This window comes from Aureococcus anophagefferens, assembly GCF_000186865.1.
Source record: "Aureococcus anophagefferens unplaced genomic scaffold AURANscaffold_2, whole genome shotgun sequence".
Taxonomy (NCBI): Eukaryota; class Pelagophyceae; order Pelagomonadales; family Pelagomonadaceae; genus Aureococcus; species Aureococcus anophagefferens.
Genome location: NW_008705562.1, coordinates 537,216 through 602,771, shown reverse-complemented (window position 1 = coordinate 602,771; position 65,556 = coordinate 537,216). Strand labels below are relative to the sequence as shown.

The window sequence follows — 65,556 nt, the reverse complement described above, 5'->3', positions numbered from 1 at the left end:
AACCTTGCCGTGTGGGCAGCCCGAGCTCGGCGCCGTTACCTTCTGTCCCCGAAGAGCGCGGACGTCCACTCGGGCGCTGGCAGCGCGGGCCGGACGCCGGACGCTCGGCTCGCGACGCCGCGCGGCGCCATGGCGGACGCGCCGCGCCCCCCGCGCGCGCGCACGCCGCTCGGCGACGCGTCGAACCGCGGCGCCGGCGGGCTGCGGGACTGGGGCGCGGCGGCGGCGAAGAAGAAGGCGCCGCGCGCCCAGTCGACGCACCCCATCGTGTCGCGCCTGCCGCCGTCGCCGGCGGAGCGGGCGGCGCAGGAACCCAGCCCCGCGCGGCGGCGGGCGCCGAGCATGCCGCCGCGGGCCGCGCCGAACGTCGAGGTGCGCAAGCTCACGGCGTACGCGGCGTACACGCGCATGCACATGCTCAAGAACAAGATGCGCAACGAGGAGGCCATGGAGCAGCTCCTGCGGCACATGAGCGCCGCCGAGGACGTCGAGCTGCCCGAGGTCGACCGCGCGCCCGCGGCGCCCGAGGCGCCCGCGTCGCCCGAGGCGCCGCGGCCGCCGCGGAGCCCGGCGACGCCGGAGGCCGAGGCCGAGGACGATGAAGAGGCCGAGGCCGAGGACGATGAAGAGGCCGAGGCCGAGGCCGACGACGACGACGACGACGACGTCGTCGAGGCGCCGGAGCCGGCGTCGCCGCCCTTCAGCCCCGAGGCGGCGAGCCGCGACGACCTCGACATGTCGGACCTCGAGCTCGAGCAGTCGCCGAGGCGGCAGCCCGCGCGCGCGTTCGGCGGCGCGGCGCCCGTGGCCCGGCCCGTGCAGACGGCCGTGCGCCTCAGCGCCTACGAGGCGACGCTCGCGCGGCCGGAGATCATGGACAAGTTCCTGCGGCTCCAGTCCGACCTCTTCGCGAAGCGCGCCGCGCGGCCGGACCTCTGCGCGGGGGGCGACGTCGAGGACCCGCGGCCGTCGCCGGGCCGGCGCGGCCGCGCGGGGCGGGACCTCGCGGACGGCGACGCGGTCGGCGCGGTGCGCCGCGGCCTCGAGCGCTTCGCGCCGTACCTCTTCTCGCGCGCGGCCGGCGCCGCGGGCCGCGCGGCGCGGGCGCCGCCCCGCGGCGACGTCTACGGCTCCGCCGTCGACGCCGACTCGTCCGCGCCGGAGGCCGCCGTCTGGTGCCCCCACGAGGCCAACGACGTCGACCAGCCCTCGCCGCCGAAGCCGCCGCGGTGCGACTACGACGACGCCTGCGTCGCGGAGTGGGCCGACGCCTACGCGCCCAAGTTCCTCCCGCGGGCCTGAGGCGGCCGGGACAGATGGAGGCGCGCCCCCCGCGCGGCGCGAAGCGCCTATTTCGCCCCAACATCTTGAAGTTCGCAATCCGAAGCTCCGGAATCGGTGGCCCCTACCACTCATGAAGTTGAAGGCCACTTCGCCGCCGTCACTGGCTGTCTTCCACACATGGCTGCTCGTACTTCCGACGATCGCGGCCCATGATCCAGGCGGAGCCGAGCGCCTACGGGAGCTTCGACAGCGCGACGCAGGGCGGCGTCATCCTCGACGGCGGCGGCCCGCTGCCCCGGAATTCCAAGGTGCGCCGCTCGCGTCCCACAAATGGGCTGCCCACCCCCGCGGCGCACCGCAGGCGCTCGTCGTCGACGCGGCGCGCATCTCGGGCCGCGTGCTCTGGTTCGACGCGCGCAAGAACTACGGCGCCATCCAGCCGGACCGGCCGCTGCCGGGCTGCGACGGCGGCGACGGCGGCGCGCCGTACGTCTTCGTCCACGGTATGATTACTGTGCCGCGATGTCGTCGCTGAGGCTGTTTTCACAGGCAACGACGTCGAGGCCGGCGGCGGGCCCGGCGCCGCGCTGCGGACGAACGACGCCGTCGAGTTCTGCCGCGGCACGTGCCCGCGCGGCCGCGCCAAGGCCGCGCACGTGACCGTCGTCGCGACCGCGCCGCCCTACTACGGCCCGCCGCGAGCACCGCCGGCGCCCGGAGACGCGCGCGCGCGCGCGCACCGTCGGACGCCTAGGTCGCCGCCGCCGCGGTGGCCCCAGCCCTACTACGGGTCGCCCTACGCGCCGCCGGCCTACGGCCGCTACGGGTCGCCGCGGCCGCCGGGCGCCGCGGCGCCGCCGGCGCGGCTGCTGGGCCGCGTCAAGTGGTTCGACGTCGAGCGGAAGCAGTACGGCTTCCTGGCGCCGGCGGACCACGGCCCGGACCTCTTCGTCCACGCGGGCGACGTCGTCGGCTGCGCGCGGCGCCTCGCGCCGGGCGACGCCGTCGAGTTCGCCTACGGCATCCAGGCGCAGAGCGGGCGGCCCAAGGCGCTCGACGTCGTGCGCCTCGTGCCCGCGGCGGACGGGCCGGAGGACGGCGACGGCCGAGGCGCCCTCGGCGCCTTCGCGGCGGGCGACGAGCCCCTCTTCGACGGGCGGCGGTTGGCCGGCGTCGTCGTCCGCTTCGACGCGCAGCACCGCTGGGGCTTCATCCGGCCCGACGACCCGGCGTGCCAGCCCGAGGCCGGCGGCGAGAACTTCTTCCTCCACGGCCTCGACGTCCTCGACGGCGGCGGGCCCGTGGTCGCGGGCCAGGCCGTCGAGTTCGCCGTCGTCCGGTCCGCGGCGCGGCGCTGCAAGGCCGTCCACTGCGTCCGCCTCGAGCCGCCGCCGCCGGGCTACGGCGACGAGTCCGACGCTTCCGGCTCCGACGGCGCGACCCCGCTCCCCTACTAACGGCGCGGGAGCCCCAGCGCGGCGTCCGCGGCCTCGTCCGCGAGCGCGAGGGACGCGGTCAGCCCCGGGGACTCGACGCCGAGGACGTGGAGCGTGGCGCCGTCCGCGAGGAGTAAAAAGTCGGCCGCGCCGTCGGATGGGGGGCGGAGCTTCGGGCGCACGCCCGCGTAGTCCGCGGCCAGCGCGCCGTCCTCGAGGGACGGGTAGTAGGACCGGACCGCGCCGTAGAACGCCGCTGCCCTCCCTTCGTCGACGGCGAAGAGGTCCGGGGCGTCGGGCTGCGTGCCCGGCGGGAGCCACTCGACGTCGGGCCCGAAGCGCGCGCGACCGTCGAGGCCCACGGTCGCGTGGACGCCGAGGCCGCCGCGCGGGTCCGGCAGCGGATAAACCAAACGCGCGAACGGCGACGGGCCCCGGAGCGCAAAGTAGGTGCCCCGCGCGAGGAGCGTCGCCGGCGCCGCCGCCGCGCCGAAGGTCGCGCAGAGCGCCGCCGCGGAGAGGCCCGCGGCGTTGACGACGCGGTCCGCGAGGACTGAGGTCGTCGCGCCGCCGGCGTCGACGGCGAGCGCGCCGCTGCCGTCGACCCCCAGCACCTCGTGGTTCGTGGCCACGACGGCGCCCAGCGCCTCGCAGTCGTCCAAGAGCGCGTGGACGTAGGCCGCGCTGTCGAAGACGCCCGTCCGCGGCGACAGCAGCGCCTCGGCGCAGCGCACGCTCGGCTCGAGCGCCGCGACGTCGCCCGGTCCGAGGCGCGCGAGGCCGCCGACGCCAGCGGCCGCCGCGAGCGCCTCGAGCCGGTCGAGGCCCGCGGCCTGGCCGTCCTGCGCGACGACGAGCTTGCCCTTGACGTCGTAGGGAACGCGCTTCGCTTCGCAGTACGCGTAAAGCCGTTCGCGGCCCTCGACGCAGCACCGCCGCTTGATCGGCAAATCGTCGCCGTAGTAGAGCCCGGCGTGGACGACCTCCGAGCTCCGCGAGCTCACGCCCTCGCCGGCGCGCGGGCCGGCCTCGAGGCACACGACCTCGACGCCGCGCAGGGCCAGCGCGCGCGTCACGGCGAGGCCCACGGCGCCGGCGCCGACGACGACGCACTCGCAGCGCAACGCCGCGCTCATGATGGATCGAGCGAGGGAGTCGGTGCGGCAGCGCTCATGGATCGGCGGTGCTTTGGACTCGCGGTGACAGCTCGCAGCTCGTACGGGTCGAGCGGCCTAATCTGCGCCCATTGCCCATTGGTTGAAGGGTAATTGCGGGCTATGTTTACCCGCGGGCGGGGCTGCTCCGTCTCGACGATGCCGCGCCGCTGCGGCCTCGTGGGATTCGCGGATCAGCGCATCACGCTCACGATCGCCTCGTTCATCGGTGACGGCAGGTGCTTCCGACTCACGTCGACTTGTAAGGCGCTCCGTTTGGTGCAGCCGCCGCTGCGGATGCTGAGCATCGGAAGAGATGTATTCCCGCTCTCAGACATCGCAGACCAGCTGCGCGCGAACCCGGGCTTGGTAGTACAGATCGACGCCTCGCTCTGGGTCAATCCCATGGACATCGAATTCACGAAAGAGAAGGGGCTATTCCCGCCGGGCGCGGATTTGCGCGGCATCGAAATTGAGCGGTGTCTCGGCGGTTATCCCGGCGAGAAATTAGCCTTCGATCACTTGACGCCGGTCTCGGCGCGACACGCCGCCGAGCTGCGACGATGTTGGCTCGAGGACGAACACAAATTCAAGTTGGACCGGACGGAACCGCTGGAGTGGGCGGCGGCCGGCGCCTGCTCCGCGTTCGACGTCGTGGCGCGGATGTCGGCGCGCCACGGGTCGGAGCTCCGGCGGCTCTGGCTCGACGTCGAACCGGACGACGATTGGTGGGGCGAGAGGTTCGCCTTCCACGAGCGGCCCAACATCGCGTGCATGCGCCTGGGCGAGCAGCTCACCGCGCTCGAGGAGCTCATATTCGAGTGCAGGGATCGCAGCCTCCTGGGGCCCGAGTACGACGCCAATCCGAAGAACGCGCCCTTCCAACGCGACTGCATCCGATGGCTCTGCTGGCACACGAGCCGCACGCTCCGCAGCCTCTACATCTACGAACCGAACACGACCTTCTCCGACGTCCGCCATATCCTGGCGCTCTGCGGACCCGGGCTCGCGCGCGTCGGGCTCGACGTCGAAGGACACTACCCGCCGACCGCGACTGGCGCCACGGCGCGCGCGGCCGCCTCGAGCCGGACGTCCCGGCGGACTACGCGGAGTTGGCGGCGCGCGTCGCGGCCGTCGCGGACCTGCCACCGGACGTCGACGCCGACATCATGGTCGTCGCGTCGTGCAAACCCGGCCGCGTCGCCGGGCGGACGCGCGCGGCGCGCAAGCGCGGCGCGGCGCGCGGCTGGCCCGCGGACCCGGAGCCCCGGCGACGCCGAAGGCGCGAACCGCCGCCCGCCGATCATGACGCCCTCGACTCCTAGGCGCGCCGCTGTCCCCCTAGCCCGGCGGTCACGGTTCGATGGTGCTGCTTGTCGCGCTACATTAGTCGGGATCGCGCGTTCGGGGGAGCGGCGCGCGCGCGGGGGCGCCTAGGAGTAGAGGTCCTCCTCGTCGTCGTCGGCCGCGGCCGCGAAGCCGCCGCCGGCCGCGGCGGGCGCGGCGCCCGGCGCGGCGTTGGGGAAGGCGAAGGACGTGTTGCCGATCTGGGAGCGCTGCTGGTGGAGCGTCGTGGCGAAGGACGAGTACTGGGCGAGGTCGCGGTCGCTCACGGAGCGGCGCGAGCAGCGGACGGCCTCCTCAAAGTGGCTCGGCGTGATCTCCGGCACGGGGTCGGGCTCGTCGACGTCGTCCATGGCGTCCTCGTTCTCCTCGCGGAGCTTCTCGCGCTCGATGTCGCGCTCGATGTTCTCGCGGATCGCGAGCTTGGCCGCGCGCTGGCAGATCTCCGTCAAATCCGCGCCCGTGTACTTCTCCGTGTTCGCGGCGAGGAAATCCAGATCGACGTCCGTCGAGATGGGCGACTTGCGGAGCGTCGCCTTGAGGATGGACAGGCGCGACTCGAGGTCGGGCATGGGGATGTAGATGAGCTGGTCGAGGCGGCCCGGGCGCATGAGCGCCGCGTCGATGATGTCGGGGCGGTTCGTCGCGCCGATGACGAAGACGTTCTTCTTCGACCCGACGCCGTCGATCTCCGTGAGGAGCTGGTTGATGACGCGGTCCGCCGCGCCGCCGCCGTCGCCGGAGGACCCGCCGCGCTGGCCCGCGATGGAGTCGAGCTCGTCGAAGAAGAGCACGCACGGCGCCGCCGCGCGCGCCTTCTCGAAGAGGTCGCGCACGTTCGCCTCCGACTCGCCGAACCACATGGTCAGGAGCTCGGGGCCCTTGACGGAGATGAAGTTCGCCTGGCACTCGTTGGCGACGGCCTTGGCCATGAGCGTCTTGCCGCAGCCCGGCGGGCCGTAGAAGAGCACGCCGCGCGACGGGTTCATGCCGAATTTCTGCGCGGGGGGGGAAGGTGTCGCGCGCCGTCGTCGCGGCGGCCGGAACGCGTCCGGCGGCTCGCCCGGGAGCTACCCGGCGCCGGCGTGCTTCGCTCTCGCGGCCGACTATGTCCGAGCGCGCCGCGGGGATGCCGGCGACAGAACGGTTTTACTATACGACGCTCTCTTCGAAGTACTCCGAAAAAAGGACGCCGCGCGACGGACCTCGAACTTCTCCGGGTGCTCCACGGGGTACTGGACGAGCTCCTTGAGCTCGCGCTTCACGTCCTGGAGCCCGCCGATGTCGTCCCAGGTCACGTTGGGCACCTCGACGACGGTCTCGCGGAGGGAAGAAGGATTGGACACGCCGAGCGCGTACTTGAAGTGGTCCTGGGTCACGGCCATGGAATCCAACACCTCGGCGTCGATGGTCTCCTCGTCGATGTCGATGAGGTCCATCTTCTCGCGGATGCACTGCATCGCCGCCTCGGTGCAGAGCGCGGCCATGTCCGCGCCGACGAAGCCGTGCGTGTCGCGCGCGATGGACTCCGGGTCGACGTCGTCGTCGAGCTTCATGTTGCGCGTGTGGATGCGGAAGATCTCGAGGCGGCCGTTCTCGTCGGGCACGCCGATGTCGATCTCGCGGTCGAAGCGGCCGAAGCGGCGGAGCGCCGGGTCCATGGAGTTGGGGCGGTTCGTCGCGCCGATGACGACGACGTGGGCGCGCTGCTTGAGGCCGTCCATGAGCGTGAGGAGCTGGGAGACGATGCGGCGCTCGACCTCGCCGTTCGTCTTGTCGCGCTTCGGCGCGATGGAGTCGATCTCGTCGATGAAGATGATCGCCGGCGAGTTCTTCTCCGCCTCCTCGAAGGCCTTCCGGAGATTCGACTCCGACTCGCCGGCCATCTTCGACATGATCTCGGGCCCGTTGATGAGGAAGAAGAACGCGCCCGTCTCGTTCGCGACGGCGCGCGCGATGAGCGTCTTGCCGCTGCCCGGCGGGCCGTAGAGGAGCACGCCCCGCGGCGGCTTCACGCCCAAGGTCTTGAAGAGCGTCGGGTGGCGCAGGGGCAGCTCGATCATCTCGCGGATCTGGGCCATCTGCTTCCGGCAGCCGCCGATGTCGTCGTAGCCGACGTCGTCGAGCCGCTCCTCGTCCTCGCGCTTGATGGGCTCGCCCTCGCAGTGGATGACCGTGTCCGGCGCGACGATGCACTGGGGCGCCGGGTCCGTCTCGACGACCTTGAACTCCACGGGGTGCATCGCCTGGCGCACGAGGAAGAGGTCGCCCTTGCGCACGGGCCGGTACGCCTCGAGGAAGTAGGGCTTGAGGTAGACGTCGAAGAGGTTGCCCGTGACGCCCTCGATGGTGTCGTCGAGGGGCAGCACGTGGACGCGCTTGCCGTAGGGCACGTCGCCGCACGCGTTCACGGTCACGAGGTCGCCGAGGCGCACGCGGAGGTTCTTCCGCACGACCTTGTTCATGCGCACGTTCGCGTCGTCGCAGGTCTCGTCCGTGAGCACGATGCACACCGTCTCGTGGCCCTTCTTGCCCTTGATGAGCACCGTGTCGCCCCGGAAGAGCTGGAGCTCCTCCATCTTGGCCGTCGACAGCGCGATGACGCTGTTGTCGTCGTTCGTCGCCTCGTCGACGAGCAGGCGGTTCGGGGACCGCTTCTTGTTCATGATCGCCGTCGTCAAATCCTTGGAGTCGTCGCCCATCCTGCGGCGGCGGGGCGGGTCCGGCGAAGCGGCGGAGCGCGGAGGGGCGGGTCGCGCGGCCCGAGCGCGCGCGCGCGCGCGGCCGGAGGTCCGGGGCCGGCGAAGCGCGCGGCGGTCCTCCCGGGCGGGGGCGGGGCCGTCGGCAGGAGTCTCCGGGGACCGCGGGGCCCGCGCTCCGAGACAAAAGTTCGAATATTTCGCGAGGCCCCAGAATCGCCGACGGGTGTGGCGTCTTACGCGTGGTGGTACCCCGGGGCAGGACTTCAGCGCCTTGCAAGACCTTTCTCTGGCCACGACGCCGAGGCCTCGCGAGGCCGAACGACAACCGCGCGTCTCGCCCCGAAATTCAGCTGTCCGCCGCGACCCCTCGCCGCGCCGGGTGGTGCTCCAGACGTGGCCGTACACGCGGTATTGGCGAACCGCACCCCTCGCCGGGTGGGATGCCGCGCGCGTCGGCGAATTGCGTACATCGCGGCAGTGGCAAAACTGCGCGCATCGACGGCGGCGGTCGAGGCGGCAGCGATCGCAGCGCACGGCCGCTTGCAACCGCACCGGCCGCGCCGAGACAGGTTCAACGCGAGCTCAAGATGAGCAAGATTTGCAAAACATCAAGCACGAGGCAGCCCGAGGATTTCGCGGACGACCGCCGCGATGGTGGGATCTGAGCAGCCGGCCACCCCGCGGTCGTACGGGTCCGGCGGCGCGGAGACGCAGCGGACGTCGACGCGCGACGAGCCCGAGGAGCCGCGCGCGACGACGCGGGAGCGGCGGCCGCGGCGGGCCCTGCTCGGCGGCGCCCTCGCGCTCACGGCCGCCGTCGCGGGCCTGCGGCGGGCGCACGTCGCGGCGCCGACGTTCCTGCGGAGTTCGCCGAGCCACCCCCACGGCTGGCACAGCAACTACACCATCGTCGTGTCCAACGAGTACTCGCGGCTCTACGGGCAGCCCGGCCGGGGCTACCCGTTCCTCACCGAGGGCTCCGTCGTCGAGCCGCACGCGGAGACGCTGCTGCGCGTGCTCTGGACCGGCGGGTCCAAGGGCCAGACATCCGTGTCCGAGCTGCGCTGGGAGGTGGAGCAGGACACGAACACGCTGGCCTTCGGGAAGCAGGTCGAGAGCCACGTCGCGGCCGTCGACGCGTCGGCGCTCCTCGGCGGCGCGGACGGCGACAGCGTCGGCGGCGAGCTCATGATGGTCTTCAAGAACGTGGGCACGTACCGCGTGCGGGTGTTAGTCGTCGACGACCTGAAGCCGACGGAGATTTTGGAGAAGAGCTTCTACAGCCGCTACGTGCGCCGGTCGATCCGGTCGCTGACGACGGTGGACCGCGACACGTACCTCGACGCCTTCAAGCTCATGCTCACCATGCGCAAGGACGAGGGCATGCACCGCTACGGCTCCGCCTACCGGAGCGTCGACTACTTCGTGGGCGTCCACCTGGAACGGGCGGGCGCGCGCGAGGTCGACAAGATGCACGACGGCATGGGCTTCCTCACGCAGCACGTCGCTTTGACGAACGAGTTCGAGACGTCGCTCCAGACCATCTCCCCGAAGCTGAGCGTGCCCTACTGGGACTACACCTACGACGCCCAGCTCATCCGCGACCGCGACCTGGGGCTGCCCGCGCTCTGGGATTTAGATTTGTGGAAGGACGACGTCTTCGGCAACGCGACGCGGTCGCCGCGCCACACGGTCACGGGCGGCCGCTTCGCCTACCAGCGCATCACCAAGGTCGACCCGACGTCCCAGATCACGCACAACGCCTACGGCTACATGCGCGCGCCCTGGAACGTGAACCGGTCGCCGTACCTCACGCGGGTGCACAAATTTTGCGACGCGACGTTCGACGTCGACTTCTGGCCGTCCTGCGAGACGCACTGGAACCTGACCTTCACCTACGACTCCTGGTACGACTACGTCTGGGCCGCGCCCTACGACCCCCACGGGCCCGTCCACTTCATGATCGGCGGCTACACGAACTGCGGCAACCTGACGGAGCGCCTGGCGGGCGTGATCCCCGAGGCCGCGCACAAGAAGCTCGCGCTGGACATGCTCGACGTGCCGAAGAACATGTGGCGCGAGTTCATGACGGAGTTTCCGGCCTACTGCTCCGACGACACGCCCCAGGAGGACTGCCACATGATCTGCGCGGGCTCGTCCGTCGAGCTCGACAACCCGAACTACGAGCAGGAGCTGCTCTCGTCCTGGTTCGGCGACTGGATTTTGGAGTTGCCCGACGACCACTACGACGCCTTCATGGGCGTGCTCTGCTCGACGCCCTGGACGCCGGGGGAGCAGATCGAGGCCGCGTCGCCCGCGGACGTGTCCTTCTGGCCCATCCACCCGACGCTCGACCGGCTCCTCCAGTACAAGCGCATCGTCATGCCCTTCGCGGACCCGAGCTGGGGGTCCGACGGCACGACGGGGCCCATGGGCACCATGTACTGCACGAACCCGATGACGTCCCAGTGCATGGGCCACCACGCGGAGGACGTCACGCCCTTCCTCACAAACTCCATGGACGACGACGGCAACTTCGCGTCGTCCTACCTCACCAACGCGGAGATCTTCAACATCTCCTCGCCCTCGAACTACAAGCTCCACTACATCTACGACGGCTTCGCCTGGTCCCACTGCGACGACACGGACTTCCGCTTCAAGCCGACGCGATGGTGACGCCGCGATCTCGCTCCGCCGCTTCGTTTCGCCCCCCAGGGTAAATCGCTTTCGACCGGAGTTTGCGTTCTGTGTTTTTGGGTGGCGGGCGCGCGGCGTCGCCGCCGCCGTCGTCGGACACGCGTCGGCGCACGCTCGGCGCGAGAGGACATCAGAGCATCTCAGAGCCTGCCAGTGAGGACCGGCGGACGGCATCACCGACCCCAACGGCCTTGACGACTGACGAGATGCTCGCGTCCATGGCCGCGCTCCGCACCGCCGCAGCGCGCGCGCGTCCCCGCGTCCTTCTCGCGGTGTCTTCGCTCGCGCGCACGAGATGACGAACTCAAGAAGTTTCTTCTTTCCCCAAATGACCGACGGTGAATAGACCGAGCCCCCGGCGCTATTAACAAGCCAGCGTTTCGGTGGGCGATCCGATCGTGCGAAACGCTCTCGCACGCGCCACCCATCGCGGAAATCAACCGTGGCACAACGCGACGTCTCTCTAGGCCGCGCGGCGACGCGCGTCGACCGCGCCGCGCGTGACGATCGAGCTCATCAGCGACACGATGTGACCCAACGGCTTCATCGGCAAGCGGCACCTCCAGAACGCCATGGCCGAGGTCCACGCGAACCCGCTCGGCGCCGAGCCGCTGGGCTTCACCGTGCTGCGCGTGCCGTTCTTCCTCGAGCCGGACTACCCGGAGGGCGAGGCGTTCGAGGAGACGAACCGGGTCCGTTTGGTGAGAAAGTGGGGCGGCCAGGCGGGCTGGGACGCCCAGAAGAAGCGCCACGACCTCAAGGGCCGGGGGCGGGCCGTGGGCATCGAGAAGTTCAACCTGGACCGCGTCGCGTCGAACACGCTGACGTCGCACCGCCTCGTGCAGTGGGTCACGAAGCACTACGGCGTCAACGCGGCGGAGAAGATGTACGCGGACCTGAACCACCGCCACTTCGAGCTCGGCAAGAAGCTCAACGACCGCGCCATGCTGCTCGAGGTCGCCGTCGCGGCGGGCGCGGAGCTCTCGAAAGCGATGGACTTCCTCGACGACCCGGACGCGGGCCGGGAGGAGATCACCGCGGCCCAGGCGAAGCTCCGGGAGCTGGGCGTGTCGGGCATCCCCACGCTCCTCCTGGGCGGCGAGTGGCAGCTGCCGAGCGGCGCGCTGCACGCCGACGACATCGTCCCCGCGCTCCGGATGGTCGAGGAGCGCGGCGGCGCGACCGGCAGCTTCTTCGCGGAGACGCTGGGCATCTCCGACGCCGTGATGGAGGAGACGCTCCACTTCGCGCCCTAGGCTAGAGCGCGGGCGCGGCGCCCATGACGGCCGCGGCGTTTTGAAGAACGCGCCGCGGCCCGAGACCGCCTAAACGCCGCGCTCGCTCTCGAAAAACCTCGTCTTACTACGGGCGGAACTTGTCCGTCGCCGCGACGAGGCGCTCGATGATGTCGGGCTCGAGGCTCGAGTGGCCCGTCGTCGTGAGGTGGAGCGTCGAGTCCGGGAGCGCCTTGTGGAGCTCGTAGGCGGACGTCGCCGGGCAGACGACGTCGTAGCGGCCCTGGACGATGACCGTCGGGATGTGCTTGATCCGGTCGGTCTGAGCCGGCTCCAGCAACCAGCCGTCGCGCTCGAAGAAGCCCGCGGGCTCGCCGACCCGGCCGCCGGACGTGAAGTAGTGGTTCTCGATGCGCGCGAACGCGAGCGAGAAGTCGTCGTCGGCCCACTTGCCCATGATCTGCTCCCGCGACGGCGGCCGGAGCCGGCTCACGGAGCCCTCCCAGACGCTCCAGGCCTTGGCGGCGCTCCGCATGGCCTCGTCGCCGAGCTCGCCGCGGAGGCGCCGGCCGTAGGCGGCGACGTAGCCGTCCTTCTCCGCCTCCTCCGGGGGGATCTGCGCCTCGTAGACCTCCCACGGCTCGGGGAAGAGGAAGTTCGTGCCCTTGCCCTCGTAGAAGAAGTCGAGCTCCTTCTTCCGCACGAGGAAGATGCCGCGGAGCACGAGCTCCGTTGTACGTTTAGGGTGGCAGACCGCGTACGTCAACGCGAGCGTGCTCCCCCAGGACCCGCCGAAGACGAGCCACTCGTCGATGCCCAGCGTCTCGCGCACCTTCTCGAAGTCCTCGACGAGGTCCCAGGTCGTGTTCTCCTCGAGCTCGGCGAAGGGCGTCGACTTGCCGCAGCCGCGCTGGTCCACCAGCACGACGCGGTAGACCGCGGGGTCGAAGAACCGCGCGTTCTCGGGCGCGGTGCCGCCGCCGGGGCCGCCGTGGACGAAGAGCACGGCCTTGCCGTCGGGGTTGCCGTAGACGCTGTAGGCGACCCGGTGGATGGTTCCCGCCTCGATGACGCCGGAGTCGATCAGGTCCGGCTGCGGGTAGAAGCGCGTGCCCTCAAAGTTGCCGCCCTCGGCGCCCTCGGCGTGGAAGCCGCCGGCGAAGCTGCGCGCCGTCGACCGGCGGCGCAGGGGCTGCAGCGCGACGGTGGCGACGGTGGCGACGGCGAGGACGCGGCGCGCGTGCGTCATAGCGAGGCGTGCCGCCATCATAGCTCCGCACGAGGTGCAACCTCGCGTTCCTGGTTGATGTTGTCTCTAGGTTGACATGATACGGGCAGCCTCTCCCGCGTTGGCGTTCCTGCGTGAGAGCGGGCCTCGTCGCGCCGCCGCGCCGTTCTGCTCTCTACCGCCATGACGGCGCGGCCCATGAGCCGCGAGGCGCGGGAGAAGTCCATCATCATCATGAGCCGCCGGGGCACGAACAACGCGCCGGTGCCCATGACGGAGAGCCTCTTCTACCTCAACGAGGAGATGGAGCGCATCCAGGCGTCCTTCGCGTCGAACAACTTCATGACCATGCGGTCGCTGCCGAAGACGCTCCACGCGGGCAACATCCTGCGCCACGCGCAGACGCTCCAGAAGTCGCACGGCGAGTTCCACGGAACGCGCGCCGTCTGGTCGCCCGCGGGCGTCGGCGACGACGCGCCGTGCTTCATGCCCGTGCCCTGGCCGACGAAGAACGCGAAGAGCTGCCCGGAGCTGAAGCTGAAGAAGCCGAAGACGGCGCCGGCGCCGGCGGAGCCGCCGGCGGACGCCGCGCAACAGGCGCGGACGGCGGAGGCCCCGGAGCGCACGTCGTTGGCCGCGTCCTTCGAGGCGAACATGGACCCGCCGCCCTTCGTGTGCACGTTCCGGCCCCACGAGCTGCCCCACCCCTGGATGTCGGAGCCCCACCCGAAGCACCTCGTCTACCCCAACGTGCGGCCCGAGTGGTGCTCGCCGAGCTGGCGCGCGACGCCCATCTCGCCCGAGGCCTTCATCCCCTGCGGCAAGAGCCGGCACCGCGTGCGGCCCCTGCTGAGGAGCGTGCTGCGCAAGCTCGGCGCGAAGATCGCCGCGGCCTGGCCCGACGCGGCCGTCCGCATGGACCCGCGCGCGGGGCCGAACTTCCGCGGCGACCGCGTCCGCGTCGCCGTCGCCAAGGCGTCCGTGCCGCAATCGGCCCACAACGCCGTGCGCGCCTACCTGCGCAATTTGAGTCTGGACGACCGCATGCTCGACCGGCGCGTGCGCTTCCAGCACAACGAGCCCGACGACGACAGCGACGAGATCGCCGCGGCGTTCGTCGTCACGTCCGCGCAGCACACGTCCAAGGGGCTGACCGTGCGCTACCAATAACCCCGTGAGCATGCGGCGGGGTGGGGGGCGAAGGGCACGTGGGGCGACGCGTCGCCGCTCCCAATAAAACCCCGTTAGCACGAGACGGGGTGGGCGCCGACGAGCATGTGGGGCGTCGCGTCGCCGTCGCCTAAGACGCCGTGCTCGCCCGCGCCGAAGACCGCGAGGCCCGTCTTCGTCCGCGCGAGCGCCCACGTGTAGCCGAAGGCGAAGTCGACGACGCCGTCGAGGAGCGGCACGGGCCCGACGGCCGCCGCGTCGCCCGCGGCGCGGCCGAGGCGGCCCGTGTCGTCGTCGTGGCCGAAGGTCGACACGCGGCCCGATTCGTCCAACAGCGCGGAGCAGTTGCCGGACGCGCGGCAGTCCGCCCACCGGCCTGGGGCGGCGCGCGCCGGCGCGTGGCGGTTCGCCTCGTCGCCGACGCCGAGCTGGCCGAAGTGGTTGCCGCCCCAGGCCCACGCGGCGCCCTCGCCGTCGACGAGCAGCGCGTGCTCCTCGCCGCACGCGACGCGCGTCGGGGCCGCCCACGCGCCGTCGACGCGCCCCGGCACGTCCTCCGCCAGGATCGGCTCGGCGCCGCGCCCGAGGCCGCCGAGGCGCCAGACGCCCCAGGACCAGACCGTGCCGTCGGCGAGCGCGGCGACGGCGTGGCGGCCGCCGAGGTCCGCGGCGACGCACGGCGACGGCAGCGCCACGCGGAACGGCGAGAGCTGGTCGCCCGCGGACCGGTTCCCGGGGTCCTTCGCCGTGTCCCCGCGGCCGAGCGCGCGCCGCCCCCGCCCGAAGGTGTAGAGGCCGCCCGTTTGATCGACGACGAGGGAGAAGTCGGACGAGCACGCCATCGCGCGCGGCGGCCCCGCGAAGGTCGCGAGGCGCGCGGGCTCGCTCCGGGAGGCCGTGTCGCCCAAGCCCAGCTGCGCGTGCGCGTTGTCGCCGAAGCCGAAGACGCCCGCCGCCGTGCCTACCATGGTTCATCGGTTTCCCGGTCCAAAGCCCTCGAACCCCGGCCGCGGGACGCCGCGCCGCGCCCAGGAGCGTGTGCACGCGGGAGAACGAAATCGTCGACGCGCCGTCGTCGACGAAGCCGCCGCAGGCGACGGAGTAGACGTAGACCGCGAGCGGGACGTGTTTGGGCACGGCCGTCGTCACGAAGCCGAGGTCGCCGAAGACGAAGAGTCGCCCGTCCTCGACGGAGCAGGAGTGCGCGCACGACGCCGCGACGCTCATGGGCTTTCGCCGCCGCTCGCGCGCCGCGACCCAGGCGTGCCGCGGCCCGGGCCAGTTTTCCGGGCACGCGGCGCCGCGCGCGCCGCCGCCGAGCGCGGCGCAGAGCGCGTCGCGCCGCCGCGCGAGCGCGCGCGACGCGCCGCACGCGCGGAGCAGCGAGCGGACGTCGAGGTAGAAGCGCGCGGCGCGCTGGAGCGCGACGTCGGCGCCGTGGCGCTCGAGGATCGACGCGACGCGCAGGACCTTGGCCGACACCCAGCCCTCGACAGGCCGCGACAGGAGGCAGCGCGACGTGCCGCAGGGCGCCGCGTCCCATCTGCGCACGCCGACGGCCTCGCCCGACTTGAGCTTGCCGACGACCTTGCCGTGGAGCGACGCCGTCGCGCGGACGATGGCGCCGCGCTTGCCGGCGACGACGTACGCGCGGTCCATGCTCTAGGGCAGCACTATGGTCGGAGGACGCCCATGCTCTGTGTCAGTCGGGGCAGCACGGCGCACCTACTATGGTCGGAGGAAGCCCATGCTCTGTGTCAGTCGGGGCAGCACGGCACCTGCAGGATCGGATATCGGCACTAATCCTCGCAATTGGCCTCCGTGTGATTTTAAGGACGCAGACGCGCCGACGCTGCTGGTGCGGTGTTGGGCAGCCCCTCGTCGGCGAGCGAAGGCGGGCGGCGGCCCTGGGACGCGCGTGACTCTTTTCGCGGGTCGCGGAGCCGGGGCGCGGCGCGCGGACCTCGAGCGGCGCGGCGCCGGGGGGTTCCCGAGACGATGTACGCCGCCTACGAGCCCATCGAGGAGCCCGGCGCGCGGCGGCGGAACCCGCTGAAGGTCGCCCTGGGCACGGGCGCCGTCGTCGCCCTCGTCGCCTTCGCGAGCCTGAGCAGCGGCGGCAGGGGCGCGTCCGACGCGCTCGTCGAGGAGAAGACCAAGGCGTCGAAGGCGACGTCCGGCGCGCCCGACGAGTCGCCGCTGACCATGAAGCTGCGCGACGACTACGTCGACACCTACGGCAAGCCCGGGGCGCTCTACTCCTGGATCAACGACTACGACGCCATCGCCGAGCCCCACCGGTGGACGAATTTGGTGGCGGAGTGCTCGATTTGCACGAACGACACGAACGCGACGGCGGGCTGGGCGAACTACACCTACAAGTGGGCCTTCGACAACGGCGACGTCGTCCACGGCGAGTCCATCCGGCGCAAGTTTACGATATTGCGCGAGTACCCCGTGTCGCTCACGGCCTACATGTCGGGCCACGAGGTCGGCACGTACAACGGGCGGATCCTCGCGCGCTACATCCGGCGCGAGATCCGCCAGCTCACGTCCGGCGACCGCAACCTGTGGCTCAACACGATGAAGACGCTCTGGGACGTGAAGACGGCCGAGGGCGTCGAGCTCTACGGGCCGTCCTACATGGACATCACGGACCTGACGACGTACCACGTGGCGCTGTCGTCGGACATGACGTGCGACCACATGCACGACGGTTTAGGGTTCATGACCCAGCATCTCGGTTTAACCCTCATGTTCGAGCAGGCCATGCAGGCCGTGGACCCCCGCGTGTCGCTGCCCTACTGGGACTTCACGATCGACCGGTGGCACCTCGACACGGGCAACCTGACGTCGCTCTGGCAGTCGCCCATCTTCCGGGCCGACGTGCTCGGCAACGTCAACCGGGACACGCTTACCATCCAGGAGGGCCGCTGGAAGGGCATCAAGATCGCCGACAACCAGTGGAGCGGCACGCACAACTCGTACGGCTACATGCGCGCGCCCTGGAACAACAACCCGCAGCCGCACCTCACGCGCGTGCCGGACATGTGCGGCTACACGGGCACGACGATCCCGTCCTGCGTCGAGCACTACTTTTTGCTCACGTCGGACACGTGGTACGACTTCGCGTGGATCATGCCCTACGACCCGCACGGCACGGTGCACGAGGTCATCGGCGGCACGTTCCACTGCAACGAGACGACGCACGACATCGAGACCTACATCCACAACAACATCCAGTGCAACTACCCCCAGTCCCAGTGCGACGAGGAGGTCGAGACCTTCATGGCCTTCCTCCGGTCGAACGCGTTCGTGACGCTCAAGGACATGTACCGCGCGGGCCAGCTCAGCCTGCCCGACTACTGCTCCGTGGACACGCCCTTCAGCGAGTGCCACGCGACCTGCGACTCCTACTCGGACATCGACACCTACTGGGAGACCATGTTCGCGTGGTGGGAGGACGTCGACGACTTCGACTGGCTCACGGACACGCTCAAGATGGGCGTCGTCGACATGATGTGCGACGGCGGCATCGGCGCCGACGGCGACCAGCTCGAGTCCGGGAGCCCCATGGACCCGTCCTTCTGGTCCATCCACCCGACCATGGAGCGCATCTTCGTCTTCAAGAAGATCTCGAATACCTTCGAGGACGAGGACTGGCCCGAGCACGGCGCCGCGTCCGTGACGAACTGCACGGGCCACCAGAAGACGTCCACCGTGCCCTTCAAGTTCTCCCTGAAGAACGGCGACGACAAGGGCAACGCCTTCGACGAGACGCTGCTGACGAACGAGGAGGTCTACGATTTGCTGGACCCGTCGACGTCCGACATGCCCTACATCTACCAGGACTTCGCGTGGAAGCACTGCGAGTGGTACGGCTACAACTTCGCCGACCTCCTCGACAACTACGTCGGCACGGCGGGGAACACGGGCCAGTCCCACCTCGCGGAGAAGAAGGGCAAGAAGCCGGCCAAGGGCAACAAGCACCCGTCGCAACGAGGGCGCCGCTGGCTCTACGGCGTCGACGCGGAGGACGCCTAGGCGCCGTCTACCGCACCTCGCCCCCTCGCGTCGCCCCGCCCTCCATCTGCCCCCCTCTTCGAACCAAGCTCCCCCGGCCGTCAGCGGCGACGCGCGGACCGCGCGCTCCGCGAGCGCGCGCCGCCGCGGCCGGACTCCCTTTAAACTGACTCCCTTCTACACCACTCCCGGGCGGACGGGTACGTGCGCGCGCATGGGTGGGCACGCGCATGACGTCCGTCGAGGGGGGGGGGGCGACGCAGGGCGAGGACGTCGACGACGTCGTACGGCACTGAAACAAGGTTTCGCAGATTTTTAGCCTTTCTCTCGAGGCCTCAAAGCGTCGCGACCACAGAGCCGCCCTGTGCCGCCATCCATCCGACACCGACGCCCGCGGCCGCCGACGAGGGGTCGAGCCCGCCCGAGTCGTTGATAAAGCACCGATGTCGTCGCCGAGGGCGCTGAAGCGGGCGGAAGACTCGTCCAAGAACCTCAACAAGGCCTTCACGCCGACGATGCGGACCCGCTCGTCCGACGAGGGCCGGCCGAGCGAGATCGCCGAGGAGGACGAGCACCCGCCGCCGAGCGCCCACCCGCCGAGCGACCCCGCGGAAAAAGAGGCCCGCGCGGGCGACGGCGCCGCGCCGCTTTCGCCGCAGAGCTCGACGAATTCCGTGCGGGGCCGCCAGATCTCGGGGAAGTCGTCGCGGTCCCTCCGGGCGTCCATGCGGAGCCTCTTCAGCAGCTTCCGCGACAACGCGCGCTTCGGCACCTACGAGCACGTCCGCGGCACGAAGGGCGGCGCGTTCGAGGGCAAGTGCTACGTCTCGCGCGACCAGGACTGCTGCCGCTGCTTCGCGCCGCGCGACATCCAGAGCCTGAAGGTCGTGCTCGTCAAGGGCACCTACTGCTTCGTCTTCCCGACCCTCGAGGACGGCACCGCGAAGCGCGACGCGCTCTGTCTCGAGGCGATCCCGCTGAAGGGCCTCGAGACGCGCGTCGACGAGTTCGCGCCCCGCCAGCTCGTCCTCCACAGCCCCGACGCGGGCGTCAAGTCCGTGGACATGTACGCCATCTACACCTTCACGTTCCACGGCGACTACCTCCGGGGCATGGCCGAGTTCGAGATCGCCGTCGACGAGGCGAGCGCGGTCGGCGAATTCGAGGCCAAGTACGGCAAGACGCACCTCGAGAAGACGGAGTCCGAGCGCCAGGCCGACGAGCTCGGCCACGAGTTCGCCCGCGACCGCGAGCTCCGGACGCCCGCGCTCGGCCCGTCGCTCGGCGGCGGCGACGCGCGGCACCGCCCGGGGCGCCCGGGCCACCACGCCCTCGCGTCGACCGTCGTCGATCGCGCCGTCGGACCGCAGTAGCTCGGGCGCGTAACATCGTCGCGAGTACCCCTACGCATGTTGAACTGCATGTGAACTTCATCTTGGAGGCTGCCCAGCGCCTCTTTGAAACACGATGGGCTGCTACCCAGCGCATTTTGTTGCAGCAGCCTGCGCGCATAGAACGCAGCCCTAAGCGCAGCACCGATGACCGACGCGCCGCCGCCGCCGGCCGGCGACGAGCCCTTCGAGCCGTGGCTCGACGTCTTCCCGCCGGACAAGCCGCCGAACGAGCTGCTCATCGGCCTCTGCGCCGGCCGCGACCTGGCGATCCGGGACACGTCGGTCTTCACGAAGGGCGGCAGCAGCGACCCGCGCTGCGTCTTCTCCATCAAGGACCGGCCGGACCTCAAGTGCCAGTCGACGGTGAAGAAGAAGAACCTGAATCCCGTCTACGGCGAGACGTTCTCGTTCGAGCTCGGCGCGGACGAGCTCGAGGCGCCGACGCTGCACGTGCGCTGCGAGGACTACGACGTCGGCTCCGCGCCGGACAGCATGGGCATCTTCGACGTGAAGCTCCGGGGCAAGGAGAACAAGCGGAAGCGGAAGTGGTACGTACGCAGGCGGAACTCGAACCTTCGGCGCGACTTCGACGCGCGCGCCGCCGCCGCGCCGCGCGACCGCGCCGCGCGCGCTCGACGTTGGACCGAACCGGAGAGTTCCGACGTTCGGCCTCGACGTCCCGGCCCACCGGCCGATTCACGCGCAGGTACACGCTCAAGGAGGACCCGTCATCGAAAGATAAGGTCTCCGGCGCCATCGAGCTCGTCATCTTCTGGCGCCACAATCCGGCCCTCGCCTTCGAGCCGTTCTTCAACCCGGCGTCCGAAACGTTTTGATATCCGCAACTCACCCGTCTTTCGCGCGCAGGTTCCTCGAGCTGCCGGGCCACACGGCGGAGCAGAAGGCGCCGAACGAGCTCCACGTCGCGCTCGGCCGCGGCCGCGGCCTCGTCATCAAGGATAAGAACACGTTCAGCAAGGGCGGCTCGAGCGACCCGCGCGTCCAGTTCACGATCCCCGGGAGCGACGCCAAAGCGACGTCCACGGTGAAGCGCAAGACGCTCACGCCCTGCTGGAACGAGGAGTTCGTGTTCCCGCTCACGGCGGGCGAGGTCAACAACCAGCCCACGCTCGCGGTCCTCTGCGAGGACTACGACGACCTGAGCGCCGCGGACTCCATGGGCGTCTTCGAGGTCGACCTCAAAGCGCTGGGCGCGTCGCGGAAGACGGAGCGCAAATGGCACGACTTGAAGGTCGACCCGAAGCGGCCCAAGGATAAGGTCTCCGGCGCCATCGAGCTTTGGATCCGGTGGGTCCACAACGAGGCCCTGGCCTTCGAGCCGTGGAACCCGGCGTCCGACGAGCGTAGTACGAGAGGCGAGCGATGCTCACCCCGCCTTTCGCGCGCAGGTTCCTCGACGAGGCCGACGTGCTGGACAAGGCGCCCAACGAGCTGCTCGTCGCTCTCATCCGCGGCCGCGACCTCGTCATCAAAGACAAAAACATGTTCTCGAAGGGCGGCACGTCGGACCCGCAGGTCGTCTTCGCCGTCCCCGGCACGGACGCCAAGGTCACGACCCGGAAGTCGACCTACAAGAACAACACGCTCGCGCCGCTCTGGAACGAGACCTTCGCGATCCCGCTCACGCCCGGCGAGGTCACCGCGCCGACGCTCGCGTGCCTCTGCCAGGACTACGACGACCTGAGCTCGCCGGACTCCATGGGCGTCGTCGACGTGCCGCTGAGCCGCCTGGGCCACCGGCGCGCGCGCGGCTGGTACCCGCTGGGCGCGGACCCGAAGCGCCCGAAGGACGCGGTGTCCGGCGCGCTCGAGCTCGTCCTGCTCTGGCGCCACAACGCGGACCTCGCGTTCGAGCCCTTTTTGGACGCGGCGGACGACCCGGAGCGCGAGCCCAACGAGCTCCTCGTCGCCGTCGCCCGGGGCCGCGACCTCGCCATCCGCGACAAGAACATGTTCTCCAAGGGCGGGTCCAGCGACCCGCGCGTCAAGGTCGAGATCGTCGGCAACGCGGAGACGCTCAACTCGACGACGACGAAGAAGAAGACGCTCAACCCCGTGTGGAACGAGACCTTCGCCGTGCTCTGCACGCCCAACGAGGCGCCCGTGCTGCGCGCCAAATGCGAGGACTACGACCTGCTGAGCGCCGCGGACCACATGGGCGAGGTCGACGTCGACGTGTCCCGATTCATCGATCGGCAGATCCACCGGGGCTGGTTCGAACTGAAACCGAACCCGAAGAAGCCCAAGGACACGGTCTCCGGCGCCCTCGAGCTCGTCTTCAGATGGCGCCACAACCCGAAATACTTCTACGAGCCCTTCGAGTTCACCGAAGACCCCGACGCCGTCGAGGCCGCGCGCGAGGCGGAGGCCGCGCGCGAGGCGGAGGCCGCGCGCGAGGCGGAGGCGTCGCCCGAGGCGGCCGCCGCGGCGCCGCCGCCGTCGAAGCTCGGCGTGCTCAAGAAGCAGGCCCAGTCCGCGCGCGTGCTCAGCGCCTTCGGAAGCGCGGGGCCCGCGGCGCCCGCGAAGCCCACGGGCCTCCAGCGGCTCAAGAAGGCCGCGCAGTCCGTGCGGCTGCTCAACGTGCTGGGCTGTGTGCAAATCAAATCTTCAACCCGACTTCAATGTGCGCGTATTCGAATGTTTTGACACGATCACTTCCGCCGTGCTTCGAGAACTCGCTGAGAGCAATCGATTCGTCCAAAAATCAGCCGAATCGACTTCGATTTGACCGAGCTAGAGAATTCTGAAGTTTGGCCCCGACGTCCCAGCTCACGGGTTGATTTGCACACAGGTGCTGGGCTCCGTCGTCCAGGACCGCGTCTCCAAGGACTGCAACGAGCTTCTGGTCGCCCTCGTGCGCGGCAAGGGCTTGATCGCCAAGGACCGGAACCTGCTCTCGAAGGGCGGCACGTCGGACCCGCGCGTCGTCTTCACCGTGCCGGGCACGGACGCGGCCGCGACGTCGACCTACAAGAACAACACGCTCGCGCCCCAGTGGCACGAGGAGTTCCGCCTCCCCATCGAGGCCACGGAGGTCGAGCACCCCGTGCTGCGGGCGCGGTGCGAGGACTACGACGACGCGTCCGCGCCCGACTCCATGGGCGTCTTCGACGTCGACCTGCGGGACGTGACCCACTTCCGGGGCCGCAAGTGGTTCAAACTACAAACGGACCCGGACCGGCCCAAGGACGCCGTCTCCGGGTCCATCGAGCTCGTGCTCAAGTGGATCCACAACCCCGAGCTCGCGTTCGACCCGTGGGAAGGCACCGACGCGCACCCGGGCAAGCCCCGCAACGAGCTGTGCATCGCCGTCGTCCGCGCGCGGCATTTGCCGATCATGGACAGGAATATCTTATCCAAGGGCGGCAGCAGCGACCCCGTCGCCACCGTGACCCTCGCGAACGCGCCCGAGTTTTCGTTCAAGACCGACGTGCGCCGGAAGACCGTGAACCCGTTGTTCCGCGCGCGGTTCCAGTGCCCCTACGAGCTCGACTACGACGACGCGCCGCCGGGCGTCCTCACGGTCGTCCTCGAGGACTGGGACGAGCTCAGCGGCAACGACTTCATGGGCTCGGCCGACGTCGACCTCCGCGAGGTCCACGACGGCTACCGCGTGCGCAGATGGTACAAGCTCGGCGGGAGCTCCGGCGACGTCGAGCTGGTCCTGTGCTGGAGGCACGACCCGGCGCTCGTCTTCGACCCCTTTAAAGAGGGCGACCCAGACGTGCCCGAGAAGCAGCCCAACGAGCTCCAGGTCGCCGTCTACCGCGGCAAGTCCCTCGAGATCATGGACCGGAGCCGCTTCTCCAAGGGCGGCTCCAGCGACCCCTACGCCGTCGTCAACGTCGGGCCGGGCGAGGCGCGGACGGCCGTGAGGCCCAAGACGCTCGAGCCCAAGTGGAAGGGCGTCTTCGCGTTCGAGGTCGAACCGGGCGACGACTACGCGCTCTGGGTCCGCGTCTTCGACCACGACGACCGCAGCGCCAACGACTTCATGGGCGGCGTCAAGCTCGAGCGCCTCGCGTCGAGCCTCGTGGACCGGCGGCCCTTCCGATCGTGGTACGCGCTCAAGGCCGAGGCGGACGCGGACGCGCGGCCCGACCCGCTCAAGCAGCCCGGCGCCGTCGACAACGCGCCCGTGGCCCACGCGCCCAAGGGCCAGGTCGAGCTGCTCTTCCGCTGGCGCCACAACCCGGGCCTCGAGCCGGACCTGCTCGACGGCGCCGTCGACTGGCCCGCGCGGCGCGGGAACCGGCTCCTCGTCTTCCTGGGGCGCGCGCGCAACCTCAAGGCGTCGACGGAGGAGATCAAGCGCGCGGCGCCGGCGGCCTCCGCCGCGTCGTCCCTGAAGCAGGCGCTGTTCTCGAAGCCGCCGGCCGCGGCCAAGTCCGACGACGAGGCGCGCGCGCGCGTCTTCGCGACGGCTTCAATAGCCTACGGCGACGGCGAGCTCGTGGCGAAGGCGACGCGGACGACGGAGGGCACGTTCTACCCGTCCTGGTTCGAGCGCCTGGACCTCGACGTCGACGAGCACGACATTGAAAGAGGCGAGGTGGAACCGGAGGTCACCGTAGAAGTCCGCGACCGCCAGGTCGCCGGCGGCGACGGCGCGCAGCCGCTGCTCGGCGCGGCGAAGATCCCGCTCAGAGCCGTCCTCGACGCGCGCGACGCCTTCCGCGGCGACCGCGACGCCGAGGGCTTCGCGGACGCCGCGCGACGAGTGCCGACGCCGGCGTGGTCGTGGGTCACTTTGGCCGTGCCCGAGGCGAACCGCGTCGCCGGCGACGACAAGGCGTCGCAGATCAAGGTCGCCTGCGTCCTCGTGCACGACCCGGCCCTCGCGCCGGACTACTTCCTCGACGAGGACGTGTTTCCGGAGGCGGACCCGAACGAGATCCGCGTCGCTATCGTCCGCGCGCGGAACCTCGGCCGGCGGCCGGACCTGCTCGAGGACCGGGAGAACGCGGCGCGCCCGGGCAGCCGCCAGCGCGCGGGCACGCCGTCCGGTTCGAAAAGACCGGGCACGCCGACGGGCCTCGCGCGACCCGCGGCGGACGACGCGTCGAACGGGGGCGAAACCGCGTCCGCGGCGAGCGCGGAAGTGTCGCCCGTGCCCGACGTCTGGGTCTCCATCAAGACCGTCGGCGGGCCGAGCCAGCTCGTCCACAGCGCGCGGACGCGGACCGCGCCGCCGTCGCGGCGGCCCCAGTTCCAGGAGACGTTCCTCGTCAGGGCGGGAAAAGAGTGATTCAAGTTCGCTTCAACGTGAGTGTTCCGCGCGCGCCCGTTTCGGAAAAAGCATCCACGCTTCGAGAACGCTCCGAGATGATCGCTCGTCCAAAAATTAGCCGAAACGAGTGGAAAATGACCGAGATAGCAGTCTCCAAAGTTGGGAATTTCGCTCTCTTTTCCTGCCAGGTTCCTCGTCGAGCTGCCCGAGGCCGACGAGGTCACGGACGACCTCCAACTAGAGGTCGCCTGCTGGAACGCGGCGCCCCCGGCGGAGGAAGCGGGCACGCCGAAGAAGCCGGGCACGCCGAAGAAGCCGGGACAGCGCGGCGACGCGTGCCTCGGCGTCGCGCTCCTGCCCCTCAAGCCCGTCGCGGACAAGGCGCGCCGGCGGCGCTGGGTCGCCCTCGAGGCGCCGGGCGCGACGCGGCCCGGGGCGGCCCCGAGCGCGTCGCAGCGCGCGTCCGCGGCGAAGATCAGGGCGGGCGACTACGCGGGCTGGCCGTCGCTCGACGACGTCCACCAGGAGGCCTACGTCGCGCCGCTGGGCATGGTCGACGTCGTGCTCCACATGGTCACGTCGGCGGAGCGCGCCGCGGCGTTAGCGTCGCCCGCCGGCCGCGTGCAGCGCGCGTGCCGCCGCTTCCGCCTCGCGGCCGGCGACGCGGCCGCGGACCTCAGTTTGAGAAGAGTCAACATCAACGTCCGCGACATCTCGTTAATCGCCGCGGTCGTCGACCCGGCGACGGCGGCCCTCGCGGCCGGTGACGTCATCGCGCCGACGCTCGTGAAGATGGACCTGCGGACCTGCGGTTTAGACGGCGCGATGCTCGCGCGGCTCGCCGTCTGCTTGCCGGACAACGTGCACCTCGCGGCTTTAGACCTGTCCGGCAACAACTTCGCCGACGGCGTGCGGGAGCTGGCGGCGAGCGCGCCCCACGCCCTGGCGCGGGACGCGTCCGCCGGGGCGCTGTCCGCCGAGGCCTACGCGTACCGCGCGGGCTTCGGCATGCTGACGGCGAAGCGGGAGAGCCGCGACGACGACGCGGGCGCCGCGCGGCTCCCGCCGAACGCGGGCCTCGCGGCGTTGGGCGAGGCGCTGAAGAAGAACACGGGCCTGACGTCCATCAACCTGAGCGAGTCCCACGTCGAGGCCCAGGGCCTCCGCGCGCTCTCCGAGGGCCTCCGGCGCAACGCGGCGCTCACGGAGCTCAAGCTCGCGCGGAACGAGGTCTGCGACGTGTCGCCCCAGGGCTGGGGCAGCCACAGCGCCGACGGCGTGCTGGCGCTCGGCGACGCGCTCCGCGTCAACGCGACGCTCCAGCGCCTGGATCTCCAGCGGAACCAGCTCTGCGGCGTCACGGCGCCCTGGGTCGTCGGCGAGCGGGGCAAGTTCGTGTCCCTCGCGCTCCTCGCCTTCCGGCCGGCGCTGACGCACAACGAGGCCCTCCGCGAGCTGAACCTCACGGACAACGGCATACTCGAGGCCGGCGGCCGGCCCATCGTCGCGGAGCTGTCCGCCGCGCGCGGCTACGGCGGCGCGGACTTCCGCCTCTCGGAGCGCCTCGGCAAGGCGAAGCGCCACTACTGCATCCTCCGGCGGGCGGCCTGGTACCAGCAGGCCCAGGCCGCGAGTAAGGAGTAGCGCCGCGTCTTGTTGTTTTCCTGGCGTCTTCGCGCGTTCCGCGCGGCCGGCGCGGCGCGGTGGTGGGCGTCGAGTCGACGCGGTCTGTTCTATGTGGTCGGGAAGCCCGTCGACGCGTGCGTTTCCGTCTTCGGCGTCAGCTGCAACCAACAGGTGCAACATTGTGCCAGCTTCCACACAACCACTCGTTTGCGACGACGGCTGCGACGCGTTCGCGATAACCTGAAGTCGTGCCGAATCACGGCCCCCGCGTCGCGACGCGAAGGCGATGAGCCCGCTTGATCCCCTGGCCGACTCGTCGGACGCCCAGGCGTCGTCGCGCACGACGACGCCCCCCCTCGCGGCGGAGGCGACGAACACGGTCACGCCCGTCTGGAGCGGCGTGGATTCGGCCGCCGACGCCTCGTCCCTGAAGCGGCCCGAGGACTTCCTGCACCGGCCCCGGACGCGCGGCCCGAAGACGCGGCGCGCGCGGTGCGTCCCCCCGCGCCCATCCCCCCCCCAAAACCCCGCGCGCGAGCGACGCGGGCGCCGCGGTCCGCGGATTTCCGCGGACGTCGCCGGCCGCGCGCGCCGCCCATCCCCCCGTCGCGCATGCCCCCCCCCGCCCCGCCCCCGCCCCCTCCTCACCCCCGACCCCTCGCCTAGGTGGGGCTCCGTGAACCTCATCCACGCGGTCTTCGAGGACGGCTTCCCCGACCTCGAGGAGCGGTACGTCCGCGAGAAGGCGGCCGCGGACCGGCGCTACGAGTACAACCTGGGGTCGCGCACCTTCGACACGGAGGAGGACGGCGACGACGGCCTCGAGCACCTCAAGAAGCTCTTCCGGACGCTCGACCGCGCCGCGGGGAACCCGGCGACCGACGACGACGACCTCGCGCGCGCGCGGCGCAAGTTCGCCGCGGAGCTCCGGCTCTGGGGGTTCCGCAAGGGCGCGCGGAAGCGGCGCCGCGACGGGTCCCTGTACGGCGACCCGGAGACCATGAGCGACTGCGACGGCCCCGCGGTCCGGAAGCGGCCCGAGCCGGGTCCCGAGCACGACGTGCCGCCGGGCCAGGTCGGCGGCGCGGGCCGCCTCGTCCTCCTCGCGCGCGCCGCGGGCTCGCGGCCCCGGGCCAAGCAGGCCTACACCCTCGCGGACCCGGACTTCAACAAGCAGTCCAAGGAGCCCACGTCGCGCGCGAACGACCGGCCGGGCGGCGCGCACCCGCTCCACCCCGGCGCGTGAGGCCCCGCCGCGGCGCGCCCCCGGCGGGAGCTCTCGGCTCCCCTGAGATCCGGGGGCGCCCTTAAGAGCTTTCAGATCACCGCGAGCCTCGGGGCGCGGCGCCCGGCCGGCCGCGGCGCGTGGCGGATGATCGCCGGCGGCGAGCGCCGGCTAGTGACACTTACTAATCGACGGACCAAGTTGCAGTGAAATGTATCGCTCGGCTGAAACGTCGTCTTTTGCTCGAGACGATGTGGTTGGTCGGCGGAGCGGGGCTGCGTCTGGGGTCTGGGGCGCCCGAAGGTACTATGCCCGCGCGGCTGCCGGCCGGAATCGGGGCGACGAGAGAGGGGTTCGCTTGGCATAGTACCTTCGAGCACCCAGAACCTCGCCGCGGGGACCGCCTCGCGCGCGCGGAGAGAGAGGGGAAAATGATCTCGGCTTCTGCGTGTTCCCGAGACGAGCGGGCTGAAGATTTGGGATGCTCGACCCCGAATTGCCATTGCGAAGTGTGCTCAGTTTCTCTCCCCCTGGCCTGGAACATGCCAAACCCAGCATCAGAGATCGTGCCATCATCGACGACGTCCAACCACTTTTCGAAAGTAAACTACTAGGTTCAATAAGTTAATGTTGCGTTCCGGCCAACGATTGGTAAGTGAGTGAAGCGTGGGCATCACCACACTGAGCATCACACCACCGAGCATCACACTCACACCTGGGCATCACACCAGAAGTGGGCATCACACTCGCCCGAGGTAGTCTGTACTAGATGGCTACTACATCATCGGTAGGCGACGTCCCAGTGGATTTCCAACTGCCGCGGCAGGGAGGCGCGCGGCGCGGCGGTCACGATGACGGTGGCGACGACCTGGTAGTCCTTCCGCCAGGGGACGCCACCCCGCACGCGGCGCGCGAGGCGTCGCAGCTGCGGCGATCGTTCTTCAAATCGGACCTCGGCGCGACGACCGCGATGAGCAGGTGCGAGCATTCGTTAAAACTCTCAAAAAAAGAAGTCATCGCCATTGGGCCGCCCCGCGCCCCCGCGCGCGAGAACCCCGCCGGCATAGACGCCGGAGAACGTGTCGGAACAACCGCGCGTCGCCGCAGTGGCGCCAGTCCTCGACCAGACGCCTACCGCGTGGCAGCCCGACCCGCGCCGCCGCCGCCGCCCACGGCCCGACGAGGGCTGCCCAGCGCGCACCGCACGCCGCGGGCGCCACGCCAGGGCCGCGACGAGCGCGACCGGAAGCCGGCACGCCGTCCGGCGCAGCCTCTGGGCCGGGCCATAGCATCGGAAATCGGTGCAGTAATAGCAACGTCCGATCGGGTGGCCAGAAACAAGCCTGCACGTTTGTTTGACTCCGGGTTGCACTTTAATCTTCGCCGCTCGGCCCAGGCCAAAACCGTTGTGACACCGAGCATCACACCCGAAAACACGCGGACCGAGGGTCACACTGGGCATCACACCAACACACCTGGGCATCACACCTGAGCATCACCCGTCCCTAGCGCCGGCGCAACTTGAAACATCCTCGTGGTCGACGGCGTGCGCCGCGGCCGCGTGCCGGAAGCTGGGCCAGCGCGGCGCGGCCGGGCCTGCGATTCCCCGCGCGGATCTCACGCGTGAGGCTGCTTGCCCCAAGCTGCGGTTGCCCCAAGCTGCAATTGCCCCAAGCTGCAATTGAGGGTGCAAGTAATATTACGCAACGCTCATTTTGCACGTGTACCCTTCTGGAACGGACTATTGAAATGAGAGGTCCGTAAATCTCGGCCACCTATATATCCGGTAGTTTGGTGTAGAAATACAAATACTTCACGTGCGCTTCAGCATGTTTGGCCGATCCAAAAGGGCTGGGTGGCCAGGATCTGCCGGGTGTTGTGGCCACGAGCGTGTTATCCCGAACAGCACCCGCATCTGCCTGCGGGCAGCGCATGGGCGGCCGCTGACCACGGCCATGCGGGCGCGCACGCTGTCGAGCGGCAAGCTCCGCATCCGGTGCACGAAGGATGCCCCGGAGCAGAACGCCTATAAGTGGCACACGCTCAAGACGGAGCGCCACAAGCGCGTGTCGCTGCTCTACAGCCTGGGTTGCGGTGTCACGACGGCGGGCCTCTGGCTGAGCCTGACCATGCCCCACGGCACGCACGCCTACTGCGCGGCGCCGGCGTCCCCGGGCCCGCGCGCGCGCGCCGCGCGCGCCGCGCGGTCCGGGCCCGCCCCCCGCGCGGGGCCGCGCCGCGGGGCCGCCCCGCGACCCCGCCCCCCCCTCGCAGACCTCGGCTTCGTCTGCATCATCATGGGCATCTTCTCGCTGCTGCCCGCGGCCATGCCGACGGCGCCCGCGGAGATCCGGCGGACGATCCTCCCGACGGTGTCGCTCGCGCTCGCGACGATCTCCTTCTTCACGTGGAAGCTCGTGCTCGACCGCTACGCGCGCCTGCGCGACGGCACCTGCGACGAGTTCCGGGGCAACTGCGAGTTCAACGTCGCCTACTGGGTCGTCCACAGCGCGCTCTGCGCGTCGAGCGGCGCCCGGTGCTGGAGCAAGCGGACGGCCGCGGACGCGAACCGGAGCTCGCGCGCCGCCGCCGACGCGCTCTGGCGGCCCGTGGGCGACTACCTGAGCGTCGCCGGGCTCTGGTGCCTCGTCGACGCCGTCGTGTCCACCGCGTGGGCGCCGGACGCCGCGTCGCTCATGGACGCGTGGAAGCTCGTCATCGTGGGCTGCTCCGCGGGGCTCGGCTTCGTCTGCAAGTCGCCGCGCTACAAGGTGCTCGTCTGGCAGCACTGCGCGTCCTGCCGCGGCCTCCTCGAGGTCGGCGACACGAAGCTCTACGACTGCGACCTGAGCCCGTACTGACGCGCTCCGGCTCGAACCCGCCCCGCCCCGCGGCGGGGGGCCACCGGCCGGCGCGGGCTCGCAGCAGCCCCCGACCGCCCGCCGGCCGCCGTCCCCTCCCGCGGGTTTTCTCTCGAACTTCTCGCTGCGGATCTCGCCCCAACATCGTCCCCCTGTCTGTCCCCTGTCTCCGCGCCCGCGCTGCGTCCGAAACAGTCGGTCCGATCGACGCACCGCGCTGAGCCGCGGACCCACCGCCGGCGCCTGAAATTCCTCAATTTAACCTTAATTATCCTTTCGTTTCTCTCGGTCGTTGCGGATCGTTGCGGGTTGAGCCGTGCCAGGCGTCCGGACGGCGTCGCGAGCGGCCCACGGCCCGGATTTGAGGCAAAACGACTGTGTGACTCCGGGCGGATCACGACGCGTTTGCGCGGGCCCTGGCCGACGTCGCGTGTCACGGGAGATGGGATCTTCCTCGTCGAAGGCCAGGAAGGAGTCCGACGCCAAGGCCTACGTGACGCCGCCGGCGCCCGACGAAAAATCGAGCGCTTTTCGGGAAGAACGCCTCGACGCCTCCGCGCCTCCGACGTCGACGCCTCCGTCGCGCGCGCGAAGCATCGACTGCGCGCGTGCGCAGGTGCCGACGACGGAGAGCGACGACCCCTTCGACATGCTCGCGACGGCGCGGGACCCCTACGGGGCCGAACGCAAAGCGCGGAGGAACGAGCGCTTCGCGCCCGCGTCGCCCTCGAAGCACAAGTCGAATTTTCGCGAGGGCGTCTCGCCGGGCGCGCGCGCGCCGGCGCGGAACCAACGTGCTATGTCACCGGCGCCGCGAGAGGCGCCGCGAGAGGCGTCGCTCGTCCCGAAGCGAGAGCGGCGGATCCCGCGACGCCGCGACGCCCGCGCAGCCCGCCGTCCGTGCTCGTCGACAGCCGCCTCGCCCAGTTCCGCGAGATGGGCTTCGACGCCGCGGCGGCGGAGGCCGCGCTCGCGGCGGCGAACAACGACGTCGACGCCGCGCTCACGGCGCTCCTCGCGGCGAAGGCGGACGAGTAAACGGGCGACCTAGGAGGCGAGCGGGCACCGCGCGGTCGCCGCGGCCGTGGCGGCGTCGAGGGCCGCCGTGGCCCGCGCGATGTGGGGGAGCCTCCGGAGCGCCGCGACGAGCGCCGTGTCGTTGTGGCGGCCCCGCGTGACGTGGGCCGCGTCGCGCTTCGACAGCGTCGGCGCGGTCGGGTCGAGGTGTGCGGCGCGTTTCGCGTGGGCTTCGGCGTCGAAGCCCGGGCGCACGGGCGCGAGGAAGGCGACGACGCAGGCCGCCGCGGCCGCGAAGTTTCGGTGGAAGCCGGACATGCGGACCGTGAGCGCGCGCGGGTCCGCGGCCAGCAACCCCGCGTTGACGACCATCTTGTCGATCTCGCCCGCGGCACGGAAGGCCTCGAGGGTCGCGCCGGCCGCCGGGTCGCGCGCCGCGAGCACCCGCCGCCACGTCGCGCCGGCCCGGAGCTCGGACGCGACGGCCGCCGCGAGCCGGTGCTCCCCCGCGGCCGCGAGGCGCCCGGGCACGTCTCGCACGTGGGCGAGCTCGAAGGCGTCGCGGGGCGGCGCGCGCCGCGCGTCCGCGCGAACGTCGAGCCACCGCTCGCCCGCGGCGGCCGCGCCGTGGTAGCGGTACGCGGACACGGCCAGCTCCGCCGGGTCCCGCGCGAAGTGGACAAAACGATAATCGACGTCATCCGGTAAAGTCGCCAGGGAGCTCGCGTTGGGCGAGAACCAATAATGTCTGAACGGCCGCGCGTCGAGCGACGGGAGCGGCGCGGGCAGCGGCCCCTGGACGCGCACGTAGCCGCCGGAGAGCAGGTTGAGCAGCTTGATGGCGAGGATGCAGCCCGTCTTGTGGTAGGCGCCGAGGAGCCAGAGCGGCCGCATGGGTGGTTTGGCGCGCGTTTCGGCATTTCAGCCCGCTCGGGCGGGCTCCATCGTGCGGCTGCCCTCTCCGGTCGATCATTGGCTCGGACATTGCGATCGCCGCTGAGGCAAATCTGGGTCGAGAGCTCGAGGCTCGGCTGCGGCACGCACTCCGCCGCCCCGACGCGCGCACAGCCGCCAACCGCGCCGCTCCGCAGCGGCCGCGCGCGCTCGAGAAGCACCGCAGCGTTCACCGCGTCGGTCGCGCGCGGTCGCGCGCGGCTCGGCGGCGCCGCCGCATTTTGATTCTCGATGCGCTTTCCCAAGTGGCTATGTGAAGCAGGTGAGCGGGGCCAAAGCAGAATCGTAAAACGATTTATAGCTGCGATCCCGGCGGAAGATGTAAATAGAACCTTTGACAGTGGCGAGGGAGCACCCGGCGGGCGAGCCGCAGGTCTCACTCCTCTGGCCTACGCCGTAACTCTCAGTTTCCACTTCCGCGACATGGTCCGCTTGCTTTTGGCGCGTGGCGCCGATGCCAGATGCCCGGTCTATTCTTTACTTTGGACCGGCTACCTTATATTCCAGACCACTGACTCCGAGATAATTGCCATGCTCATCGACGCCGGCTCAGATGTCAATTCCCGAGACGAATTTGGCCGGACGCCGCTCATGGCCGCCGCTTGTTGTGGGCACGTCAGCACGCTGCACCTCCTGCTCAGTCGTGGAGCGGACATGGATCTTCGCGATCACGGTGGTCTTACTGTCGATGATCACGCGCGGATGCCCGCTCCCCAAACTACCCTGTTGAATGAGGGGCGTCGTTGTGAGAAGAAGCATGAGGCGATGTGTATCATCGCCGGAGTCCGTGCGGCGGGCTCCTGGGAGGCCTACAGCACGTACCCGCGCCGCAGCCTCCTCGCGCTCCGCGTGCTCTGCGAACACGGGCGAGCGAAGCCGCCTGACGTGTCTGCGATCCTGGAGAACATGCTTCCAGCTATGGATCGAATTTGCGCCGCGGATAGCCTCTTTGATGCTCGGTTTTGGGCTCGAACGATCTTGCCCGCGCCGCTACCGATTCTCGCGCGCCTCTTTCCGTATCGTCCGCCCGTCGGGGAGGATCCGCGGACTTCGCTTCGCGCGCGCACGGCGAAAATCGACCTGCCCAAGGAGGTTTTCTGGCTGATCCTTTCCTTCTGGCGGACGCTCCGCGACCCCGACCCAGGAGAACACAATGGCGCGGGGATTGGTCACTGGCTCGACATCGATCGTGATTCCGACGTCGACGACGACGTGCCCCAGCTCGAGGAACTCTCCGATTCGGACGACGACGTGCTCGACGCGCCAGTGCTGGGCATGTACATGTTCGTGACGCCTGCCGGTCCAGCTTTACTTTGAGATGAATTGCGAAATAATAATGCGTAGACGCCCGCGCCCCCCTCGCGCGTCCTCCACGGCCGCGCGGCGGGGTCCGCTCAGGAGCCCTGGCCGCCCTGGTCGAAGACGATCTGGGCGCTCTCGTAGTCGTCGATGGTCTGCTCCGCCTCGGTCTGGGCCCAGGGCCGCGTCGTGACGACCCAGCGGGGCATGGCCGCGCCGCCGGCGCCCGCGGCCGTCGTCGGCACGGGCTCGAAGCCGTCGAGGCCCTGGAGGAAGACGAAGGCCTTGTTGAGGAACTTGGACGACATGGCGTCGAGCCTACGGGAAGAAACGGGCGTGGGAGACGGAAAAGAAGGACGGGGACCCGGCGCGACGCGCGTGCCGCGGAGCGCGAGCCGGAGCGGGCTGTTGTAGCGGACGAGGCTCTTCGCGCCGCCCTTGTAGGCGTCGTAGACCGTGGACGTCAGCGCGGCGAGCTTCGGGATGCCCCGGTCGAGGTCGGAGAAGTCGTTGACGGCGAAGAGCGCGGGCACGTTGCGCACGGCCGCCGCGACGTCCGTGCCCTTGATCGCCGTCGGGTCGAAGTTCGCGCGCTTCTGGATGCTGTGGTACAAAATGTCCAGCGCCGAGCTCAGCACGGGCTCGAGGAGCGTCACCAGCACGGGCTCGCGCTCGAGGGCGTGGGCCTTGAGCGCGTCGACGACCGCGGACGGCGAGTCGACGGCGCAGTCGAGGACGAGCCCCGCGGGCACGACCTGGGCAGGAAAAGAGAGATTCAACGTCGCTTCACAAGAGTTTTCCGCGCGCGCGTTCCGGAAAAAGCATCCACGCTTCGAGACCGTTCCCAGAGATGATCGCTCGTCCAAAAATCAGCCGAAACGAGTGGAAACCGGCCGAGAGAGGAGCCTTTGAAGTTGGGAATTTCGCTCTCTTTTCCTGCCCTGGGCACGACCTGCGGGTAGGGGCAGGGCGGCGCGGCGAGCTCGCCCGCCGTCGCGTCGCGGTAGACGTGGACCACCAGATCCGGCCGCGGCCGCTCGGCGAGCTTGAGCAGGATCTCCGCGAACTCGTCCGCGGTGTGCGGCAGCCGCATCGAACTCCCGATCCCCGCGATCACCTGGGCAGGAAAAGGGTGATTCAACGTCGCTTCAACGTGGGTATTCCGCGCGCGCGCGTTCCAAAGAAAGACGTTCACGTTCGAGGCCGTTCCGAGAGATGATCACTCGTCCAAAAATCAGCCAAAACGAGTGGGAAACGACCGAGATATGAGCCTTTGAAGTTGGGAATTTCGCACCCTTTTCCTGCCCTGGCGATGACGTCGCCGACCTCTAACCCGCAGTCCGCGGCCGCCGAGCCCTTGGCGACGGCGGAGACGTAGAGGGGCGGCTTGGACACGACCCACATGACCGTCATCGTCGACACCTCCAAACCCCGGAGGAAGCTCCGCGCGGCCTTGGCGCGCGCGGCCTCGTCGCCCTCGTAGTCGGGGCAGGTCGAGATGCCGCCGCGCGTCGTCGAGCCCTGGCTGAAGACGTCGACGGCCCGGGGCCGCCGCTTCGGGTAGCCGTGCTCGTCGCACTCGCACGCGCCGGGCCCCGCGCCCGCGGGGCCGCCGCCGCCGCCGTAGTAGTCGGACCACTCCCACGACTCCTTCGACGACCGCCGCTTCGCCGGCGGCGCCTGGGCGAAGCGCGCGTAGAGCAACGCGGCGACGGCGCCGGCGCCGCGGCCCCAGAGCACGACGTCCGTGAAGCCGCGCCGCTTCACGAGCTCCTGCGCCACGGCGCCGACGTCCCACCGCTCGAAGTGGCCGAAGGACACGTGGGCGCCGCCGCTCCGCCCGCAGGCCGTCGTGTCGAAGGCGCAGTAGCCCGCGGCGCCCGCGTCGAGAGCGACGCCGAGGCAGCTCAGCGCGCCGAGGCGGCTCCCGCCGACGTCGTGCACGTACAAGACGCAAAACCTCCGGTCCTTCTTCGCGCTCCGGAAGCGGCTCAGGGGCCGGAAGCCGCCGGGGCTCGGCGGCGCGCCCGGGGCGCCGTGGCCCTCGTCGCGCCAGAGCGAGCAGGCGAGCTCGAGGCCCCGGTCGTTCTGCACGGCGAAGTCGTCGCGGCGCACGCGGCGGCCGCGGAACTCGAAGCCCGAGGGCCCGAGCGCGGCGCCGTCGAAGGGCTCGCGCCGCGGGCTCAGCATCTTGCGGAGCAGGGCCGCGTAGTTCTTCGCCACGTACTCGCGCAGCTTGCCGAAGCCCGTCTCCTCCTGCGACTTGAAGGACCGCCACGCCTCACTAAACGTGATCGCGCCGCCGTCCTCGAAGAGCTCGTCGTCGTCGTCGCCGTCGTCGCCGCCGCCCAGGATCTCCAGGTCGACGTCCTTGGTCAGCGCGCCGTCCTCGTCCTTGAGCTGCGCGACCAGTTGCCACGCGGCGGGCAGCGCGGGGCTCCGGCCCTCGTCGACCTTCTGCTTCTTCGCCGTCGGTTTTTTATCGAAGAGGGTCTTGGACGTCCCGGGCGACGGCCGGGGCCGCCCGTTGTCGTCCTCGTCGCGCCGGATCGACGCCGTCGACGACGTGCCTGCGGCGCGCGGAGTCGTAGGGCGCGCGCGGCGGCCGCGCGCGCGATCGCCGCGGCGCGAGCGCGCCCCCGCGCGCCGGCGACGGCGCACAAGAGGACGCGGGCGACGCGCTGCCCGAGGGCGGGCTCGCCGCGCCGGAGAAGCGCGTGGGCGTCGACGAGGCGACCTCGTCGTCGCGCAGGAGCTCGACGCAGGGCCGCCCGTTGTCGACGGCGTACTCGCCGCCGTCGTCGTCCCGCGGCTTCCGGCAGCCGAAGAGGCGGCAGAAGGCGTCCATGCCGGCCCGCCGGGGAGGCGGAGGGGGCTGCCGCCCCGCCGCTTCCGACAAGTGGCGGCGACGGCCGGAGATCACCACTCGAAGCAACTCGGCGGGCAGCCCCGCAGTGGATACGAAAAACTGCAATTCCGATGTTGAAGTTCACAAGCACTTTCACAAGCGGCGGCTTAAGCGGCGGCGGCCGTAACGCGCGCGTCCGACGGCCCCGGAGTCTCGCGTCGAAGGTTACTCGAAGGTGGCCAGGAGCTTGCCGTGGTCGTGCCCGGCGACGGCGCCGTCGACGTCGACGACGAGCCAGTCGGCGTCCCAGCGCGCGTCCGCGCGGCGGTCGACCTCGCGCGCGAAGGTCATCGTCGCGTCCGGGAAGACGACGTCGACGAAGATCCAGCCGCGCATGGACCGGGCCGCCGCCTCGGCGTCGTCGGCGAGGCGCTGCTGCGCGTCGTTGGGCACGGGCCACGTCAGGTCGCGCGCCGCGAGGTAGTCGCCGATGGCCGCCGCGGGCGGCCCGCCGTCGAGCGCCTCGAGCACGTCCGGCGCGAAGTGGAACGCGCCCACGAAGAGGCCGCTCGACTCGCGGAGGAGCACGCCGTCGCCGTCGCCGTCCGGCGGCGCGCAGGGCTCGTAGTGCCACCGCTGGACGGCCCGCTCGAAGCGCGCCATGAGCCCGCCGGACCGCGGCGCGAGGTCCGCGACCCGCAGGCCCGTGCCGCGCACGGCGAAGGCGACGCGCGCCACGAGCGCGCGCGGGCCCGCGTCGTCGGCGTCGCCGCCCTCGCCCGCCGCGGCGTCGCCGCCCGGGGCGGCGCCGTCGCCCGGGGGCGTCGCGTCGTCGTCGCCCGGGGGCGCCGCGGCGCCGTCGCCCGGGGGCGTCGCGCCGTCGTCGCCCGGGGGCGCGAAGGCCCCGTTCCGCGCGGCGGCCGCGAGCGCGTCGCCGAAAAGTAGCGGCAGGTCGTCGAAGTCCCCGGGCCGCGCCAGCCGACCCCGGACGGCCTCGCGCGCGCCCAGGGCGCCCTCCGTGAAGTCCTCGAGGGACTGGGCCTCGTCCTTGGCGACGATCTCCATGACGCTCCGCCGCTCGAAGCCCAGGTCGTCGACGTAGCGCTCGAACGCGGAATGCGCGTCGCGCGCGTAGTCGCTGACCTCGCCCGCGCTCTTACCGGAGACGCCCAACACCGTCGCGACGAGCTCGAAGAGGTCCGGCAGCCCGTCGCTCGGCTCGCGGCCCACGCTCTCGCCCCAGACGACGAAGGGGTTCGCGCGCTGCAGGAAGCCCCAGGCGCTCACCAGCGTGTCGCGGTCCTGGGGCGGCGGGAAGTTGAGCGACGCGCCGCCGCCGCCATCGCTGTCTTGCGAGAACGCGCGGCACAGCGGGCGCCGCTGCGCACGGAGGCCGAATCGGCGCAAGCTGCGTCTCATATTGCCCCGCGGAAGAAGCGATGTTGCATGCGACATAGTCGGAGTCGACGACGACGGGCGGGCGCCGGCCTCGTCGTCGGAGTCGACATTGAAGGCCGCAGCACCTCTTAGGCCTCCTCTTACGTATACTTGTCGGTAGGCCAGCCCCGCGGTGGCCGCCGCGGCGGCAGCTTCCGATAGAGCGGCTCCGCCGGCGGCGCCGCCGCGGGCGCCGGCGGCGGCGCGTAGTCGAAGCCGTTCACGGTGAGCCCGCCGTCGACGACGAGGACCTGGCCCGTCACGTAGCCCGCGCCGGCCGAGCAGAGGAACGCGACGACCTCGGCGACCTCGCGCGGCTCGCCGACGCGCCGCAGGGGCGTGCGGGCGTCGACGTGGGCCTTGAAGTCCGCGTCCGCGAGGAGCGGCGCCGTCAGTTCCGTGCGGATGAACCACGGGTCGACGGAATTGACGCGGACGCCGTGCGGCCCCCACTCGGCGGCGAGGTAGCGCGTCAGGTGGTCGAGCGCGGCCTTGGAGATCGCGTAGGCCACGCCCGTGCCGTCCGACGTGACGCCGGAGATGGAGCCCACGTTGACGACGCAGCCGCGGCGCCGCCGGAGGTCGGGGAAGCAGTCGCGGCAGAGGAAGACGGCGCTCTCGAGGTTCGTGCGCCTGCGGCGGAGTGTTGCGCGCGTGGAAGCCGTTATTACCGGACGCCGCGCGCGCGCATGAGGAACGCGTAGTCGTCCTCGTCGAGCGCCTCGGTCTTGCTCCGAATGTTCGTCCCGACGTTGTTCACCAGAATGTCGAGCCCGCCCGTGGCCGCGCACGCGCCGGCGAACTTCGCGCGGCCGGCGGGCGTCGACACGTCGAGCTCGAGGGCGATGCAGTCGACGTCTCGGAGCGGCGCGGCGTCGCGCGCGCAGGTGACGACGGTGCACCCCTGCGCCACGAGCTCCTCGACGATGGCGCGGCCCAGGCCCTTGCTGCCGCCGGTGACGCCGGCCGTCTTGCCGCTCAGCGGCCCGACGCGCGCGGCGGCGAGGTGCACGAGGAGGAAGAGCGCGATGCGCATTGGCGCCAGCAATGATGGGCACATCGTCACCGGCGGCGCCAGGCCTTCAAAACCCACTCTTCAAGGAAGCCTGATTGACCCCATATTGAACTCTAAAAAAAAAACGCGCGCGCTGGGCAGCCCTTCGACGCAGCATCTCGACCGGCCGACCATGGCGCACCTCGCCATCGTGGACCCCACGGACGTGCCGCAGCAGCGGACCATGATGCGGAGCGCCATCGAGGAGAAGCGCCTGCGCGAGAAGAAGGAGCTCGAGGCGGCGGAGGAGAAGGCCAAGGAGGAGCTGAAGGCCATGCCCGCGGACGCCGCCGAGGTGCTCGACGCCTACATGAACGACATGTGGAACAAGACGGGCGACGCGAACGCGGCCTACTGCCTCGCGCTCCAGCGGCGGCGACGGGAGGAACAGGTCGAGCCCGACAACGACATGGCCGAGCACTACCTCGACCTCGCCGCCCAGAAGCGCATGACGCCGTCGGCCTACGTCGCCATGCGGCGCTGGAGCGAGCAGGCGACGGCGCGGGGGCAGCAGTGGCCCTACGGGTGCTCTCCCGAGATCGAGCCGGACACGCGCGAGACCATGCCGCGGACGTCGTTCCCCTACGTGCCCCAGGAGTTCTACGACGACGCCAAGGCCAAGGTCCTCGCCGCGGAGGCGGAGAAGGCCGACACCAAGGTCGCCTTCGGCGACGAGGGCGAGGGGGACCTCCTCCCCCAGGACCGCTCGAGCGACAACGGGCTCTAACGCGGCGCGCGTGAGACACGGGGGTCGCGGCGCGCGGGACGCGAGCGTCGCCCGGCGCGCGGGGTGTGTTCCAATTTGGGTCGTCGGTGAATTTGGTGGTGGCGTCGAATTTGGGGAGCGAATTGGTGCGAAACTCGGCGGCGGCGCGGCGCTCGTCGGCGACGCTCGGCGGCGGCGCGGCGCTCGTCTGCGCGCGCGTCGACGCGGCCGCTAGAGGGCCTCGATGGCGGGGATCGCCGCGGCGGCGGCGTCGAGCTTCGCGAAGGACGGCCGCGACGCGCGGAGCGTGTTCCGGAGCTTCGTCGCGGAGGCCTTGAGGCGCTTCTTGCCGCGGAAGCTGTCCTTGTTCTTCCGGAACGACGCGACGGTTTTCTCGAGGTGCGCCGTCGCGACCTCCGTGTGGGCCTGCAGGAACCAGGGGTGGAGCAGCGCCTGCTTCGCCGTGAGGCGCCCCGCCGGGTCCGACACGAGGCACTTGGCGACGAAGTCCCGCGCGTCCGCCGACGCGTGCGCGAGCGGCTCGAGGTCGACGGCGCCCGCCTGGGCAGCACAAGAGTGATTCAACGTAGCTTCAACGTGAGTGTTCCGCGCGCGCGCGTTACGGAAAACGCATCCGCGCTTCGAGACCGTTCCGAGAGATGATCGCTCGTCCAAAAATCAGCCGAAACGAGTGGAAAATGGCCGAGATCGGAGCCTTTGAAGTTGGGAATTTCGCTCTCTTGTGCTGCCCTGGTGCCCGCCTTGATGCTCTCCAGCACCTCGTCCTCGTAGTCGGCGTCGGCGCCGAAGGGCGGCTCGCCGCTGAGGAGGATGTAGGCCGCGACGCCGACGGCCCAGACGTCGACGGGCGTGCCGTACGGCGGCGCGCGGTGGACGATCTCCGGCGCTAAATAGAGCGGCGACCCGCAGGCGTACTTGAGCAGCGCCTCGTTGGACTCGTGGACGGCGAAGCCGAAGTCGCAGAGCTTGAGGGACGTCTGGTCCTTCGGCGTCTTCAGCACGAAGTTCGACAGCTCGACGTCGCGGTGCGCGACGCCCGCGCCTGGGCAAGGAAAAGGGCGATTCGACGTCGCTTCGACGCGCGCGCGTTCCAGGAAGAGCGTCCACGCTTCGAGAGCGCTCCGAGAGATGATCGCTCGTCCAAACATCAGCCGAAACGAGTGGACGACGGTCGAGATCGGAGCCTTTGAAGCGGGGAATGTCGCGCGCTTGTCCCGCCCCGGCCCGCGCCGTGGAGCGCCACGAGGACGTCGACGACGGCCGCGACGACGGCCCGCGCGTCCTTCTCCGCGTAGCACTCCATGTCGATGAGCTGGTCGAAGACCTCGCCGCCCTCGAGGAGCTCCGTGACGACGTAGGCCTCGGCCGCGGCCGCGTCCTCGTAGTAGTCGTGGAGCTTCACAATACCCGGATGCGCCGCGCACTTGAGGAGGTGCACCTCGTTCCTGAGCTCCTCGTGGGCGAAGGTGTCCATGCCCGCCATACTAATACACTTGACGGCGCAGGCCTCCGACGTCTCCTTGTTGGCGCAGGCGTAGACCTTGCCGCAGTTGCCCTCGGCGATGAGGCTGGTCCCGTCGAAGTCGTACTTGGCGAGGAAGGCGTCGCGGTCGCCCACGGCGCCGCCCTCGCAGTACGCCGCCACCTCCTTCATCGACGCCGCCACCCCCATGGCTCGACGGACTGCCCGAGACGCTCTGTCCAGACTTTCCTGGTGGGTTTCAAGTTTAGATTTAGCGCTCTCAGGTTGAACTCGTTGTTGAACCTGGGGCACCCCTCGGTTGATGGCTGTCGCCACCGGCCAGCGGCCCGGCACGCGACGATGGCGTCGCACGTCGCGGCCCCAAAAACCAAAGGACACATGCCGCGCGCCGCTCCGCGGGCGTTCGCAGAACACGCGCGCCGCGGGATCCGCGGCCGCGCGGCGCGCCCCCCCCCCGGCGCGCCCCCCGCCGAACCCGCGCCGACGTACGCAAGCCGAGCGCCTTACGCGACGGGCCCGCGCGCCCGCGCCGTCACGCCGGCACGACCTGCGTCATCTTGCAGCCGAGCATGTACCACATGATGCCGAAGAGCCCCGGCACGAAGAAGATGACCAGAATGATGCCGGGCAGGTTCTCGTCGTCCTGGATGTCGGCGAGCCGCCTCCGTATCCTGCCGCCGAACTCGACGAGGGCGACGAGGTCCTCGAGCGCCGGCGGCGCCATCTGGTCCCGCGGCGCGGCGGCGTCGAAGGCGCTTGCAGTCGTCGCGGCGTCCATGGCGGACCGTTGCAGCGGCGATCGTGCCGCGGCGGGCGGCGGCGGCGTCGAGCGTCGCGGCGGGCGGCGGCGGCGCGCGTGCGAAGGGGGGGATGAGGCGGACGTTGCGGGGGCAGCGTCTACCGACGCATATGCTACCGGCAAAAGTCGAATTTGACGCTACCAAGCCAACGCTGCCCCGGCGCTTTGTGAGAGCGCGTTATGGACGCCTAAGAGCGCCACCCTCTCAGGCGACGCCATGCAGGCCCAGAAAGCCATGAAGAAGTCATCGGCGACGTCGTCCTCGACGCTGGGGCGGAGCGCGTCGGCGCCCCTCGACGCGACGCCGGCGACGAGCGTGGGCGAGGCGCCGCGGGCGGCGACGACGCTGAGCTACCCCGAGCGCATCCCGAAGGCGCGCCTCGAGGCGACGCTGCTCAACCGGGAGCTCGACGACACGCTCTTCGACGCGCGGCTGCGCCAGGGCCGGAGCCCCGGCGCCGTCGCGGAGCGCGCGGCCGCGGGCTGGATCGGCGGCGGCGTCGCGACTCGGACCGTCGACGGCCTCCTCGCGAAAAAGGCCGCGAGCCCGGCGAAGCACAAGAACGTGCTCAAGCCCCTCGTGCGGGACACGAGCGAGGGCGGCCACGGCGCCTGTTTTACCGTGACGCTGCCCGTGGGCGACCAGGCCATCGACGGCGTGCTCGGCAAGCTTCTAGAACAGTCCCGGTCCAAGGCCGCGGGGCTCCGCGGCGCCGTGCGGCGGGCGCTGAGCCGCGAGGAGGAGCTGCTCGACGAGGTGCGCCGCCTCCGCAACGAGGTCACGCGCCACGCGGTGCTGTCCGGCCTCCACGGCCGGGGCCCCCGCGAGGCCGCGGCGTCGGGCGACCCGCGGCGGGCCGCCGAGGCCGCGCTCGGCGGCCTCGCCGCCGTCCAGGGCGACGGCCCGTCCTGGGCCAGCGCCGACGCCCAGAAGTTCCACGGCCGCTGCGTCCGGCGGCTCGAGGAGCACGTCGAGCAGCTCTCCAGAGAGCGCGACGAGTCCCTGGCGCTCCTCCGGAAGGCCCACGACTGCTCCATCGAGGACCGCCGCGCGAAGCTCGGCGTCGAGGCGGAGCTCGAGGCGACGGTCGCGCGCCTCGAGCAGGTCCGCGTCGAGGTCGCGTCGCGGCGGAAGATGGACGCCGTGCGCAAGGTCTACTTCGACGACATGGCGGACCGCGTCGAGAAGCTCGACGCGCGGAATCGCGCGTTGCAGGAGGACGCGGCGGCGCGGGAGGCGAAGGAGGCGCTCGGCCCCGTCGCGCCGGAGGTGCTCGACGCGCTGACCTACATGCTCAACGACGCGGCGCCGGACCCCGCGCGCCTCGAGGCTTATTTCGCGGATCCGAACGTCGGGCCCGCGCTCGCCAAACTCCGGCGCCTCGTCGACGTCGGCGACGAACGGGACGCGGCGTCGCGCGCGGACTCCGCGTGCGACCTCGCCGAGGCGCCGGCGCCCGCGGACGCGGGCGCGCCCGCGCCCGCGCCCGGCGCCGCGGCGCTCGCCGAGGACGACGCGTCCGCGGTGTCGTCGACGGAGTACTTCGAGCTCGACGACGGCCGGCGCATGAAGGCGCTGTACCTGGCCTCGGGCAAGCGCATCTGGGTCGCCGAGGAGCCTTTGGCGGCGCCCGTCCCGCCGGAGAAGCTCGAGCTCGCCGAGGCCGCGGCGCCCGACGACGACGACGACCGCGACGGCGACGCCGCGCGCGACGTCGCGGCCGCGGCGACGGTGCTCGCGGCCCACGAGTTCATGCGCGCGACGCAGCCCCTCGAGGCCATCGTGCTCCAGTGGGTCAACGGGGGCATCTCGGGCTGCCTGGGGGGGAAGCCCATCGAGGACCTCGCGGACGACGACCGATTCGCGTCCGGCGACGCGCCCGTCGCGGTCGTCGCCGCGCTCCGCGACCGCCACTTCTTCAAGGGCGCGCAGCTCGCGCGCGTCGACGCGGCGCTCGACGCCGCCGCGAACGACGACACGCTCGTGGGAGTCGAACGGGCGGCGGCCGTGCTCGGCGCGGTACATCCGCAGTGCGCGATGTTCGCGTCGCGGCCCCCGGAGGGCGAGCCCTTCGCCGCGCGGCTCCAGGGCGTCGCCGTCCTCGGCGGCGCGCTGCTCGGCGCGTGCCCGTCGGCGCTCCACGTGCTCGACGAGCCGGACGCGAAGCAGCTGCTCCAGCGCGAGGCGTCGCGGCGCAGGGTGTCGGCCGTCGCGACCGTAGCGGCGTTGCTCCGGGACGTCGATCTGAGCGCCCTGTCCGTCCCGCGGCCGGACAAGATCTTCGAGCAGATCGCGTCCATCTACGCGGCGCACGTCGGCTCCGAGGCGACGCTCCGGGGCCACTCGATGGCGAAGATCGCGCGCAAGTTCCTGACGCGGCGCCTCATCTTCCGCCACGCGGCCGACGACGCGCTCGGCGAGCTCGCGCTCGGCGTGGACCAGCTCGCGCGCGACTACGCCCTGGCGCGCCTCTTCGCGCGCGTCGCGGGCGTGCCCCGGGGCCTCAAGCAGAAGCGCAACTCCTTCGCCGTGCCCGCGGTCTTCGCGGCGCTCGAGGCGTCCGCGGCGCACGACCCGCTCGCGTCGCCGCGCGCGCTCGACTTTTTTGTGGTCGCGCTGTCGACGCTCGTGCCGCGGGACAAGATCATCGAGAAGCTCGGCGCCAAGGAGGAGCAGGTGTTGGATTTGGGGCAGGTCGCCGCGCTCGCGCCGAATTTGTTCCAGATCCACGTCTTCGACGCGCACAAGCTCTACCCCTGGCGGGAGAACGCGTTGACGACGGACCTGCCGTTCTACGCCGATTTGGTGAGGAGTCTGGACGCCCGAGCGGCGCTCGTCGAGCCGGACCCGATCTCGCTGAAGCTGCGCGTCAAGCTGGCGGACGCGCTCGAGGCGCTGGTGGCCCACTGGCCCGCGGCGACGGACCACGCGGCGCGCGAGACGCGGCGCTACGCGAGCCGCCTCATCCAGAAGCGCGCGCGCGGCGGCGCGGCGCGCGCGCGCCACGCGGAGACCGTCAAGGCCAAGGCCGCGGCGTTCGAGCGCGCCAGGGTCGAGCGCGAGTTCCGCAAGTGCGACATCAACCGCGACGGGCTGCTGAACCTCGAGACCTTCCACCGCTTGTTGCGGACGCTGGACCCGTCCAAGTCCCAGGACGAGGTCCTCGAGGAGTACGAGCTCGCCGTCGACGGTAGCCGGCGGCATCGCGAGCGGAACCGCCACGACTACGACGACGACGACCGCGACGACAGGGAGGCCAACGACGCCCTCGTCGTCGCCGAGGTCGTCCACGTGCTCACGCAGCCGCGCCACGTCCACGTCGAGCCGCCGCCGCCCGCGGCCTTCGTCGCCATCCCCGTCGCGCCGGACTTCATGCACAACACGTGGGCCAAGGACCGCAACGCGCTCCGCGAGGGCGAGGTCCGCCTCTCCGCGCCCTAAGACGCTTTATCGCGCGGAGCAGGCGATGAGGACGATGCCGACGACGTAGCACGCGAACATGGCGGCGATGTAGAGGGACGCGCGGTGCTTCGCGTGCTGCGCCTCGCGCCAGACCAGGATGCCCCAGAGCGCCGCGACGACGGGCGAGCAGCGGCCCACGGACACGGCGACGGTGACGCCGATCTTCGTGCCGGCGACGAAGACGAAGACCGCGCCGCTGTACCAGAACGCGCCCGCGGCGAGGCCGCACGCGCAGGCCCGGCCGCAGACGCCGGCCATGGGCTCCGCGGGCGAGCTCTTCGAGGAGGGGCGCTTCAGGTACAGGCTCCGGACGGGCACGGCGACGACCACGGCCACGGAGTGGCTCAAGCCGAAGAGGACCATGAACGTGAACACCGAGAGCCCGTCGTCCTCCTCGAGCGCGAGCGCCTCGAGCACGGGCCAGAGGCTCATCAGCAGGCCCGCCGCGGCCGCGCGCCGCAGGCCCCGCCGGACGACCTTCTTCGCCGACTTGTCGACCCTCGGCGACCGCGGGCTCGCGGGCGTCTCGAGGAGCCGGTTCGACGCCAACACGTCGACGGAGTGCGCGCGCGCGAGGTGGGGCGACAGGGGCATGGTCACGAAGTCGCCGGCCTCGGCGTCGGAGTCGTCGTCGCCGCTGTCGAAGGGCACGTCCGTCTCCTCCGCGTCCTCGACGACGAAGTCGAGCTTGCCGAGCGACGTCGACCGGTGGCGGAAGGACAGCGGCGGCGGCGGCACGAGGCCCTTGATGAGCGCGTCGCCCTCGCCCTTGGCCGGCGCCGGCTCCGCGACGACGGCGCCCGCGCGCGCGGCCGCCTCCTCGTCGAGCGTGAGCTGGAGCTGCGCCAACGCGTCGAGCGCGACGGCCGCGAGGACGGCGACGAGCGCCGCGGCGAGGTAGCCCGCGCTCAGGTCCTGCGGGTCCGCCAGGTAGAGCAGCACCGTGCCCAGGGTCATCTCGAGGCCCGTGACGACGGGGTACGACAACGTGACGCCGATGAGCTCGATGCTCGAGAGGAAGAGCATGCTGCCGACGCAGCCGCAGACGCCCGCGAGCGACGCGTAGAACAGCGCGCCGCCCGACGCGCGCCGCGCCTCCGCGAAGACCGTCGCGAAGTCCAGGGAGGCGCCCAGGAGCGACGCGGCGACGACGATGCCGCAGGCGTAGTAGGAATAGAACGTGGCCCACTTCACCTTCGACGCCTTCGCGAGCGTGCCGATGGACCCCCAGAGCAGCAGCGTCACGATGGTCAGGAGCCAACCGTCGAACGTCGACCGGTCCATGGCGCCGCGAAGGAACGACGGCGCGCGCGCCTCGAGCGCGCGTCACAGACAGACCCAAATGAATAGCAAGAGAAGTTGTGTGAACCACTCATTTCGTTCACAAGGTGAAGTCTTTAGTGCCGCTTGTTCACACGCGATCTCCGCCACTCATGCCTCTACACACGGTGAACGCGCCGCTCACGCCTATGCGCAGCGCTTCCGTGTCGGGATCGGCTGCCCTGCTGGCGCCTTTCCAGGGCTTCCAGCGCGTCGAAATGCCGTCGCATACCTTCCGCGCCCCACGGCAACTCCCGGGGCTGCCCCGCGGCCTTGCCGTGCGCGACGGCGGCGTGTTCCTGTCGTCGTTGTGGGCTGCCTCGCGCCGACATGGACGCCGCGGCCGACGACAGCGACGAATTCGTCGTGTGCCTGTCGCCGCCGCCGTTGATGCGGCTCGGGACGTCGCCGAGGCCAGCCTCCAGGTCGCCGATGATCCGCGGCGCGTCTCGTGACGTCGTCGCCGCGCGCGCCGCAACCCCGCGGCCCCGAGCACAAGCCCTCGCAGACGAGCGGCGAGGAATTGATCCGCATCGGCGCGCCCATGTCGTCGAAGGCGTCCTCCGGGCCGCCGATGACGTGGTCCACGTCCGTGGCGCGCGGCGAGACATCGTTGCCGCGCGCGGCGGCGCGCGCACGGCACGCGCGCGCGCGCCCATGTGTCGGCCGAAGATCCACGACTATGTGCGCTTCGAAATCTATTCCGCACGCAGAACAAGACGCCGCGCGTGTCCAAGAGGCTACAGCCTCGTCCGCGCGGCCTCGGTGCAATCCTCCCCGCGCGAAGCGCGGTAGAAATTTTGAGCAGCATCTTCGAAACTTCGTCGTAATCGCGTAGTTAGCTGTCCATGCGCCTCCGCGTGGCGGCCAGCTCCGACCCCGCGCGCAGCGCGCTAGAAAAATTGGAGCTCGTCGTCGCAGCTGCGCGCGCGCCGGCACTTGCAGTCGTGGCACACCGCTCAGGGACGGCATCGTGCACTCAAGTTCGGATCAAGCAAGCCTCCTACTTTCCCTTTCCTTTCTTTTTAAATCTTTTTAAAATTCCCTTCTCTTGCATCTGTTCCCGGCCTCAGACAAATGAGAGGGCTGCCCGAAAAGCAGCAGCATCGCATCAATGAAACATGATGCAGCCAATCTTCACCCATTTTCGGGGCTGCCGATATGGCGGCCCGACGCTGGCGCTGCCTGGGCTTCGCAATCGCCGCGTCGGCCCTGCGCATACCCACGGCGCCGCGGTCGCGCGCCGCGGTGTGCATCGAGCCTCGCTTCGAGCCTCGCACGCGCCGCCGTGCGACGCCGAGCGAGGTGCGCGACGGCAGCGACGACCGCGAGGGCTTCCGGCCGGCCGTCGTGGACACGGCGCCGCCGGTGGCCGCCGCCGTGGGCGTCGCCGTCGGCTTCGTCGTCCTGGGATCAGCGGCCTACGACGTCGTCGTCGAGCCCGGCTGGTCGCTCCTCGACGCGTGCTACTTCGTCGCCGCGACGGTGAGCACGGTGGGCTACGGCGACCTCCGGGTCGAATCCGACGCCGCGAAGCTGTTCACGGCGCTCTACTGCCTCGTGGGCGTCGCCGTCGTCGGCCTCGTCTTCGGCGAGATCGTCGCGTCCGCCCTGCTCGAGGCCGAGGCCAGCGTCCTGCGGCCGTGACGGTTTTCGAGAGATTTGGGCTGGGAAAACGATGAAAAGTCGTCACCGTCATGCTTGGTAGGCGGAGGCCGACGACGCGGACGACGCGGTCTCGGCGCTCCAGAGGCGCACGGCGACGTCCCTCGGCGCCGTCGTGCTGCTCGTCGGCGCGGCGACGGCGGCCTTCGCGAAGGTGGAGGCGCTCCGCCCCCTCGACGCGTTCTACTTCGCGGTGGCGACGGTGTCGACGGTCGGCTACGGCGACGTCGTCCCGCGCACGGACGCGGGCAAGGCGCTGGCGATCCCGCTCCTGCTGCTCGGGTCGTCGCTCGTCGCGAGCGCGCTGGGCTCGCTCGCCGCGCTGCCCTTCGAGGCGCGCCGCGCCGCGCAGCAGCGCTTCGTCCTCGCGCAGCTCGGCGACGAGCTCGATCGCGACGAGCTCGTCTACATCGCCGGCCGGGCCGACGAGCTGACGGGCGGCGGTACGGGCGCCGTGGACCGGTCGAGCTTCGCGCTCGCTCTATTGGTGCGCCAGGACAAGGTCCGCGCCGCGGACGTGCGCCGCGTGCTCGAGACCTTCGACCGCCTCGACGCCGACGGGAGCGGCGTGCTGGACGGCGACGACCTCCGGGGCTTCTTCGCGGAGACGGCGGCGCCGGAACTGCTGGAGGCGCTGCAACAGCGGCCCGCGGCCGAGCTCTTCGCGCGCATGTCCCGAAGCGGCGTCGTGCGCTTCGACGATCTTCGGCGCTTCGACGGCTTCGCGGACGTCGGCGACGCGTCGCTCCGGCGCTTCATCTCCGTCGGCGACGACTCCGGCGACGGCGCGCTCGACGCGAGCGAGTTCGCGGCGACGGTGGACGCCATCGCCGCGCGGGCCGACGTCGGCGACTAATGTGAGTTACCTCGGCGCGTCGTCGACCGCGGGCGGCGCCGCGGCCTGGGCGAGGTAGAAGAGCGCGACGATGAGGCCGACGGTGAAGGCCGCGGTCGTGTTCGTCTCGGAGCGGCCGACGTCGCCCGCGTTGACCATTTGGACGATGGGCGAGTCGGGCTGCGCGGCGACGAGCTCCGCGAAGGCCTTGGACCCCGTCTCGACCTGGACGCGCCCGTCGACGACGAGGAGGCCGGACGCGAGGCCCACGGCGCCGTTGAGCGCGCGCGCCGCGGCCCGGTCGAGCTCGCCGGCCTTCGTGCAGCGCCACAACAAGCTCTCCGCCGGGCAGAGCACGAGCGCGATGTAGATGCCGCAGACCGCGCGGAACAGGTGCGTCGCCGCGGACTCCGTCTCGAAGATGCCGATGGGGTTCACGGGGCTGAAGATGAAGGACGCGCCGACGAGGATCCCGACGAGCGTCGAGCCCCGGTAGAACGTCGCGAGCGTTCTGTAAAAGCCGCCGCCGGCGGACTCGCCGCGGTCCGTCGCGAGGTCCACGGCGTCGCCCTTGAGGAGCGCGGCGACGTCGTCGACGCCGGACGCGCCGACGGCCTTGACGGCCACGGCCGCCGTGAGGAAGAGGAGGTCGACGGCGGGCCCGACGACGCCCTGATCGACCACCGGGGCGCCGCTCGACGTCGCGACGGCGAGGCCCGCGAGCGTCGCGGCGGACGCGAGCGCGAGCGACGCGCCGACGCGCGCGGCGTCGGCGGGCCGCGCCTCGAAGACGTTCGCCGCGAGCGCGACGAGCAGCGCGCCCTCGAGCACGAAGACGGGCGACGTGAGCTCGAGGAAGCCCGCCGCGGGCTCGCGGATGTTGTCCTCGAACGTCGCCGTCGCGACGCCGAGCGCGCCGACGAGCTGTCGCGACGACTCGACGTCGAAGGTCCTGGCGCCCAGCGCGACCCAGGCCGCGCCCGTGGCGCCCGTGGCGACGCGCACGGGCATCGGCGACGCCGCGGGCGGCGGCGGCAGCGGCGCGCGCTGCTGCGTGCGCGGGCCGAACGCCGAGGCGCTCGCGAGGAGCCAGAGCAGCGGCGTCGGCATTGCAAGAGCGGCTGCAAGACGCGGTGTTTCGTTGCGAGGTTGAGCGGCTGACACAGCTCGTCTCGACCGATCGACCGCGCGAAACTTCACCTTTTCTCCTTGACTCCAAGTTGAGGCACACGATGTGATCAAAAGCGTCGTGATAAGCTAGCGGGCTGCTGTGATGCACAAGTGGGCTGCGATGCTCGGCCTTTGCGTTCTCTTCTGCCTCGCCCGCGCTTCCGCAGCGCCGACGACCTTCGAGCGCGCCGTGGCGCTCGTGGCGGAATCGCAGGCGAACTGCGGCGCCGACGTCGACCTGCTGCACGCGCGCACGCACGTCGCGGGCTTCGCCTCGGGCATCCACAGCGTGCTCGCGGCGCTGTCGTCGGCGCTGCTCAACGGCCGCGTGCTCGCGGTGCAGCGGCCCAGGGCCTGCGGCCGCGGGCGCGGCCACGACTTCGACGTCGCCTGCGCGTTCCAAGAAACCTCGCTCTTCCTGCCGCTCACGGCCTGCGCCGCCGACGGCAAAACAGCGAAAGCCAGCGCGAGCCGCTTCCAGCTCAGCCCGAAGGCGCTCAACGAAACGAAAACCCCGAGCGCCTTCGTCGCCGCGGCGCGGCGCGACGGCGACCTCCGGGACCAGCCGCCCTACTTCTGGGCCGCCGCCGTCGCCGCGTACGCGACGCGGCCGCGCGCGTGCCTCGCGCGCCACGTCGCCGGCCTCCGCGCCGCGCTCTTCCCCGGCGTCGAAGACCTCCGCGCCGTCCTGTCGATCCACGCGCGCATCGGCGAGAAGGACAAAGAAGCGATACTCCACAATTGGAAGGAGTACGCGAACGCCGCGATCGCGATATCGAACGAGCGCGGCTTCGCGGACGTGCTCGTCTGCTCGGACCGGAAGGAGACCCACGGCGCCGTCGCCCAGGCTTTGCGCGGCTGGCGGCCCGTCCGCGTCGCCGACGCCTACGCCTACGAGCCCCCCAAAAAGGACGCGTGCGACGACCGGCAAGCCGCGGCCATCGCCGCGGAGATTTTGTTGATGGCGCGGACGGGCCACGTCGTCGGCACGTTCTCGTCGAACGTCGGGCGCCTCGTCCACGCTTTGATGCTCGCGGACCGGAACCCGGACGGCCCGCCGCCGGTCGCCGCGCCGCCGTTCTTCGACCTCGACGGCCTCTCGAGCTGGTGGATCGCCGGCGACGGCCTCGTCGTCAACAACATCCGCGGGTTCTGGCCAGCGTCCTGTGGCCGTGACGATTTTCGACAGATTTCGGGTGGGAAAACAATGAGAAATCGTCACCGTCATGCTTCGTAGGTTCTGGCAGCACCACGCGCTGCAGCACAGCCTCCGCTGCGTGGTCAAGCACGCGGGCGACCACCGCGCGTCGTGCGGCCCCCCCTCCCCGCGACGGACGACGCGAAAGCGGGAGTATATCTCCCCGACGGGGCCTGCCTGTCGGGCTGCGGCCGCCTCGAGCGCCACGGCAAGCTCGGCTTCCACTCCTTCGGCTAAGCTTACGTCGCCCCGTACTCGAGGTGCGAGTACAAGTTCGTGTCCTGCTGCGGCTCGATGGCCTGGTTCGTCTGCGCGTAGTAGGGGTCCGCGTAGGGGTTCGACTGCGCGTAGGGGTCCGGCGCGGCGCCGAGGACCGCGTACTGGTCCGACATCTGCTTCGCGTACTGGTAGTTCGTCAGGGACAGGTGCTCCGCGACCGCGCGCGGCTCCTCGTACGTGCCCTCGCCGGAGACGGGGTTGTAGTAGTAGGACGTGCCCGTGTCCGGGTCCGCGTAGCGCTGCCACGTGCCCACGGTCTCCACGGGCTCGCGGTGGGGCGAGATGCGCAGCAGGATGCCCGCGACGTCGTCCTGGACGATCTCCGAGGGCCACATGGACTCGAGCTCGAAGTCGCCGTCGCCGTAGTCCACGCGGCGCGCGTAGGCGTCGTAGAGCGCGCGGAAGGGGTGGCCCGCGCGCTTGCCGCCGTAGTGGACCTGGCCGAAGCAGTCGTTGCAGTAGAACTCCTTGCACGTGCCGCACTCGATGGCCGCCTCGAAGTACTCGCAGTTGCCGCACGTCGGCCGCTTCATGAGCTCGAGGAGGTCCTGGGGCCGCCGCCAGCGGATCTCGCCCGTGATCTGGTTGTAGAAGAAGGGCCGCTGCGAATCCTCGTCGAACATCTCCTTCCACCGCGACCGCTTCGCGTCGCGGACCGCGACGGCCCTTTTCCGGCCGCCGCGCCCCCGCACGCCCGCCTCGACGAGCGTCGCGGCCCAGACCTCCATCTCCGCCATCTTCCGGTCGAACTCCTCCTGCTGCCGCCTCAACTCCGCGACGCGCACGCGGCAGGCGTAGCCCCTCCCGCCGCTCTGGATGACGATGGACGCGTCCCACTCGCGCTTCTCCTTGGCCCGCTTCAGCGCCTTCCGCCGCCGCATCTCGCGCGCCGCGACCTTGGAGCGGTGCGCGCGCTGGATGACGGCGGCGGCGGCCTGCTCGATCTTGTTCTGCCGCTCGGCGGCGGCGATGTAGACGATGATGGAGTCGCGCTTCGCGCGGTAGCACGCCTGCAGGCAGAGCGCGACCTTCTTCTTCGCGTCGCGCGCGCGCTTCCGCTTCCGCACCAGATTCTTCGTGTGGATGATGCGCACGCGCGCCTGGAGCATGACGGCCATGGCGTGCTCGCGCTGCTTCCGCAGCTTGAGCGCCGCCCGCACCGCCGCGACCTCCTTCTTCGCGCGCTCGCAGCGCGACCTGGGCAGGAAAAGGGTGCGAAATTCCCAACTTCAAAGGCTCCTATCTCGGTCGTTTTCCGCTCGTTTTGGCTGATTTTTGGACGAGCGATCATCTCTCGGAGCGCTCTCGAAGCGTGGGTGCTGTTTGCGAAACGCGCGCGGGCGGAACACTCACGTTGAAGCGACGTTGAATCACCCTTTTCCTGCCCTGAGCGCGACGCTCTTTGGATCGTCGCCGCGGACCGGTTCCGCAGCGCGATCATCGCGTTGTCCAGGTCCACGAAGTGCTGGAAGCGCTTGCGGCCCAGGAAGCCGCGGTAGATGCGCTGGATCGTGCCGCAGCCCTTGAGCCGCCGCTCCTTCCGGAGGAGCGCGTGGTGCTGGAGGATGCGGACGTAGCGCCGCGCGACGACGGCCCGGTACGCGGCCTGGATGCGCGTCGCCGCCGCCGTCGCCAGGCGGAAGGCGATGAGGGTGCGGATGCGCTTCACGCGCGCGCGGCCCGCGCAGCCCCGACCGAAGGCCTCGATCGTCGTCGACGCGTTCCACCGGCGGACGAACTCCGCTTTCAGCCGCGCGAAGCGCCGCCGCCCGAGGTAGCCGCGCCGGTGCTTCTGGAGCACGAGCACGGCCCGCGCCAGCGCTCGTAGATTCCGCAGGTGCTGCGCCGCGCGGCGCCCGAGTAAAGCGCGGTACGCGGACTGCAACTTGACGACGCCCCGCCGGTGCTTCGCGAACTCGTGGATCTGGATGCGGTGCTCCCAGCGCGGCTTCGGCCAGAAACCGAAGAAACCGTTGTCGCGCTTCATCTCGCTGTGGGGGAAGTGGTCCCGCGACGACTTCAACGCCGCCGACGTGCAGGAACAGCGGTACATGGACAGCGTCACGAGCGATTTCGACCCCGGGCCCTCGACGAGCCACGCCAGACCGATGTCGCCGAACTTCGGGCAGTGCGCCAGGAGCAGATGCCTCAAACCCGGGAACTTCCAGTAGCACTCGGCGAAGGCCGCGACGCCCTCGTCGTCGAGTGAGGAGCAGCCCGTGCAGTCCAAGCGGTGGAGCCGCTTGCAGTGGCGCGCGATCGCGCGCGCGCCGACCTGCCCCCAGCGCTCGCAGTCCCGCAGGAAGAGCTGCTTCAGGTTCGGCGACCCGCGCGCGAGGGCACTGACGAGGTCGTCGTCGACGCAGTCGCCGCAGCAGCCCAGGTTCACCTTTTCCAACGTCTCGCGCGACGCGTGGCACAGCGCCCCCACGCCGTTCGCCGTCAGCCGCGGGCAGCCCGCGAGGCCCAGCTCGACGAGCGTCGAGCACCCTTTCGCCAAAGCGTTGAGCGCCCGGTTCGACACCTGGAAGCAGCCGTCGAGGTGCAAACACTTGAGCCGCGTCACGTCCTGCGCGAGCGCCAACAACCCCTCGAAGCCGAAGCCCCGGTCGACGCCGTCCGTGACCAGATGCATGCTCGAGATGTCCAAGGTCTCCAACGTGTCGCCCAAGGCGGCACCCAGCACGCGCACGCCCACGTCCGTCACGCGCCGCGCGCCGCGGAGGTCCACGACGCGGATCACGTGGCAGTGGTCCGCGATCGCGCGGCACCCCGCGTTCGTCAGCCGGTTGCAGCCCCGCAGGTTGAAGACCTCGAGCGTCGCGCCGGCCTGGTGGGCGACCCAACTGACGCCCACGTCCGTGACCATCTCGCAGCCGTTCAGGTCGAGCTCGACCAAGGTCTTCCCGCAGCCCTCCGCGATCGACAGCAGCGCGACGTCCGACGTCTTGTGGAGGAGCTCGCTCCGCGCCATGTTGATGTACTCGAGGCGGTGGCACTTCTCGGCGATGTTCACCGCCGCCTGGTCCCCCGTCTGGCGGCAGTGGGACAGGTCGAGGCGAATCAAATTCGGGCAGTGCTTCGCGACCGCGCCGCAGTCCGCGTCCGTGAGCAGCGCGCAGTGGGACACGTCGAGGTGCGTCAGCGACGCGCCGCAGCCCGTGACGAGCGCCGCCAGCGCCCAGCCCGTCGCGGCGCGGCCGCAGCCCGCGAGGCGCACGTGCTCGAGCTTCCGGCACTGCGCGCCGACGGCCGCCAGACCCGCGCCGGCCAGACCCGCGCAGCCGCCCGCGTCGAGCTTCCGCAGCTCGAGGCAGTTGGCGGCGACGACGCGTAGCGACACGTCCGTGACCCGCAGCGCGCCCGAGAGGTCCAGGCTCACGAGCGCGGGCGCCGCGACGGCGACGGCGGCGACGCCCGCGTCCGTGAGCTTCGTCGCGCCGCCCAACAGGCAGTCCTTGAGCCCCGTCTCGACGTGGGCGCGCTCGAGGGCCGCCTTGCGCGCGTCGGCCTCGGCCTTGCGCTGCTGGGCCTCGTAGGCCTCCTGGCGCGCGCGGCGCCGCGCGTCGCTCAACGCGGCCGCCGACGCCGACGCGTCCGCGGGCCGGATGTCGTCCGCGGGCATGGCCGGCGGCACGGGCATGTCGGCCATGGCCTTCTCCACGAAGCGCTGCTCCCGCGCCTTGGCCTCGGCGCCGATGCGCTGCGCCGTCTTGTCGCTGACGATCATGCTCCAGACCCGGAAGTCGAGCTTGCCGCTGCAGAGCAGCTCCGGCGGCACGTCATCGAAGGGGATCTCGTGCACGCTCAGCGACTCGGCGCGCGCGATGGCGTGGAGCGCCGACTTCGTCGTCCGGTCCGGCCCGCCACCGCCGCGGCCCATGGCGGCCCACGAGCCCGGCGGGCAGCGTCCCACCCTGGGGGCCTCGTCTCAACGCGCTTTCACGTAAATCAGATTCTTGACGTTGCACCCGATTGTGAACAATTGTTCACTGCTTTTTAGCCGCCGAGGGGGGCGCTGTTGTTGGAGGCAGCCCGGACCGCGCCGGGACGACACCGCCATGACGGCGGGCGTCGTCGTCCTCGTCGGCGGCGGCGGCGGGCGGTCGAGCATCTTCGGCGGCGGCGGCGCCCAGCACGCGCCCTACCTGTCCCAGAGCGCGTCGGCGCCGTCGACGTCCGCCGCCGGGAGCGGCCTGGGCCAGAAGCAGCTCGCGAGCCTCAGCCACGCGAGCCTCGGGCCCAAGGCGCCGGCCCGGGGCGCGCCGCCGAAGAAGAAGAACATCCTGCCGCTCATCCAGTACCGCGCGCCGCCGCGGCGGCGGAAGCGGCGGCCGCCGCCGCGGCAGCTCCTCGAGCGCGACTGGCCCGGCGGCGCCGAGGTCCCGGCGCAGCCCGCCGACGACTTCCGCGTGGACAACGGCCCCCTGCGGCCCACGGTGCTGGCGAAGCACTGGACGGCCATGCTCCGCGGCGAGGAGGTCAAGGACTCGCGGCAGGTGAAGTCGTTCGCGACGAAGCGCGACGAGCTGCCCTGGAGCGAGAAGGACGAGCGGCTCGCCATCGAGTACCGGCACCGCGCCTACGCCGAGGCCGCCGCCGCCAAGGCCGCCGACGACGCCGTCGCGGCCTACGAGGCCGAGCTCGCGGAGCGGCGCGCGGAGCGCAAGGCGCGCGCGGACGCGCGCGGCGGCGAGCCCCGCCGCGTCCGCGACAAGCTCGCGCCCCTGGACACGGGCGCCGCCAAGGCGCCGGACAAAGCCCCCGCGGCGCCGCCGTCGCCCGCGGCCGGCGCGCGCGCCGAGGCCGACGACTGGGACGCGATCCTCGACGAGGACGTCGAGGGCCGCGAGGGCGAGACCTTCGAGAAGGTCTACTTCCCCACGGAGCACTACGTGGCCAAGTCGACGCTCGAGCCCGCGTCCCCGAAGCACTCGCCGCCGAAGAACGCGTCGCCGCCGGGCCCCAAGGCGCTGAGCGCGCAGCGCGCGCGCCAGCGGAGGAAGAAGGCGCGGACGGACAAATTCCTCAAGCAGCAGGCCGCGCGCGCGCACCGCGACCTCGGCAAGCTGCCCCGGCCGTCCGACGACCACAGCGGCGCGCTGCGGGGCCACGAGAAGCTCCTCGACAGCTACACGACGGCGCTCCTGCCGCCCTTCGACGAGGACGGCCAGGTCAAGAGCCCCGCGAGGGCCAAGAGTCCGGACCGCGCGCAGCGCAAGCACCGCGCGCCGTCCTTCGCGGCGCTGGGCAAGAAGCCGCGCCGGGCCGGCGCCGGGGGCTACGACGAGTCCTGGCTCGAGGACCGCTTCGCGAACCTCATGGGCGGCGGCGCCGCACCGGCGGTGCCGCCGCTCGTCGTCGGCGACGACGACCAGACCGAGGAGCACCCGTCGCCGCTCAGGGACGACGACGACGCCCTGGACCGGGGCCTCGACGCGCTCCGGAAGCGCGCCGCCGCGGACACGCCGGCGGCGGCGGCGGTCGCGCCCGCGGTCGCGCCGCCGGAGCCGGAGCCCGAGCCGGCGGCGCCCGAGGCGCCCGAGGCGGTCTTCGCGGTCGGCGCGCGCGTCGAGGCGCGCTTCGAGGGCGGCGCCGAGTGGTACCGCGGCGTCATCACGTCCGACGTCGGGGGCCTCTACGACATCGACTACGACGACGGCGACCAGGAGACCGCCGTCAAGGCCATGTACATCAAGCTCGTCGTCGAGGAGGTCGTCGAAAAGCCCGCCGTCGCGCCGGAGCCCGTCGTCGCGCCGGAGCCCGTCGTCGCGCCGGAACCCGTCGTCGCGCCGGAGCCCGCCGTCGCGCCGGAGCCCGTCGTCGCGCCGGAGCCGGCGCCCGTCGTCGCCGCGCCGGAACCCGAGCCGGAGCCCGAGCCCGAGCCCGAGCCGGAGCCCGTCGAGGACGACTACGGCGAGGGCGACTACGAGGACTCCTTCGACGACTTCGAAGCCGACGAGTCGTTCCGCAAGGAACCCGCGGCCGTGGAGCCCGCGGAGCCGCCGATCGCCGAGGAGCCCGTCGAGGACGAGCCCGAGTACGAGGAGGCCGTCGAGGAGTTCGAGGAGGAGGGCGGTGACGAGCCGGTCGTCGCGGCGCCCGAGCCCGAGCCCGAGCCCGAGCCGGTCGTCGCGCCGCCCGAGCCCGAGCCGGTCGTCGCGCCGCCCGAGCCCGAGCCGGTCGTCGCGCCGCCCGAGCCCGAGCCCGCGCCCGCGCTCGCGCCGCCGGAGCCCGCCGCCGCCGTGCCGTCGCCGCCGCCGGAGCCCGACGACGCGGCCGTCGAGGCCGTCGTCGACGCGGCGCTCGACAAGGCCGACGACGACGGCGACGACTACGGCGACGAGGGCTTCGAGGAGGACGACGACGACGACGTGTGCTTCGACGAAGACTAAGAGTTCGAGCTAGAGCAGCCACCGCTCGTCGAACTCCGCGAGGCGCCGCTTGAGGTACGCGGTCCGGTCCGCGGCGTCCGCGGGCCACTCGTCCGTCGCGAGCGTCGCGATGGACCAGCCCCGGGCCGCGAGGAGGGCCTCGAGGAAGCGCGCCTCGCCGCCGCGGCGCGGCGCGAGGAGGAAGCCCACGCTGCCCTCGAGCGCCGGGTCGTGGGGCGCGGCGCCGCGGCTCCGGTCGCGGCGCACGTAGTCGACGACGACGCCCGAGTCGCCGGCCTCGAGGCCCCGGTCGTGGGCCCAGCCCAGGCCCTCGAGCGCCTCGGACGCGGCGAGCGCCGCCGCGCCCGCGCGCTCCACGGCGACGGCCCGGTACGCGGCGTACGCGCGCGCGAGCCGCGGCGCGAGCGCCTCCGCGAACGTCCCGCCCGCGCCGGCGACGGCGAGCCGCACGACGTGGAGCTGCGCGAGCTGGTGCTGCGAGAACCTACGAAACGGAGGTTTCTCGGGCCGCCCGGTTTCCCGGACGCCGGCGGACGCGCGCGGCGACGCGCGTCTCGACGACGGCCTCGGCGCGCTCGAAGAACTTCGGCGCGGCCACGCCGCCGACGGCGAGCGCCCAGGCCACGTCGGATAGGTCTCTCGCCGCGGCCTCGTCCACGGGGTACCTGTTCGGTGCAAAATAAGCGTGACGATTGACGGTGGGGATCGGGCGGGGAACGTAACGCTTAATAGGCGCCGAAGAGGTACTCGTCGGCGATGCGCTCGAGCATGCGCTTCGCCGGCGCGCCGACGGTCGCGAAGGCCCAGCAGACGATCGCGCGGCCGCGGACCGAGAACGCGAGCGCGCGGCCGTCGTCCGCGACGGCCGCGAAGAGCGGCGCGCTCGCCGCGGCGCCGGCGTGCGCGAAGGCCCAGAGCATGTTCGTCAGGGCCTGCTCCCGGATCGTCGCGACGCGCGGCGCGGCCCAGCGCGCGACGGCGTCGAAGAGCGCGGGCGCCTTCTCGCCCGCCGTCGCGAAGCTCCAGACCGTGTTGCTCGCCGCCTGGTCGTTGAAGTCGTCGAGGACCGCCAGCGCGGCCGCCGCGACGGCGCCGAAGAGCGGCGCGTCGTCGACGCCCATCTTCGCGAGGCCCCAGCACACGTTCGACAGGTGCCGGGGCGCCCACGTCTCCGCGCCGATGCGCTCGCGCGCGAGCGCGAGCAGGCGCCGCAGGCGTGCGTCGGTCTCGCGCTTGCCGAGGCGGCCGAGGCGGTGAATCGCCGTCGCGACGTTGACCGCGTTGAGCCGCGCGCCCGCGAAGTCCGCGAGGTCCAGGATCGACTCCGACGTCGCGCGCGGCGACGAGAGGGCCTTGTTCCAGCGGATGGCGCGCTCCGTGCTGCTCTCCGGCCGGCTCGGGCCGCGGGGCGACGGCGGGGGCCGCGGGCCCGGCGGGACGCGGCGCGCGCGCCGCGGCGACGGCGACCGCCGCGGCCGCGGGTAGTAGCGCGGGCCGGCGGGGCCGCCCCGCTCCGGGCTCCGGCGGCGCTCGCGGCTCCGGCTCCGGCCGAAGCGCCGCGGCGGGCTCCGGTCGCGGCGCGGCGGGCTTCGATCTCGAGGATAGTAGCGAGCGCTCATCGTGTGGCAGCAGATTGCGGCAGCCCAGATTGGCAGCCCGAGTTTCGGCACTGCAAGCCTTCTTCAATTAAAAAGGCAATAAAAAACTCTACCATACTTCTGCCGACACGCCAGCCTCGGAGGCGCCCCCCCCCCCCTCCGATGCGCTTTTGCTCAGGTCGTCGCGTTTACGAGCCCGGCGCAGGCCTCGAGGCCGACGAGCTTGAACTTGAGCTTGCGCGATGCGTCGCGGGGCAGCACGCGGAGCTCGACGTCGCGCGCGGCGCCCGCGCCGCAGCGCGCCGCCGGCGCGGGGACGTCGATGGTCTCGTAGGTCGACTCGCCGCGGTCCCATTTCGCGTCGACGAGGGTCACGGCGCCGTCGTCGACGTCGACGGCCGGTGCGGCGCCCGGCGCGCGCGGCGGCGAGACGCGGACCTGCGCGCTGCCCACGGACGCGTAGGACCGGAGGATCGTCAGCCGGATCGGGCCGTCGCCGCAGGGCAGGCGGAAGACCAACCTAGGGAGTGTTTCATCGTTTTCCCGGCCGAAGGCTCTCGAAAATCGTTTCGTCGTGTTCCCGGTCGAACGCTCTCGAAACTCGTCGCCGCCGCGGGACGCCGAGACCGGCCCGAGCTCGCGCCGCTGGGACCGCTCCCGGGCCTGGCCGATCCAGCCGGGCTTCGCCGGCCGGTCCTCGTAGTAGCGCCAGTCGCGGCCCCGGCGCGCCGCGGGGAACTCGGCGTCGCTCCCCTCCGCGACGAAGGACGCGAGGACCGCGCCGCACGGGTCGGCCGGCGCCGCCTCCTCCGGCGACAACTCCGGCTCCGGCTCGGGCTCGCCGGGCCCGTCGGCGCCGTCGTCGTCGCGCGCGCAGTGGGCCGCCGCCGCGTGCTGGAGCCAGTGGTACCAGAGCACGTCCGCGATGAGCTGGTGGTCCTCGTAGGTCGGGTGCGGGTCCTGGCGGAAGGGCCCGCCGTAGCGGCCGCACGTCTCGTGCTCCGCGCGCGTGTTGTACCAGTAGGCGACGTGCGGCGGCGCCGCGACGTCCGGCCAGAAGGCGTCGCGGTAGCTCACGAGCGACGCGCCGTAGCGCCGCGCGACGGGCGCGACGATGTCCTGGTACGCGTAGTGGAGCCGGTTCGCGCGGCGCAGCTCGTCCTCCGTCGCGCAGGCCACGAAGGTGAACGTCGGCGACCCGTCGCTCGCCGCGTGGCCCCGCGCGTCGGGCTTGAGCCAGTGGGTCCAGGACGCGGGCGACAGGGGCACGTAGAAGGTGCACAACACGGCGACGTGCGCGCCGGCCTCGGTGAAGACGCGGAGCAGCACCTCCGTCGACTGGCGCACGGCCTTGGCCTCCGGCAGGCCCGCGACGTCGTCGACGTCGTAGGTCTTGGCCGTGGCCACGACGGCGTCGTTGATCGCGTAGTCGAGGATCAGCAGGTCCGTCGTCGCGGCCGCGTCGATGATCCGCCGGGTCTTCGACGCCGGCCCGCTCCCCGTGCCCGACATGGCCCGGACCACGACCTCGACGGCGCCCGGTCCGTAGGCCGCGTCGAGATGCGTCGCGAGCCGCTGCGGGAACGCGCAGGCCGCGCGCGGCGGGCTGCCCGGGTCGAAGTCGCAATGCGTGCCGAGAGTCACGGACCCGCCGAGGACGAGCACGCGCACGGGCGCCACGTCTCTGGCGCCGCGCGCGAGCGCGCGCTTGTTCGCGGCGGCGCGCGCCACGATGGCCGCCCAGCGCGTCGCGTTGCCGCCGTCGCCGACGCAGCCGCGCCGGAGCTGCGCCCGCGACGCCCAGTCGTACGCGCGGTTCGCGCCGACCTCGGCCGCGTCGACGGCGGGGAACTCCGCCGGCAGCGCGTCCTGGCGCGTCGCCGCGATGGGCTGCGGCGTCGCGACGCCATCGAGCGCGGCGCAGGCGTGCGGATCGTAGGTGCAGGCGCCTCGTTGTATGGGGCGGTAGGGCACGTAGGTCGTGTTCGTCGCGTGGTGCGTTCTTCGCGGGCACGGTTGCGGTGTCGTGCTGCGCGGCGGCTTTTTCTTTCGTTGTTGTGGTTTCGCTGTTGTGAGGGCGATGATGAGGAGGGCGAGCTTCATGGGATGCTGCCCATTGCCGGTTGACAGGGGTTCACACAAATTGCTCGGTTCAACGTTGAAGCCGCGCCGTGATCATGACTGGAGGGGGGACCGGGTAAGTGTAAGGTAAGTGGCGCCCTCGGCCGTTTCGGCGCCCTCGGGACGATCGCTCTGTGGGCGGCGCTGGCTGCTCCGCCTCCTCGGCGCGGGTCCGGTCTATGCCGCGGCGAGCCCAACGTGCCTTTAGCTCCCGGGACTTCTCCCGGGGTCCTTATGTCGCAGCCCGTCGAGATTCACGCCGAGGCGACCGAGCGAGGCGGAGGGCGGCGCGGGCTCGCCGCGGAACGTCGGCGACTGCCGCGCCGCCGGCACGGGCTCGAAGACGTAGGCGAAGAAGTCGTCGGGCGAGAAGGTCTCCAGGAAGCGGCGCCGCCCGTGCGTGCGGCCCGGGTCGACCAACAGGAGCGGCAGCGGCGGGCAGTGCCTCGCGAGCGCTTCGCCGAGCTTCGCGGCGATCGTCTGGTCGTAGAGCAGGTCCGCGACGACGACGAGGTCCGGCGCCGTCCGCGCGAAGAACGCGTCCAGGGCGTCGCCGTCCGTGGCGTCGAGTACGTGCGCGCGTACGCGGCTGCCCGACGCTTCCGCGCCGAGCTCGAGCAATTGGAGCGCCGTCGCCTCGACGTCCGCGGCGTGGACCGCCGCGCCGAGGCGGGATGCCGCCAGCGACGCGACGCCGCTCCCGCACCCGAGCTCCGTTACGGCGAGCCCTTCGAGCGAGCCGCCTCGCTCGTCCGCGATCGCGAGGAGCTCCATTGCGGCGGCGTACCCCGCCGGCCAGACCTCGCGCGACGTCGGGTCGTCGGCGCCGGTCTCGGCGCCGGACTCCGTGAAGACGGTGATCGCGCATGTTTCGGAGAGCTTCAGCTCGATGGGCGTCGGCATGGCGCGTCGCACTGCGTCAAGCAGCGTTCAGACGACGTTGCGGGCCACCGACGCGACGATAGAACAGCGCAGTTCGCTGCTAGAGCAGCGTTTGGACGACGACGGCGCACATTCATGCGATGAGGACCATAATTGCCTCACATCTCTGAATCCATTCATTTCGCCACCCGCGTCGTCAAAAGACAATGGAGTCGTCGCCTGCGTCGCCTCTGTCGTTCTATTGTCTGTCGTTCTATTGTATTACCCCGTCTGTAAAATAAAAAAAAAAGGGGCCAGTCGGGGTTCGAACCCGAGATCTCCTGTACCCAAAACAGGAATCCTACCACTAGACCACAAGCCCTTCCGAACCCACGACCTCGAACACGATTCTCAGACTCGGTTCGAGACCCAATTGAGGCTAACTCGAAAATTGCTGCGCCAGAAGGAAATGAAGTTGCGAGAGCAACTAAATTTTTTTTCAAGTTTGCTTTTACTTCAAGTTTGCTAGTGTAACTTCAAGTGTAATTTCCACCTTCCCCGCCATGAAGTCCAGAGCATTTAGCCAACGAACACGACAGAGGGGGCAACGGAGGAGGCATCAAGGCAGGGGGGAGGCGCCACTACAGGGGCGAGTCGTGTTCTCGACTCGACTCGCCGCGGTCTCACAGCGGGATCGTGGACATGCGGCCGCCGTCGACGTCGTCCTTGAGGGCGACCTCGGACGCGGACGCCGGGGGGGCGAGCTCGGTCTCCGCGGGGTGGAGGGGCGACTGGCTCAGGGGCATGAAGAGGGGCTTGCCGGCCTTCTCGCGCGCGACGAGGTACATGCAGGAGCCTGTCACGAGCGCGGCGAAGAGGAGCGCGGCGATGATGACCGCGACCTGCGGCGGCGCGGCGCGGTGGCGAGGGAGGAGCGCGCGTAGATCGGAACTGCCGCGGCGGCGCGACGCGGCGGTGAAGCGCCGCGGCGAGCGGGCCGCTCGAACGGCGAAGATTCGCGACGCCGCGCCCGCGCGAGGATCGCCGTCGTGTCGTCGCTCTTCTTCTTCGAGCTCTCGGGCGGGTAGATCTCGAAGGTCACGGCGGCGTAGTCGCCGAGCGTCGTCGCGTCGCTGTAGTCGTCGCCGTAGTTTGCCACGGCGACGACGCAGTCGCCCGTCGGCGCGTCCTCGGGCAGCGTGCCTGCGGAACGGCGCGACGGGGTCCGGGGTCTCGATCGAACGGCGTCCGCGCCGTATCGCAGAGGCTCGTCCGGGCGGCCCGCCGGGAGCTCGCGAGCGGGAGGCCGCCCGGACTCGCGCCGGCCGAAAAACCGCCTCGAAAAGCAAAAAGACGCCGCGCGACGGACAGCGGACCTCGGCCGCCGAGTAGAAGAAGGCCGGGACGACGTCGGAGCCGCCGGCGTCGTAGGTGAACTTGCACGTGCTCTCCGTCGTCGCCGCGAAGGCCTCGCCGGCGACGGTGATCTCGTCGCCCGCGCGCGCCTGTGTGCAAATCGAATGTGCACGTATTCGATTTTTTCGACACAGGCTCTTCGGCCGTGCTTCGAGAACTCGATGAGAGCAATCGATCCGTCCAAAGATCAGCCGAATCGACTTCGATTTGACCGAGCTGGAGAATTTTGCAGTTTGGTTGATTTCCACACAGGCGCGCGCCGCGTCCGGCGCGCTCACGGCCCCGGGCGTCGCGACGGGCTCGCACATGCCGACGTCCTCCGCGAGGTTGTGGGCCCAGTCCTCGAAGTACTCGTTCTCGTGGTCCGGGCCTGCGCGCGGCGGCGTCGCGCGACGCTCCCCGGGACGGCGGGCGCGGGCCGCGCGCTGCAGCGGAAGTGGTTGTCCTTGGCGGAGAAGTAGGTCAGCGTCGTCGCCGCGTCGTAGTAGAAGGAGTAGAAGATGGACGGCAGCGGGCCCGAGAGCCGATTGCCGACGAGGCTCAGCGCGGACTCGACCGACGGCTTCTGGCCCATGGCGAACCTGCGCGCGCGGGGGGGGCTCGCGGCGGGGCGGGGGCGGGGGCGGCGCGCAGGCGCGGAGGCTCCAGAGGCTCGTCGGGAACCCCGCGTAGAGGCCCCGGCGCCCGCGCCGGGGCGCCGCGGCGCGCTCGATGAAGTGGTCGTCCGTGACGGAGCCCGTGAACGCGTTGTGCTCGAAGGACACCTTGTGGAGGTTCTTGAGGCAGCAGCTCAGGTAGGGCAGCTCGCCGGAGAAGGCGTTGTAGTCGAGGTCGATGTGGTACATCTCCGGGAACCCGTTGACGAAGTCGGACGTGATCTCGCCGGAGAGGAAGTTGTGGGACACGAGGAAGAAGGCGAGGGACCGGCAGCCCGTGAGGCTCGCCGGCAGCTCGCCCGTGAGGCCCGCGCGCTCCGCGGAGAAGTAG

General features: G+C 71.1%; 16 protein-coding genes across 16 annotated transcripts in view; 8 read left to right on the top strand and 8 right to left on the bottom strand.

Moving 5' to 3' along the window:
* Positions 1-129: 129 nt before the first annotated feature.
* AURANDRAFT_61070 (hypothetical protein) lies at positions 130-2,741 on the top strand (the record flags this gene model as incomplete). The annotated part of the gene is made up of 4 exons (XM_009035222.1): positions 130-1,283; positions 1,427-1,592; positions 1,646-1,787; positions 1,834-2,741. The coding sequence occupies 4 exons, from the start codon at positions 130-132 to the stop codon at positions 2,739-2,741; spliced, it is 2,370 nt and encodes a 789-aa protein (XP_009033470.1).
* A 2,494-nt stretch (positions 2,742-5,235) lies between these two features.
* On the bottom strand, positions 5,236-7,924 carry AURANDRAFT_69630 (hypothetical protein; the record flags this gene model as incomplete). Its single annotated transcript, XM_009034720.1, has 2 exons — positions 5,236-6,216; positions 6,424-7,924. 2 exons carry the CDS (start codon positions 7,918-7,920, stop codon positions 5,308-5,310), a joined length of 2,406 nt encoding a protein of 801 aa, XP_009032968.1.
* A 3,193-nt stretch (positions 7,925-11,117) lies between these two features.
* Positions 11,118-11,870, top strand: PDI2 (selenoprotein; the record flags this gene model as incomplete). Its single annotated transcript, XM_009035223.1, has 1 exon — positions 11,118-11,870. A coding segment is annotated over one exon (753 nt), but the record flags the coding sequence as incomplete, so codon positions are not given.
* Positions 11,871-11,979: 109 nt separating this feature from the next.
* AURANDRAFT_20350 (hypothetical protein) lies at positions 11,980-13,101 on the bottom strand (the record flags this gene model as incomplete). Its single annotated transcript, XM_009034719.1, has 1 exon — positions 11,980-13,101. The coding sequence occupies one exon, from the start codon at positions 13,099-13,101 to the stop codon at positions 11,980-11,982; it is 1,122 nt and encodes a 373-aa protein (XP_009032967.1).
* Positions 13,102-16,248: 3,147 nt separating this feature from the next.
* On the top strand, positions 16,249-18,294 carry AURANDRAFT_61066 (hypothetical protein; the record flags this gene model as incomplete). The annotated part of the gene is made up of 1 exon (XM_009035224.1): positions 16,249-18,294. One exon carries the CDS (start codon positions 16,249-16,251, stop codon positions 18,292-18,294), a length of 2,046 nt encoding a protein of 681 aa, XP_009033472.1.
* Positions 18,295-22,785: 4,491 nt separating this feature from the next.
* On the top strand, positions 22,786-23,700 carry AURANDRAFT_20702 (hypothetical protein; the record flags this gene model as incomplete). The annotated part of the gene is made up of 2 exons (XM_009035225.1): positions 22,786-23,379; positions 23,428-23,700. Coding segments are annotated over 2 exons (867 nt in total), but the record flags the coding sequence as incomplete, so codon positions are not given.
* Positions 23,701-29,724: 6,024 nt separating this feature from the next.
* AURANDRAFT_61064 (hypothetical protein) lies at positions 29,725-30,630 on the top strand (the record flags this gene model as incomplete). The annotated part of the gene is made up of 2 exons (XM_009035226.1): positions 29,725-29,863; positions 30,044-30,630. 2 exons carry the CDS (start codon positions 29,725-29,727, stop codon positions 30,628-30,630), a joined length of 726 nt encoding a protein of 241 aa, XP_009033474.1.
* A 1,047-nt stretch (positions 30,631-31,677) lies between these two features.
* Positions 31,678-32,541, bottom strand: AURANDRAFT_61063 (hypothetical protein; the record flags this gene model as incomplete). Its single annotated transcript, XM_009034718.1, has 1 exon — positions 31,678-32,541. The coding sequence occupies one exon, from the start codon at positions 32,539-32,541 to the stop codon at positions 31,678-31,680; it is 864 nt and encodes a 287-aa protein (XP_009032966.1).
* A 5,745-nt stretch (positions 32,542-38,286) lies between these two features.
* AURANDRAFT_19598 (hypothetical protein) lies at positions 38,287-39,221 on the bottom strand (the record flags this gene model as incomplete). The annotated part of the gene is made up of 2 exons (XM_009034717.1): positions 38,287-38,818; positions 38,857-39,221. 2 exons carry the CDS (start codon positions 39,219-39,221, stop codon positions 38,287-38,289), a joined length of 897 nt encoding a protein of 298 aa, XP_009032965.1.
* A 3,244-nt stretch (positions 39,222-42,465) lies between these two features.
* On the top strand, positions 42,466-45,690 carry AURANDRAFT_61061 (hypothetical protein; the record flags this gene model as incomplete). The annotated part of the gene is made up of 1 exon (XM_009035227.1): positions 42,466-45,690. The coding sequence occupies one exon, from the start codon at positions 42,466-42,468 to the stop codon at positions 45,688-45,690; it is 3,225 nt and encodes a 1,074-aa protein (XP_009033475.1).
* A 2,502-nt stretch (positions 45,691-48,192) lies between these two features.
* AURANDRAFT_61060 (hypothetical protein) lies at positions 48,193-48,678 on the top strand (the record flags this gene model as incomplete). Its single annotated transcript, XM_009035228.1, has 1 exon — positions 48,193-48,678. The coding sequence occupies one exon, from the start codon at positions 48,193-48,195 to the stop codon at positions 48,676-48,678; it is 486 nt and encodes a 161-aa protein (XP_009033476.1).
* Positions 48,679-49,558: 880 nt separating this feature from the next.
* On the bottom strand, positions 49,559-50,641 carry AURANDRAFT_61059 (expressed protein; the record flags this gene model as incomplete). Its single annotated transcript, XM_009034716.1, has 1 exon — positions 49,559-50,641. The coding sequence occupies one exon, from the start codon at positions 50,639-50,641 to the stop codon at positions 49,559-49,561; it is 1,083 nt and encodes a 360-aa protein (XP_009032964.1).
* Positions 50,642-54,357: 3,716 nt separating this feature from the next.
* Positions 54,358-55,347, bottom strand: AURANDRAFT_11299 (hypothetical protein; the record flags this gene model as incomplete). The annotated part of the gene is made up of 1 exon (XM_009034667.1): positions 54,358-55,347. A coding segment is annotated over one exon (990 nt), but the record flags the coding sequence as incomplete, so codon positions are not given.
* An 892-nt stretch (positions 55,348-56,239) lies between these two features.
* On the top strand, positions 56,240-58,573 carry AURANDRAFT_61057 (hypothetical protein; the record flags this gene model as incomplete). Its single annotated transcript, XM_009035229.1, has 1 exon — positions 56,240-58,573. The coding sequence occupies one exon, from the start codon at positions 56,240-56,242 to the stop codon at positions 58,571-58,573; it is 2,334 nt and encodes a 777-aa protein (XP_009033477.1).
* A 1,772-nt stretch (positions 58,574-60,345) lies between these two features.
* On the bottom strand, positions 60,346-63,195 carry AURANDRAFT_61056 (hypothetical protein; the record flags this gene model as incomplete). Its single annotated transcript, XM_009034715.1, has 2 exons — positions 60,346-62,200; positions 62,600-63,195. 2 exons carry the CDS (start codon positions 63,193-63,195, stop codon positions 60,346-60,348), a joined length of 2,451 nt encoding a protein of 816 aa, XP_009032963.1.
* Positions 63,196-63,836: 641 nt separating this feature from the next.
* AURANDRAFT_61055 (hypothetical protein) overlaps positions 63,837-65,556 on the bottom strand; it is a gene marked incomplete at both ends in the record, with an annotated part of 3,930 nt that continues 2,210 nt past the window's right edge. Inside the window, 5 exons of the mRNA XM_009034714.1 lie at positions 63,837-64,055; positions 64,256-64,356; positions 64,523-64,658; positions 64,976-65,150; positions 65,233-65,556. The exon at positions 65,233-65,556 is cut by the window's right edge and continues 40 nt beyond it. Of these exons, the coding sequence (XP_009032962.1) occupies positions 63,837-64,055; positions 64,256-64,356; positions 64,523-64,658; positions 64,976-65,150; positions 65,233-65,556 (955 nt within the window). The remainder of the gene's footprint in view (positions 64,056-64,255; positions 64,357-64,522; positions 64,659-64,975; positions 65,151-65,232) is intronic.